Source organism: Anabrus simplex, chromosome 11, assembly GCF_040414725.1.
Source record: "Anabrus simplex isolate iqAnaSimp1 chromosome 11, ASM4041472v1, whole genome shotgun sequence".
Lineage (NCBI taxonomy): Eukaryota > Metazoa > Arthropoda > Insecta > Orthoptera > Tettigoniidae > Anabrus > Anabrus simplex.
In genome coordinates, this window is record NC_090275.1 from 95,085,504 (window position 1) to 95,157,592 (window position 72,089).

Below are 72,089 nucleotides of genomic sequence, written 5' to 3' on the forward strand. Positions count from 1 at the left end.
TAGTACTAACGCGCAGTGGCGGTGATGAGGGCGGGGTCACTTGCTGGAGAAAAAAATGTACTTTTATTCCGTTTTAGACAGCTAAAACTAAGTATATTTAAAACAAGATATATAGGACTATACTAAATCTGCTGTCTTATCACCTAATCTTTTCCTTTAAGGGACACTGGGAATGAAATTTCTAATTCCTGTAAATATAATAAACCATCTTAATATTTTGTTAGCTCAAAGTATGCAGTAGTATGAATATCTGTACCAGATTTCAATAATGTAGTTTTACTAGTTTCATAGATATTAATTACAGTATTTTCCAAATATTTACATGCAAATTATTCAAATATTCTACATTTCAAGCCTGCCAAACGATCCAGGTAGACAATTTTTCTATAATGTTTTTTTTCTTTTTTTTCTTTGCTATTGGTTTTACGTCGCACCGACATAGATAGGTCTTATGGCCACGATGGGACAGGAAAGACCTAGGAATTGGAAGGAAGCATCCGTGGCCTTAATTAAGGTACAGCCCCAGCATTTTCCAGGTGAGAAAATGGGAAACCACGGAAAACCATCTTCAAGGCTGCCGACAGTGGGATTCGAATCAAACCCACTACCTTCTGGATGCAAGCTCACAGCCGCGTGCCGCTAACCGCACAGCCAACTCGCCCGGTTTTTCTATAATTAGCTAGTACCTTATTCTTATATAAATAAAACAGCGCATAGTTTTAAAGATTGTATTATTTGCTATGAAGATAGATTTCTTCCCATTGAAGTTTATTTTTTGTAAAATTCTTCAAGTTTTAAGGTTGGAAAATTGTTTACAGGCAAACCAGAACTGCAATCAGTAGCGTATCCTGGAATCTCCACTGAGGCATGAAACTAGTAACCATGCAGTTAACACAATGTATTACGAAATCTCAATTCTACTCACTCTAATTACATGTAGGTGAACTCGAGCCAAACAGTTTTACTGTAAGTTTCTGGATTGAACGTGCGTACACAATTCTTGTTTTCTGTTTTTAAATTTACGAGGGTCCGCCTCTGTGGCGTAGTGGTTAGTGTGATTAGCTGCCACCCCCGGAGGCCCGGGTTCGATTCCAGGCTCTGCCACAAAATTTGAAAAGTGGTACGAGGGCTGGAACGGGGTCCACTCAGCCTCGGGAAGTCAACTGAGTAGAGGAGGGTTCGATTCCCACCTCAGCCATCCTCGAAGTGGTTTTCCGTGGTTTCCCACTTCTCCTCCAGGCAAATGCCGGGATGGTACCTAACTTCAGGCCACGGCCGCTTCTTTCCCTCTTCCTTGTCTATCCCTTCCAATCTTCCCATCCCCCGCAAGTCCCCTGTTCAGCATAGCAGGTGAGGCGAGGTACTGGTCATCCTCCCCAGTTGTATCCCCGACCCAGAGTCTGAAGCTCCAGTACACTGCCCTTGAGGAGGTAGAGGAGGGATCCCTCGCTGAGTCCGAGGGAGAAGCCAACCCTGGAGGGTAAGCAGATTAAGAAGAAGAAGAAGAAGAAGAAGAAGAAATTTACGAGGGAAGGTAGAGGTCTCCCGGCTTTAACTATTTGAACCTTTTCATCAAACGAACGGCCAGTAAATGGCTTTTCAAACTGATTTACAATTATATCCGTTTTAGACTCATCCATCGTTAATACCACGTGTGCGCAAAATATAATAAAACACCGAAAACACAATGAATTAACTCATTAGCTAGCCACAACTCAAGCACTGGAGGTAAGTCACCCCAATGGCATTGGTCAGTTTCGTCACGTTGGGTTCTCGCTGGGGGTTTATCTGTGGGTCCCGTTCACTGTAAAGATGCCGACTTTCTCCAAGTTGCTAACAGATGGCAGAGAGTAGCACGGGTATGGGTTGACAAATTCTGACCAAGTTTCAATTGCAGCGACATCGTTCGGACGGTTTCAGAACTACGTCTGCCACCGAATGCAATTTTAAGATTGAATGCCTTACATCCTTAACTCCTCCATTCGCTGTCTCTTTCTTCCTAGAGTGGTGTAGACGGCGAGACTACACCAGCACCACACGTAGTCAAGCAACGGAACTAGTACAGTTGCGCAGAACTTTTGAACTTCTGAGAGATGAAATCGTTAATATTCGACTTGAAACAACCTAAAATCGTACATCAGACAGTTCTTTGTGTTATCATAACGCATGCAATGAATGCCTTGCATTCAAGGAGAATACGCCCCTGACTGCAATCCTAAAATGTCTTCATAGATAAAGTACTAAGGAACATGCAGTTAAGTTGGTAACTGTCAACCTTTACTTCTCTGTTGAAATTCACTCAGAGAGCACCTAAACCTTACCATTGTGTAGCTATTTTTTTTCAATGTTGTTGTCTATCACCTACTATATCTCCCTCAGACCTCCGTTACTTATTGTTGTCTGTAACGTGTGCTCCCGCCCCACTTCTAATTTCCAATCACCGCTACTGCTGGCGCGCCGGGAAGTCAATCTCACGCCACCGTTGCATCATCGCATTCAACGCCTCCCGAGTGCCACAATAGAATATTGACAATCGGGTCAGGATGAGAACTGGCGGTAGAATAAGTTCTCGATTCAAAATAGTTACAGCGATTGCACATGGCATCAATCTTTCACCCTTATTATTCATAGTTGCATGGATCATTTCTACTGGTTTTTTTTCGGAGGTGGAGTCTGACAGTTGAGGGGCAAAGCGCTGAACTACAGAAAATAAACAACAAGCAATGTTGCCGAGAATAGGCAGTGCCACGCCCCTCTCACGGACTTGCGTTATTTTGAAAGTCATGTTTTATTCTCTAAAGTAGGGTCTCTCAAACGCCCAAAATCTCACGCGTGCAAGCTGCGGCGCAGAGTTCCTGTACACAGTGCATCGGTCCCACTCGGCTAGGCTCGGACCAACGCTTCGCCTCTGGGCTACTCGGCTAAGCTCGGCTCAACTCGGCTCAGATTTGGAGCGCTACGGAGCAACTGAGGAAGAGGGAGACAGGGGGGAGCGAGCGAGACAGACGTGGGGAAAGAGAGAGACAGCGCTATTGCTCCAAATCGAGGAGTGGGGGTCTGCACTCTGGTCAACCAAGCGAAGTCGTCTTTTGCGCCGTGCACAGTGCATGCACCTGCACCATGAGATGCCCTGCTCTAAGCTTTATTATATTTTCATAATACTAGAGCGCTGACAATAACATTGAAAAACTCTTAAGCTTAAAGCGAGAATAAAAACGTAGTTATAAGTTCAATTATTTCGCATTCTCTTTCCTCAAAAGCTACCTACGATCAGTAATAGGTTGCGTATACTCCTTTTTTCCAGAGTTGGGGTCTGACATTAGGGAGGCTAAGCGCTGAACTATAGAAAATAAACAAACACCACCAAACAACGTTGCCAAGAATACACACGGCCCTCTCACGGACTTGTTATTTTGAGAGTCATGATGCTTTCTCTAAAGACTGATATATTTCCAATAATCACTATTCACACAAAATCCACAAGTGAAAACGCACATGGCCCTGTCCTATCTAAACCGAACCTAACCTAAAAGTAACCTTTAACTAATGATTGTGAACAAACTAATAGTAAGCTAATTATGAATAGTAAAAAGAATAACTGCAATACAAATACTGTACGTCCACACAATGATAAAGTATAAAACACAAAATGGGTACAATTTGCGGGGAAAGGACATCATGTGACAACGACAAACACTTGGTTTAGCGCCATAAACATGTCAACGTTACCCATGTTACAATGACAACAACACGCCATTTTTCGCAATACCAGCGCCAACGTCACAAACTCCAACATTTGAAAGTTCAGTAGCGGCAATTGGAAATTAAAAGTGGCAGGGGCACAAAAATTTATAGGCAACAAGAAATCCCCGGGTCCAAAGGATATCGCGGGGGAGGGGTGAGTGTGGTAGACATGAAAATTAAAATAAATTGCAATAAAATCATGAGTTTTTGATGCTCTCTGAGCGAATGTTGATAAGAGGGTTGACAGTCTACCAACTTAAGTGCGGTAATAATAATACTTTCACCAAAGGAACACTGTTACACTTAAACAGAAGAGCGGCGTATTTATACAATTTAAAAAAATTACTGTTTGACTACACAGTAACAAAGTAACAGACACTGGATAGAACTGAACACATACATTGAGTGAGTGAGACGGCCAGATTGAGGAATGCGCGTGACAAGCGGGTGACCGTGGCAAAAATATACCCCCGCAACCCTTCGTCGCAGAACATGCTACACTTTGCTCCGCGAGTCTCCACTACTCACTGTGGCGCTGTAAAATTCGGTTTCTTTGTGCGCATTTCCGCTAAGTATTTTTCTTAATAATTAAAAAAAATAAAGAAAACTGAAAATAGAAAAGAGAACAGGGTTTTTACAAATTGCTTTTTAAAAATTTCCCAGTATCAGGCGGCTGAAATGGAATAAACTAAATTGTTTCTCCAGAAAGTGGGGAGGGGGTGGGGGTGGGGGGAGGCAGTCGCGGCTACTGCGAAAGTAGACCTATATAGATGTAAATCACAATATCACGACGGGAATATTCGACACGGAACAGGATAATTAAAAGCTGGGAACCACAATGCATAATTTAAAAAAATAACCAGTTCGTAACTCAATTGACAATCATTACCAACTGCAACTAAACTAACCGAAATGTAACCTGTAATTGATAACTATGAACAAATTAATAGTAAGCTAAATATGAATAGTAAAATGGAATAACTCCATACGTAGAATGAAATAAAATCATTCTGACAATGCAATTAATGTACGCACACACAATTATTTAAAAAAAATATAAAACAAAACGAGTACAAAACGGAATGACAATGACAAATAAATACGACCAATTCTGTATTGTAATTAGATTACCTACAACATTTATATAGTTTAATATACACTGATTGAGCAAATGTCATGGGATAGCGGAGCACTTATGCGCAGGTGTGTTGTCTGCGCACCACACGCCCCCTATGCCACCGGCAGTTGTATAGGAGACCTTGTGAGCAGTGGCTGTGCATGTGACAGGTGTAACATGGAACGTCGTCCTGAGCAGACACCGTTCGAACGGGGTATGGTGGTCGGTGCCCGACGGATGGGAAGTGCGATTTCGGAAGTGGTGCGGGAATTCGGCTTCACACGATCAACCGTGTCCAGGGTGTATCGTGAATGGTTGAATGCGGGTGTCACCGACCACAGACGAACGACCGGCCGTCCAGCCACCCTCGATGACCGCGACCGGCGACATCTGAGACGGATTGTCAATAGTGACAGACGGGCAACCGTGCAACAAATCACGGCTCAATTCAACACAGAACGTGCTAGACACGTCTCCCAGTGGACAATCCGTAGGAACATGGGTTCAATGGGGTATGGGAGCCGGCGCCGCACACGGGTGCCACTGTTAACCCAACGTCATCGGGCACAACCACGCGCATTTGTCGCCAGTCACCAGGGATGGACACTGGAACAATGGCGTAACGTGATATGGTCGGACGAATCACGATTTCAACTGCAACATGCCGATGGGAGGCACCGTGTATGGCGCAGACCACATGAAGCGATGGATCCCGCCTGCCTCGAAGGTGTGGTCCAGGGCGCTGGTGTCTCTGTTATGGCCTGGGGTACATTTTCCTGGTATGGAATGGGCCCCCTAGTTGTTCTGGAAGAGACTTTGAATGGTACGCTGCTCGGAGACCATCTCCACCCATTTTGGCCTTCCAGCGCCCAGACGGTTCTGCGGTGTTTCAAGATGATAACGCGCCGCCACATCGCTCCCACGTCACCCGGGAATGGTTCCAGGAACATGCAGCGGAGGTGCAACGACTGCCATGGCCACCCAGGAGCCCCGATATGAACCCTATCGAGCATATCTGGGATGTTCTGGAATGCAGGCTCCGTGCCATGGATCCTGCACCCACGAACAGACCAGCACTGGCGGCCGCTCTGCAAACGATTTAGTGTCAGCTGGGTCCAGAGGACTGCCAGGGACTTGTCGACTCACTTCCACGGCGTCTCACTGCAGTTCTCAGGGTCAGAGGAGGCCCCATACGCTATTAGGTGACTATCCCATGACATTTGCTAAGTCAGTGTACTTTGTCGGTTTGGCAACCTCAATAATTTGAGGAAGAATAAATATATTAGTCCCATTTAATATGTAAACGGTGACAACACGCCATTTTTCACAACACCGGAGCTATCGTCGTATTCCAACTCTCGAAATCGGAGCGATTAAAAAAGATGCAATCAGACCTATTTTCTCGGCGACGCGACTGCCGCTGTCTCGGAATGAGCCACATAGAAAGGAATGAATCTGCGCGCACAAGCGACCATTAAGTCGCAGTTCAACCAATATTATTGTCTTCACTGTCTGACTGCATGAATTTTAGAATAGCACCAAAAATATCTGACAACGTACCAAGCGGTGATGACAAACTTATAAATTTTGCAAGGAAATATCGTGTAGACTCCGGAGAGGCCTGGTGAAGGTCGTTTGATTTGACGCCCGTAGGCTACATGCGCGTCGTGATAAGTATGAAATGATGATGAAGACGGCCCATACACCCAGTCCTCGTGCCACGGGAAGTAACCAATTATGGCTACTGGCAGAGCTAACTCTGGAACATGCGATATGGAACTCTACATGTGAGAAACAGTCCTCTTTCAAGTCGGAAACAAAGGAGTTTCTTTATTTTTAAAGGAGATTCCGAATACCTATTTTCACCTCTGTAACATCTTCAGTTTTTGAGATATAAGTATCCTCATAAAAAGAGTTCAACTCCTTCTTCACTTATTTTAACCCCCGTTAAGTGGCTTTTCCGAAAACAAAAAATGCATGTTCCTTTATTTTTAAAGGAGATTCCAAATACCAATTTTTGTCTGTAACATATTAAGTTTCGAGATATGCTCATTTTAAAAATTCACCCCATTTTCATTTCTTTTAAACCCCTTTAAGTGGATTTTCCGAAAACAAAAATGTGCTTGTTTCTTTATTTTGAAAGGAGATTCCAAGTGCCAATTTTTATGTCTGCAATATGTTAATTTTATGGGATGTACTCATTTTGAAAATTCACCCCCTTTTCCACATCTTTTCACCCCCTTAAGTGGATTTTCCGAAAACAAAAAAATGTGTGTTTATTTTAAAAGGAGATTCCATGTACCAATTTTCACGTCTGTAACATCTTCAGTTGTTGAGACATAAGCATCCTCATGAAAAGGATCAACCCCCTTTTCACTTATTTATACCCCCTTAAGTGAATTTTCCTTAAAAAGAAATATGTATTTATTTTTCAATGAGATTCCAAATACCAAGTTTCACGTCTTTAAGCTGTTCAGTTTTTGAGATATACATATATTCTCATTCTAAAATTCACCCCCTTCTCACCCCCTTAGCGACGGAATATCCAAAAATCCTCCCAATTTTTATGTCCAGTAGTTTTGGCTCGGCGATGATGAGTCAGTCAGTCAGTCAGTCAGTCAGTCAGTCAGTCAGTCAGTCAGTCAGTCAGTCAGGACATGTTATTACATATAAGTACCGTTCGCACATAAGCCTATACTTTTTGATACAAGGAACTAAAACCAATAATTAGGGCAATCGCGTTCATTATTAGCGTATTAAACATTAAAAGCAATAAAAGGATCCAACAATAATAATATTGTGATCGGCGGAGGTATTTCTAATAACTTGGGGGGCTCCAAGTAATTAGCACGACTGCAACACTGACATATTAATGAAATTAATTATGTGCATCATAAGATACTCAAATAATACTGAAGTAAGCGACGAACAGACATGCTTTGAAAAAAGAAATCTCCATAAGAACGTTTCTAAATGTTCTGAAGAAGGCCATAGCTTCCATTTGAGCAAAATTTAAACATCTTTTTTAAATTCTGATTTAGTCCGGTTCCATGGCTAAATGGTTACCGTGCTGGCCTTTGGGCACAGGGGTCCCGGGTTCGATTCCCGGCAGGGTTGGGAGTTTTAACCATCATTGGTTAATTCCGCTCGCATGGGGGCTGGGTGTATGTGTCATCTTAATCATTATTTCATCCTTATAACGATGCGTAGGTTGCCCACGGGAGTCAAATCAAAAGACCTGCACCAGGCGAGCCGAACATGTCTTCGGATACTCCCAACACTAAAAGCCATAATATGCTATTCCATTCAGGCCTGCTTCTGATTTAGCAAAATTTTAGGTAAGCAAAGTTCGACAAATTAGTACATTATCTATCGTGCAATCGCAAAGAATCAACGATTTATCAGTTGTAGTGCGTGCATAAGAATAAAATACTGCGACAGCGATTTTTCTGTCGCAGCGACCAGAAAGCGCAAGTGCCTTAATGGCAGACAGTGCTGCAAGCCTGCAGTCTAATATCTTGAAGCTTGGAAATAAATAAATAAATAAATAAATAAATAAATAAATAAATAAATAAATAAATAAATAAATAAATAAATAAATAAGTGCAGCGATATATGAAAATGTGCTTTCAGTTTTTATTTTTGAACCAACTTCTAATCCACCTGGCCGCCCCGAGCAGCGACCGCGCCGTGCCGAATAACCGTCTTACGTAGCCTGCATGCGAGTAGTTAGGAACTGGTAGTCTATTATTATTGTTGGTGGAAGTGAAAGTAATGGATTATGCATGTGCTGCAGTTACAGAACGAGGGCGTGTGTTGATTGGATCCTGGTGCCTCAGTGAATGAGGTGAACAAGACTGCTCCAAAAGGTTCAAGTTGACAGCAGAGGATGGAGTTGCAGTGGCGGCTTGTGGCTGTGAATTAGGCGAACACTAGTAGGAAAATAAATATATTTACACACACTTAGCTTAATAATTAGCTGGCCCCGCGATGTAGAGGTTAGCGTGCTTGCCTCTTACCCGGATGCCCGGGGTTCGATTCCCGGTTAGGTCAGGGAGTTTTTGCTAGTGGCTTTACGCCGCACCGACACAGATAGGTCTTATGGCGATGATGGGATAGGAAGGGCCTGGGAGTTGGAAGGAAGCGGCCGTGGCCTTAATTAAGGTACAGCCCCAGCATTTGCCTGGTGTGAAAATGGGAAACCATGGAAAACCATCTTCAGGGCCGCCGACAGTGGGATTCGAACCCACTATCTCCCAGATGCAAGCTCACAGCCGCGCGCCCCTAACCGCATGGCCAACTCGCCCGGTGGTCAGGGATATTTACCAGGATCTGAGGGCTGGTTCGAGGTCCACTCAGCTTACGTCATTACAATGAGGAACTATCTGACGGTGAGATAGCGGCCCCGGTCTAGAAAGCCAAGAATAACGGCCGAGAGGATTCGTCGTGCTGTCCACATAACACCTCGTAATCTGCAGGCCGTCTGGCTGAGCAGCGGTCACTTGGAAGGCCAAGGCCCTGCAAGGGCTGTAGTGCCATGGGGTTTGTTTGTTATAAATGTGAGAGAGTTAGCGTCATGTAATTCTACTAAAGTATAACTTAATATATCTGCAGAAAAGTATCATAAGTGTGGTTAAGTGTCAGAGAGGGCCATGCGCCCTAACTTCGCCACTTGAAAAATATATTTATTATTAGTATTAAATGGCTGTCCGGATTAAGCAAAGTCTGGACTAATGCGGTCTACTGTATTTTGATATTAAGATTGCAGTACCAGTACAGTACACAATTTTGCATTAAAATACAGAAATGGAACAATACGATCAAGGTCAACAGTTTTACGCCGAATGGTATGTTCAATTTATGATCTAAAATCCAAATTTCGAGGCTTCTTAGAAAATAGATTAAAGAAATCTGGTGGTTTTACAATTATGTCTCTGTGAATGTTCCAAAGAGCCAATTGAGTTGACTGTCACTTGTTTATTGGCATTTTCTGTTTATTTTATTTTGGAGGGGGTTCTAACCCCCCCCCCAAGTAATCGGGAACCTGCGTGGTCTTAATTAAGGTTTAGCCCCAGCATTTGTCTGGTGTGAAAATGGGAAACTACGGAAATATATCTTCAAGGCTGCCAACAGTGGGGTTCGAACCTACTATCTCCCGAAAATGCAAGCTGACAGCTACGTGCACCAAACGACGCAGCCATTCGCTCGGTGCTTCACTTTAAACATGATCTGTGTACAGAGTCGTAATTCAGGGTCGGCAGTCCCCCTCCTCCTCCCCCCCCCCCTCTCACCCGAAGAAAACAAAATGTTCGTAATATTAAAGATGTAGAAATGCATAATTTATAAGTACGTTCTTCGTTACTCTGTTTATTTTTTTCTCGCTGAAACAAAACGGAAGATACAAAAAACAAATATATCACCCAAAAAAGTATCTGCCGTTTCTTGCATAGAAATATTTGAGAAGTGTGTTCACTTGTATGGAACCTCCACATTTTGCTTTTAAAGTTCCAATGAATTCAGCTTCCTGTGAGAAGGATTTTTTTCATGCCTGCAGCGGTTAGAAACATACTGCAGGAACACGATCGCCCAGGACAGGTCACGCTTAGAGCCCTGCACGGATGCGGATATCCGCGAAGTCAGTCTCTTTGCGGATGCAAACTGTATGACAGTGCGGATAATTTGCTGATAATTTCTAAATAATGAATAATAATTTTCGCTCAGGTATACTCTAGGTATACTATAGGTGATCCTTCACAGTGGTATGGGAGAATGGTGATATATAAAGAGCCTCGAGACCATACAGCCGTAAATCTGACCGTGACCTAACTGGCTCCTGCCAGCAATTAATGGAAGGAAGGAACAAAGGTAAATACGTCGGTAGTTGTCGCAAGAGAAAATCCCTCATAAACCTGTGACTGTAGGAGTTCTGGTGTCAGGTGTCAGGCCTATTGTATTATGTTAACAGATCTATCCGTTTCAGTACTTTGGGTGTAATATACTATAGTTAAATATTTACAATATCCGCGGATAACCATTTCCGGACGCAGAGTGGATGCGAATAATATTTTGTATATCCGCGCAGGCTCTAGTTATGCTCTTTGACTGTGTGGCTATCAAAAGGAGTATTCATGTCACCTTTTCAAAAGTAATTAATGACTTAAATTCAAATCGAAGACTTCGTTTTGAGTAAAAATACGATGTGATGAGGTTATGTAAAACAAAGAAAATTTTTGTGTTTTGTCCATGTTGTCTGCTTGGTTCTTACGTTTACGGATATAAACAAGCCAAGTAATAAATATATTTGAATTAGGTCTACTTTTAATTCTTGCAACTATTATTTACCTTACAGAAGTTTCGTTATTAAATTAAAGTTATGAGTATAGAATAGTAAAGGAAAGATAGAGATATTAGGAAGAGTTTTGTGGTTGCGAATTGCTCTCAAAAGCGAAGCCCATGGGCCCGCAGCTAATACTTAACTCCCCCCCCATCGAAATGCTCAAACTACGCGCATGTCTGTGTACAGCCGCTTATAAATTATTTCGTTTCTTGAGGGAGGGGCAGCAAATTTTAGCACTATCTAGGGTCAGTACTGTACCTAAATCCGACCCTGAACAGGCTCTAAAACGAACGCACTGCTGCGATCATTGACCCAGCCACCTTTTAACTAGAGGTCTTGTTTATACGGTAGTCTTTCTCGTTGAGGAGCGGAACAAGGCCAAGGAGAGCGAGCTGTGGAAATAAAACAACATCGCTCTCGTCGTGAAAGTAAGTGAACATGCTCAGTAGTTTCACGTCTCCCGCGCAAGCATGTTGGGTCTGGCACTGGTCGCGTTAACCCTTGTCATCCTTAAGATCTGGTGGTCAGGGCGTCACCGCCGGGAACTGTCACGCCACCTACCAGGCCCGCCAACAATACCGTTGCTAGGGAACGCGAATTTGTCTCTGTACGACGCTGACAAGTCGTTATCAGTAGCTCGAGTGTTAGTGACGATGCACATGTTTAGCCCATTTCGTATCTGGGTAGGACCATCCTTGTACGTGGTGGTCACTAAACCGGAAGACGTGGAAATTCTCGCTAAACACGGACTGCTCAATACTGATTGTTACCTGGAGAAAGTTATGACTAGATTTTTAGGAAGTGAACTTGATGCGAACGGAGGAGAACAGTGGAGAAAGCAACGCAAAACTATTGATCGTCTTTTCAATTCTGATGTATTGGAAAAGTACTTGGAAGAGTTCAACAATCACTCGCAAACTTTAATCACCAAACTGACCTTGCTAGCTGATGGTTCTCCGTTTGATCCTTACCCTATCGTAGGGTTATGCATTTTGGATGCAGTCTGGGAAACTATTATTGGCATTAATGTCAATGCACAGAAAAACAAAGGGGATCCTTTCATTCAAAATACTGAGAGAATGTTAGCATTATTCAACGAGCGGTCTGTTAGACCTTGGCTGTCTTTTGACTATCTGTACTACCTTACATCTAGAGGAAGAGAACAGAAGATTGTCGAGAAAGTTTTCCGAAATTTCGTTGAAGAAACGATTGCCTCAAGGATAAAGAAAGGTACTGAAGGTAAAAGGCAATCGTTTCTGGATGTCTTAATTCGTGTTTCTGCAGAGGAGGGTAATCTGGTGTCCAAGAAGATGACAGACGAGGTGTGTACTGCGATAGCTACTGCTCATGGCACGTTGGCCACTTCTCTAAACTTCGTTCTCGTTATGCTGGGCCTGCATCCTGACCTTCAAGTGAAAGTGGTTCAGGAACTCAGGGAGATCTTCAGTGAGGACTGGAGGCGGCCGGTAACCGCCGAGGACCTCGGCAGAATGGATTACATGGATAGATTTATCAAGGTAAGAGAACGGTTTTAAGACTTAATTTTGGGTTAACTATGTGCTATTCTCGTCGTTGATGGGTTAGTTTTTCTGCAGCCAAGGAGTTCTCTGCAACAATCCCTTAAGGTCATCATCATCGTCTTCATCATTTTCCAACTCCAGTTCCCCGAGTGTGGTGCCTTAAGATTTTCAGATACGAAAAATTCGAACGGGACTATATCGGAGTCATGACCGCAAGTTCTGATGGAGAATATGTATACCACATGATAAAACTAAACCTCATGGCGCAACAGCCCTGAAGGGCCATGGCCTACCAAGCGACCGCTGCTCAGATTTTGAGATGTCGTGTGGTCAGCACGACGAATCATCTCGGGAGTTATTCTTTGCTCTCTAGACTGAGGCCGCTATTAATTTCACCGTCAGAGAGCTCCTCAATTGTAATCTCGTAGGCTGAGTAGACTTCGAACAAGCCCTCAGATCCAGGTAAAATTCTTCAATGTGGCCGTGAATCGAACCGGGGCTTTCAGGTAAGACGCATGTGCGCTACTCGGCGGGGACGACTGTACCGCATGACAGGTGTTAACGAAATATGATGATAATATTATTGCTTTTACGGTCTTCGGCAGTGCCGGATGAAACTCCGTATGGCCCATAGGCAATTGACCACGTCACAGACGTAAAGCAAATTGTAAAAAAAAAAAAAAAAAAAAAAAAAAAAAAAAGTATTTAATTACCTTCAAATTTTAATATTTCTTTCTCAATCTGTTTATCCTCCAGGGTCGGTTTTTCCCTCGGACTTAGCGAGGGATCCCGGTTAGCACAGGCGGTGGAATCGAACTGGTCCGACGCTAAAATATCAAAACCAAGGAACAGGGGAAGATTGGAAGGGAGAGGCAAGGAAAAGGGAAAGAAGAGGCCGTGGCCTTAAGTTAGGTACCATCCCGGCATTTTGCCTGGCGAAGAAGTAAGAAACCACGGAAAACTACTTTGAGGATGGCCGAGGTGGGAATTGAGCCCACCTCTACTCAGTTGACCTCCCGAGAATGAGTGGACCCCGTTACAGCCCTCGTACCACTTTTCAAATTTCGTGGCAGAGCCGGGAATCGAACCCGAGCCTCCGGGAGTGCCAGCTAATCACTCTAACCACTACACCACAGAGGCGGGCCCAAATTTTAATAAAACATGTAATAAAGTCAAATATTATCAAATCTTTAAAGTTTTTATTAACATCCATTTACTTCAGGGGAAAACAGTATTACATAATTCATGGTTAAAAGAGAAAGGCCGACTAGATATTTAATTTCGTTTGCTGATATGAGCAGCTCAGGCGGTAGAGCACTGGGATTCTGAGCACAAGTCGGCAGGTTCGATCCCGGCTCAGTCCGGTGTTATTTGAAGGAGCTATGAGGCAATTTCATGAGCGTAGATTTACTGGCGTCCGCCTCTGTGGTGTAGTGGTTAGTGTGATTAGCTGCCACCCCCCTGAGGCCCGGATTCGATTCCCAGCTCTGCCAAGAAATTTGAAAAGTGGTACGACGGCTGGATCGGGGTCCACTCAGCCTCGGGAGGTCAAATGAGTAGAGGTGGGTTCGATTCCCACCTCAGCCATCCTGGAAGTGATTTTCTGTGATTTCCCACTTCTCCTCCAGGCAAATGCCGGGATGGAACCTGATTTAAGGCCGCGGCCTCTTTCTTCCCCCTTCCTTGCCTAACCCCTCCAATCTTCCCATCCCCCCACAAGAACCCTGTTCAGCATAGCAAGTGAGGCCGCCTGGGCGAGGTATTGGTCATTCTCCCCAGTTGTATCTTCTGACCCAATGTCTCATGCTCCAGGACACTGTCCTTGAGGCGGTAGAGGTGGGATCCCTCGCTGAGTCCGAGGGAAAAGCAACCCCGGAGAGTAAACAGATTAAGAAGATTTACTGGCACGTAAAAGAACTCCTGCAGGAAAACATTTCGGTACCTCGGACGTCTCCGAAAACCAGTGCCGGATTACCCAATAGGCAGAGTACAACAGGCTGCCGCCTATAAACCCTCACGCTATCACGAGTCCCAAGACAGCTGATCAAATTTAAACCCCATATAGTAAATTATGTGGCTGTGACTGCGGATAAGTTTACTATCAAATTTTCAAGTACAGTCGAACCTCGATATCTCAAACCTCGATATCTCGAACCTCGATTACTCGAATTTTCAATATCTCGAAGTAACTTAAATTTAGCGGCCGTCTGTCCTATTCTTCACGGTTACACGAATTTCTCGATTTTTCGAAGCAAACCTTTCCTCTCTTGAAAAAAAAAAAAATGCGCTGTAACTCGAATTTTGTGCAACATAACTGTGCAGTACGGCATTTGTGGTTTGTGAGGAACAGATAACAAGTAAAGAAAGCTTTATATTGATGCTGGGCGCTAATGTGAGGGAAGCCGAAAAACTAAAACTTCTGGTGATAAGGAAAATCGGCGAAGCCTCGCTGTTTCTCCGGTGCGAATTAATTACCGGTCACGTACGAAAGCAACCCCTGAAGTCGCGGATGACAAGCTCCATTTACCAATCTCGGCTGCGAGGTGTTAACGAGAAGTTACAACGTGAAGGGAGAAAAGGTTAACAGTGACAAACAGAAGAGACTAACGTATTTTTCCCCCAACGTGTTAACGGAGGTATGTTTCTTGTTTTACTACTGGATGTACTGTATCTTGTCTTCCAAAAAGTTACTATAATAAGCGTTATATTTAAAGTCATCACCATCTGTTTACCCTCCAGGTTCGGTTTTTCCCTCGGACTTAGCGAGGGATCCCACCTCTACCGCCTCAAGGGCAGTGTCCTGGAGCTTCAGACTCTTGGTCGGGGGATACAACTGGGGAGTATGACCAGTACCTCGCCCAGCCGCCTCACCTGCTATGCTGAACAGGGACCTTGTGGAGGGATGGGAAGATTGGAAGGGATAGGCAAGGAAGAGGGAAGGAAGCGGCCGTGGTTAAGTTAGGTACCATCCCGGCATTCGCCTGGAGGAGAAGTGGGAAACCACGGAAAACCACTTCCAGGATGGCTGAGGTGGGAATCGAACCCACCTCTACTCAGTTGACCTCCCGAGGCTGAGTGGACCCCGTTCCAGCCCTCGTACCACTTTTCAAATTTCGTGGCAGAGCCGGGAATCGAACCCGGACTTCCGGGGGTGGCAGCTAATCACGCTAACCACTACACCACAGAGGCGGCTACATTTAAAGTGTTGCCGTAAAATAGAATTTATTTGTATATTTTAAAATACAGTATTGTTAAAAATAATGTATTCAGTATCAGCCCGTAGATACATATGATTCAATAATGTGCTATACGTGCTCAAAAACGATATTCTCCATATTTCGAAATTTTGATAACTGGAAATAAAATGTAGCTCCCGAGGTCATTCACTGTAGTTTCTGAATTACGATGGCGAACTGAGTTTCTTTAAAATAATTATTGTCGTGCTGCGAGTACCACTTGTTTTTCATACATTGAATGAAACACGCAGCTCGACACCTGTTACCACAGATGACACATGAGGATGTCCCTAGCGACCAGTTTTCATTTCAAAGGGTTGGTTTGTCCCCCGGACTCGGAGAGGGATCCGACCTCTTTCGCCTCAAGGGCAGTGTCGTGGTGCGTGAGACTTTGGGTCGGGGATACAATTGGGAAGGAGGACCAGTGCCTCACCCAGGCTGTCTAACCTGCAATGCTGAACAAGGGCCTTGTGGAGCGGATGGGAAGATTAGAAGGGATACACAAGGAAAAGGGAAGGAGAAGAAGTGGGAAAACACAGAAAATCACTTCGAGGGTGGATGAGATGGGAATCGAACTCCCCTCAACTCAGCTGACCTCTTGAGGCTGAGTAGACCCCGTTCCAGTCCTCGTACCACATTTTTTCAAATTTCGTGGCAGAGCCGGAAATCGAACCCGGGTCTCCGGGGGTGGCAGGTAATCACACCAACCAGTAGGCCTACACCACAGAGGTGGGCCTTCTTTATTCTTTTCTACTGAAATATTCAGCGTAGCTTCCTGAAAAAAATAAATATTTGGACAACAGAAATATGTCAATACAATCCTATTTAAGTTTAATGTATACTTTCTGTTTACATTTCGTTCATATGTTGTTGTTTTTTTTTTTTTTTTTGCTAGTGGCTTTACGTCGTACCGACACAGATAGGTCTTATGGCGACGATGGGAAAGGAAAGGTCTAGGAGTTGGAAGGAAGCGGCCGTGGCCTTAATTAAGTTACAGCCCCAGCATTTGCCTGGTGTGAAAATGGGAAACCACGGAAAACCATCTTCAGTGCTGCCGACAGTGGGATTCGAACCCACTATCTCCCGGATGCAAGCTCACAGCCGCGCGCCTCTAACCGCACGGCCAACTCGCCCGGTTTCATATGTTTTACTGGCGTTTTACATAAAGGAAGTCACCGAGAGAAGATTATTTTAAGTAAAAACTTCGTAAGCTGTTTTTTCTTCAAAACCTCTAATTTACTGTAGAAAGTATCGTTGTTGATGTCACTAAGTTGTATTTATAGCTTTGCCAGTTATTCCTGTTTCTCTTGTAAAGTACAGTTCAGTTACTTTCACACGCAACCGGTTTATAGTTGTTTTTTTTTTTCATTTTTTCAATGTCTGAGGCATCAGTCTGGGTACCCGGTGCCATGGCTAAATGCTAAGCGTACTGGCCTTTGATCCTAGAAGTCTTGGGTTCGATTTCCGAACGGGTCAGGGATTTTAACCTTCATTGCTTAATTTGGATGGCTCGGGGCTGACTGTGTGTGCCGCCTTCATTATTAGAATTCATCATATATGAATAGATACTCATGGACGAGCAGGTCGCCTATAAGACGTCAACTCGAAAGATTGAACGAGGCCTCTCCGGAGACCACGCGCCATTATTATTATTATTATTATTATTATTATTATTATTATTATTATTATTATTATTATTATCGTGATCATCACCCTTATCAATTTTAGATTCAAAATTGCCTGTGCTTTCATCATTGGATCTTGAACAGATTGCATCGGAATTTTGAAAACCATAAGCAGCTTCAACTCTTGAGTTCCTTTAAAAAAAAATTTTTTTTCTTTGTGGATGCTTCGTAATAGCCATAGATAGATAGATAGATAGATAGATAGATAGATAGATAGATAGATAGATAGATAGATAGATTTATCTATCATCAACAGGTGATTTGTCCAATTAAAGATGAACAAATAAAACATAATATGCAACAAATAAACCTTAAATGAATAACACTAAGTTCCTAAAATAATAACAATGTTCAAACTAAATCTAGAGACCTTTATATATGCATATTTACAACACCTTAAAATAAATAAATAAATAAATAAATAAATAAATAAATAAATAAATAAATAAATAAATAAATAAATAAATAAATAAATAAATAAATAAATAAATAAAACTGAATCTCCTTAAATAATTAACATTATTAAATTACATCTAGAAACATTTATATACACATATTTTACAGAGAGGGCCTTACATTCATGAGGTCGCTAGGGTACGTCTGATTTTAGACGGGGGTGAGTGGAAAAGATCCACTGATTCTCCCACCTCATTCAGTGATGTTAGTGCCCTCAGAACCCACGAGTTAGCCCCAGCCACAGTTCTCACTTTAGGCAGATGAAAAATATACCTTTGCCTAGTATTGCGACGAGGAATCAACTCCCATAATGTCATATTATAAGTAGGATAGTTAGGGAACACTGATGGTAAAAACCCACGGTATGCCCTGCCTGTCGTAGGAGGCAACTAAAAGGGAGTCGCAGAGGATCTGAACTTGGGAGCGTGGGTTGGCGACCACGGAGCCCTCAGCTGAGTCCTGGTATTTCTGCCACTTGTGCTAGGCTCCGCACTTTCGTCTAGGCTATCCGACCTCCCTTAGCCAACTCTTGTTCCTTCCCGACCCCGACGTAATTAGGTTGCGAGGCCTAAGGAGTCTTTCTTTCATTTTCACGCCTTTCATGGCCCTCGAATTCCTTTGACCGATACCTTCATGTTTCAAAGTGTAGGGTCCCTTCCAGTTTTCTCTCTGATTAGTGTTATATAGAGGATGGTTGCCTAGTTGTACTTCCTCTTAATACACTACAATACACTACCACCACCACCAGTGATGGTACAGAACCTTTCTTTTGTCTCCTAATTTTGCGTACAGATGAATAAACATTTCTTTAAATGAAGGCTACAGACAACATTACAAGGAGAATTACTGCTTGGGACGAAGTTATTGCGACACATAGTTCTCAGTCACTCATTATATTTGCCCTTGTCTGCAGGAAATATTAAAAAAAATTACTATACAATAAAAACCAAACGAATTAGCGCGTCATTTCTCAATAGCAAACACCTTATTACGAACCCATTAGCAACACTAAAACAACAAAACAATATATCTGAGACTGGAAATACGATAATTACGGTACACAGCTCTTTGTCAGTATCATGTGCTACCAGCGCCCCACCGGCATTAAGGAGACACTTTCCAATTACATCCCCCTGTGGGTGGGGGCGGTAGAATAATATCCACGGTATCCCCTGGCTGGCATAAAGGTGACTAAAAGGGGCCCCAAGGCTCTGAACTTTGGAGCGTGGGTTGGCGACCACGCAGTTCTTAGCGGAGTCCTGGAATTGCTTCCAATTACCCATGCCAGGTCCCTCACTTTCATCTATCCTATCCGATCTCCCTTGGTCAACTCTTGTTCTTTTCCGACCCCGACGCTATTAGGTTTCAGGGGGCTAGGGAGTCTTTCATTTTCACGCCCTTCGTGGCCCTTGTCTTCCTTTGGCCGATACCTTCATTTTTCGAAGTATCGGATCCCTTCCATTTCTTCTCTCTGATTAGTGTTATATAGAGTATGGTTGCCTAGTTGTACTTCCTCTAACTAGCTTATGCTAGCGATTGTCAAGGCTGATTAGAGTGACGCATCGAGCCAGCCGTGCCGTCAGTGACGAGAAAAGAAAAGAAAAGAAAAGAAAAGAAAAGAAAAGAAAAGAAAAGAAAAGAAAAGAAAAGAAAAACTTTTCCCTTTGTGAAATATGAATATGTCATATTCTCTCAGTCATGGCCATTCATCAACGGTTACTAGATAACATTTTGTATCAATAATTTCAGGTGACTGCCAGTCATAAGACAGCCTGTACGGTTGCTAGGTAACCTTGTCTGGTTATCCATCCATACTTTACATCACAGGTGGTGGTGATTATTGTTTTAAGAGGAAATACAACTAGCCAACCATCTTCTACATAACACTAACAAGAGAGAAAACAATGGAAGGGATCTGACGCTTCGAAAAACGAAGACATCGGCCAAAGAAAGACAAGGGTCACGAAAGGAAGGACTCCCTAGGCCTCGGGAACCTAATACCGTCGGGGTCAGAAAAGAACAAGAGTTGACCAAGGGAGGTCGGATAGGATAGATGAAAGTGACGAGCCTGGTACAAGGAAGTGGAAGCAATGTCAGGGCTCAGCTAAGAGCCCCGTGGTCGCCAACCGACGCTCCTGTGTTACTCCATGTCAAGGTGTTCAATCTAACTAAGGACTTCCATCTAACTAGACTGATCAGCACTCTCCTTCAGAACCACAGGATTTTTTGTTGACTTCCAAGTCAGCGCAGTCATTGGAGAGCACAGAAAATTTGGCTTACCTCAGGGGAGCGTCTTGCCTTCAGTTCTCTTCAACATCCATACCAAGACCAGTCGTTGACCCCAAGTACAAGAAGCTTCTGATATGCAGATGTTCTAGCCCTTAGTGCATAAGTCCGTAGAGAGAAATCTGACAACTGCCCTTAGTAAGCTTTTAAGGTACTACAATCAGAACTAACTCAGACCCAATCCTTCTTAGGCACAAGTATGTGCTTTCCATTTAAGGAATGGGGAAGTTCATCGTGAGTTACGTCTAGAATAGTCAGATATCCAATTGCAGCACTGTCACACTCTAAAATACCTCGCAGCTTTCATTATCTGGGAGAACTTTTACGTTCCAAACCCGTTGTAAGAGGAATAAGATGAAAATCTCCACACGAAACCATCTTCTTCACAAATTGGCAGGGTCACAATGGGGCTCTCACTCTCAAACAATTCGAACTTCAGCAATGGCACTATGATTTTCTGCTGCTGAATATGCTTCCCCAGTCCGGTACAGTTCGTCTCATGCCAGACAGGCAGATACGGCTCACAATGAAACCTGTAGGTTGATTACAGATTCTTTCAAGCCTAATCTGAGAGATACGCTCTATTACCTGGCTCGAATAGCGCCACCCTGTGAAGTAGCTGCCAGGAGGGAGAGGCTTAGGGTACGAACATACCGAAGATGCATCGCAGCTCGCAGTCGCGGTCGAGGTTTACGTCGCGGTCGATGGAGGGTGAACATACCGGGGAGGTTTACCTTTCAGTGTTCTGAGATGTGTTTAACGTGAGTGGACGTAATCTCCGCGTTCAAATTAAAGATAATTTATCCTCCATTGCTGAGCTTTTACAAGTACACAGTGGAGATAGTGATTCATTGTGCATAAGCACACGATGGTGGCTACTTTCAAATCAGTCAGCCCGCCAGTGGAATGCTCATCCTATAAATAAAAGAAGGCAGGCGCTGGGGGAATATCACAACTTATTTGAAGAACTGAAACACCACGCGGACAGATTCCATTCATACATGAGAGTGTTCCTTGAGACGTTCCAATACATATACAACAATGTGGAATCAAAAACTGATACTGTGAAGTACAATAACTACCACACGAATGCACACGCTGGCTCTGAACACCCGGATCAAGGGCACAGTAGAACGGGGGGATATATCGTGTGATTTCAATCCGGGAAAGCCAATCAGGAGCAAGCTACATCGATGCCTCCCGTTCTACAGCGATGAGAACACAGACTTTCTTGTCATCGAGCTAGACCTCCTGGTAAATCGCGATGGTGAATGGAAGCGAGCATCTTTGATATGAACTGTTCCATTTAAAACTGTGTGTTTGAGTTACCAGGAGGTGACATCGAGGCATCGACCGCGATCTAAACCGCGACCGCGAGCTGCGATGCATCTTCGGTATGTTCGTACCCTTAGAGTGGAACAAAACAGCGCCCACCCGCTGCATGGACATAGCCCTCCTCGGCAACGTCTGAATTCCGGAGGAGGTTCCTGAGGACATCTAAGGTGCTTACCGTCTCACCAGAGAAGGCAAGGCTGGAGCTGTGGAAGACGAGGACCCATCACCTTCGCGGATGGACGCTAGCAGCTGAGCAGTTGTCACCTGGACCTAATTAAAGTTGGCGGTGTGGAAGTCCCTGAACGGGCTGCGATCAGGAGTGGGAAGATTCAGGAATAACTTGAAGAAATGCGGTTCAGTACAAGAGACACAAGGTGTGAATGTGGACAAGAACAATCCGTATGCTTCAGTGCCCTCTGTGCCCAACATCTTGCACAGAGCCTTATCTACAAGCTACTCAGAGTGCATTGGACATTGCAAAATACTGGGCATGTGTAATATGATCTCACTTGTCACACGGCTGCTAGGTAACGTTGTCTGGCCATTCATTCATACTTTATATCACAGCCTGCATGGACGCTAATTTCCGTAAAGGTAATTTTCAGATAACCCTCAGCCTTAAGACATATTCATGTATAAACAACAACAACAACAACAACAACAACAACAACAACAACAACAGCTAACAGCCCTAAACTAAGTTACCGGGTACTGAGAGCGAACTCATCAATTGCAACAGTAATCGGAGATGAGTGGCAGTAGAAGAGACAACGTACACCTCAACATAATTATTACTTATCCAGACTCACAAAACTCGCTGATGCTATGCGGAATATTTAACACCTTCGTGCATCGCCATGTTGTGGGCGCTTCAGCTTCAGATTCATGCTTTTTTTTTTTTTTTTTTGCAAGTTGCTTTACGTCGCACCGACAGACATAGGTCTTACGGCGACGATGGGACAGGAAAGGGCTAGGAGTGGGAAGGAAGCGTCTGTGGCCTTAATTAAGGTACATCCCCAGCATTTGCCTGGTGTGAAAAAAGGGAAACCACTGAAAACCATCTTCAGGGTTGCCGACAGTGGGGTTCGCACCCACTATCTCCCGAATACTGCCCGCACTTAATCGACTGCAGCTATCGATCTCTGTCAGATGCATGTTAAGCACGCGGTATTGTTTACAGTTCATTGCATATTTTCGTACTGAATCGTGTCAGTGGATTTGTTGTAGTATTGTATGTGATGGAGTGATAATAATTTGCAAAATATTTTGATTTTCAAGTGAGAGTTTACACGGTAGTTAAATTTCATTTTCATTTAATTATCCGTTTAACTGTCCGACTCCATAGCTAAACGGTTAGCGTGCTGGCCTTTGGTCGCAGGGGTCCCGGGTTCGATTCCCGGCAGGGTCCGTAATTTTAACTATAATTGGTTAATTTCGCTGGCTCGGGGGCTGGGTGTATGTGTCGTCTCCATCATCATTTCATCCTCATCACGACGCGCAGGTCGCCTACAGATGTCAAATCAAAAGACCTGCATCTGGCGAGGCGAACTTGTCCTCGGACACTCCCGGCACTAAAACCCACACGCCATTTCATTTCATTTCATCCGTTTAACATCCAGCGTCGGTTTTTCCCGCGGACTCAGCGAGAGGTCCCACTTCCACCGCCTCAAGGGCAGTGTTCTGGAGAGTGAGACTTTGGATTGGGGATACAACTGGGGAGGAGGACCAGTACCGCTCCCGGGCTGCCTCACTGCTGTGCTGAACAGGGCTTTGTGGAGGATGGGTCGATTGGAAGGGATAGGCAAGGAAGAGGGAAGGAAGCAGCCGTGGCCTTAAGTTAGGTATCGTACCGGAATTTGCTTGGAGGAGAAGTGGGAAACCATGGAAAATCTCTTCGAGGATGGCTGAGGAGGGAATCGACCCCCCCTCCCCTCCTACTCAGTTGACCTCCCGAGGCTGAGTGGACCCTGTACCTCGTACCACTTTTCAAATTTCGTGGCAGAGCCTGGAATCGAACTCCGGACCTCTGGGGCTGGCAGCTAATCACACTAACCACTACACTACAGAGACGGACAGTGGTTAAATTAATCATCAATATTCTTCAGCTTCTTTTCTTCTTCTTCTTCTTCTTATTATTATTCCTCCTTACCTTTTCCCATTTACCTGAGATTGGCATTTTGTATGCTACTGACCCTGTTTTATGGCCGGGTGCCCTTCCTGACGACAGCCTTATGTGGAGGAATGTATTCACTATTGCGTGTTTGTGTGGTGGTTTGTATGTAAATGAGCACGTGTGATGAGACGAACACAAATACTCAGCCGCGAGCTAGAGCAAGAAAGCAGGCAAAGTTAAAATCCTCGATTCGGCCGGGAATCGAACTCCGGGCGCTCTGAACTGAATTAAACGGGCTGTAGTGTGGTGGACTCTGAGAACGCATGGGCATAGCATTTTTAATGTTTAGACTTGTTCTTCTTGGCCTTTTCTCAATTCACTGGGAATAATTATAACAACAAAGCATACTTTTTTCCTTACAGACTGTATAACAGTACTAAAAGTTCCGTACGGATCTTCTGCTTCCTATGGCGGCACCTTTAAAACAAATATTTTCGATGTATCTAATTAATACCTGTTCTTTATCCCGGTTGTAGGGATGAGAATAACCTGTCAACAGGTGTTTTCATACGTGTATTATCAGTAGCGGCGATTAGGGGGGTTGCGAGAGGGGATTAGTACTCCCCCCTCCCACTTTTCAGAGAAAACACTTCCACTTCAGCCACCTGAAGCTAGGAATTATAGGAATAATTAAAAAACACAATTTGTCAAACCCTCTTGTCTTATCAGCTTATTCTTTCCTTTAATTTCTTTAATCTATATATTTAAAACACTAGGCTGATCTTTATTACGTCAGTTTTAAGAGAACGGCCGAACGGACTGACATCCTAAAACATTCTGACGAAAGCTCTTGACCTGTAGATTTGCAGAGAGTCTTGAAAAGCATAAACATTTCTTGCTGTATATTTTTAAATGATTAAAAAATGTAGCATTCGAATTGGTTAATACGCTCGCCAGTACTTCAAGGCCGCCTGATCCGTGAGAGTGCTGACCAGCAGGCACGATAGGAGAGGTGGAAGGGGAGTAGGGGAGTATAAATCATACTGAGGGGAGTAGAAGTCATACTGGTCAACTCTACTATTGGTGCTGGGCAAAACAGTTGCTATCAGACAACGCTTGTCGCTAAACAGTTTGCGCGCAGACAACCGTTTTTTTTAACTGTTGCAGAATAACCTACTCCTGCGGATATGGATATTAATTTAGTGCGTCAACCTTGGTCAGCCGCGGCAACGACCTTCAGCTTCTTTTTCTTATTCTTCTTCTTCTTATTATTATTATTCCTCCTTACCTTTTCCCATTTACCTGGGATTGGCACTTTGTATGCTATTGACCCTGTTTTATGGCCGGATGCCCTTCCTGACGACAGCCCTATGTGGAGGAATGTATTCACTATTGCGTGTTTGTGTGGTGGTTTGTATGTAAATGAACGAATGAGACGACCTCAAATACTCAGCCGCGAGCTAGAGCAGGTAAGCAGGCAAAGTTAAAATCCTCGATCCGGCCGGGAATCGAACCCTGGGCGCTCTGAACTGAATTAAACGGGCTGTAGTGTGGTGGAGTCAGAGAACGCATGGGCATAGCATTTTGAATGTTTAGACTTGTTCTTCTTGGCCTTTTTCCAATTCACTGGGAATAATTCTAACAAATATACTGAAAAAGCCAGCTAACCCGTGATCCAAATCATTCTTGCTATTGGCTTTACGTCGCACCGACACAGATAGGTCTTATGGCGGCGATGGGACAGGAAAGGGCTAGGAGTGGGAAGGAAGCGGCCTTAATTAAGCTGCAGTCGCTTAAGTGCGGCCAGTATGCAGTATTCGGGAGATGGTGCGTTCGAACCCCACTGTTGGCAGCCCTGAAGATGGCTTTCCGTGGTTTCCCATTTTCACACCAGGAAAATGCTGGGAATGTACCTTAATTAAGGCCACGGGCCACGGCCGTTTCCTTCCCACTCCTAGGCCTTTCCTATTCCATCGTCGCCATAAGACCTATCTGTGCCGTTGCAACGTAGAGCAAGTTGTATAATAAAAAAAAGTAAAAAAAAAAAGTAATACTGAAGATGAAAGTTAGCTACTTCAATTTTCTACATAATCCATGAATTCCTTGAATTAATGATTTTCCTCCACATATTTTTATTTAAAAAATTGGAGCCATAGTTATACTCCTTAGAAATCGGAACGTTTCCAAACGGCTCCTAAACCGAACCAGATTAGTGCCTAATTCTAAGAAGTATACGAAATTGTTTAGATTTGGATATAATTAGTGAAGATAAAGCTGGACAGAGAGCTCTAATTCCCCGAACGTTAGATAAAACACTTCCATTTTCTGTCATGAGCCATAAATTTCCAATTCGCTTGGCATTTGGTATCACGATCGATAAACCTCAAGGGACGTGACAGCCAGTTTTCAGCCGTGACCAGTTAAATGTTGCAATGTCAAAGTTGCAATAGTGCCAAAAGGTAATTGTACAAGGAACGCACCGAGTAAGTGGCTGCGTGGTTTGGGTCACGTAGGTATCAGCTTGCACTCAGGAGATAATGGGTTCAAACCCCACTGTCGGCAGCCCGGAGATGGTTTTCCATGGTTTCCCATTTTCACACCAGGCATTTACGCTGGGGCTGTACCTTAATTCAGACCACGGTCCTTTCCTTCCCACTTCTAGCCATGTCCCATCCCATCGTTGCCCTAAGACTTGTATGTGTCGGTGTGACTTAAGAAAATTGTAAAAATATAAAGTACAAGGAATGTTGTATTAAGGAAATCTTTCAATAAATATTTACCCCATTGACCGTCATGTTTTGAAGGTTTCTCGTTTCGCTCTTCTATGGACCACGCTATTTCAACCGCTTTCTCCTACTATCTTTTACATTTGCCCAGTGTTCCCGCATTCTTATTCGGTGAGCATCCCTCCGTTCTTTGGTCCACTTCTTGCCGGTTTTCATTTTGGGTTTTGGCTGAAAACTCTGTATTTCCCCAAGTTTCTTTTTCAAAGAGTCACGTTCCAAGATGTCCTCATGTGAGATCCCCAGTTCTTGTAGGTCATGTTCCTCCTCTATAAACCAGATCCCTTTGGATTTCTTTCCCGGAAAGTAGGCGGAGATGATGACGATTATTATTATTATTATTATTATTATTATTATTATTATTATTATTATTATTAGTCTTTCTTTCTTAATCCGTTTACCCTCCAGGGTTGGTTTTTCTCTCGGACTCAGGCGAGCGATCCTGCCTCTAGCATCTCAAGAGTAGTGTATTGGAACGTGAGACTTTGGGTCGGGATACAACTGGGGGGAGGACCGGTGCCTCATCCAGGCAGCTTTACCTGCTATACTGAAAAAGGACCTTGTGGGGGAATAGGAAGATCGGAAGGGGCAGGCAAGGAAGAGGGTAGGAAGCGGCCTTGAGTTAGGTACCATCTCGGCATTTGGGTGGAGGAAAACTGGGAAACCACAGAAAACCACTTCGAGGATGGATGAGGTGCGAATCGAAACCCTCTCTACTCTATTTATCTCCCGAGGCTGAGTGGACGCCCTTCCAGCCCTCGCATCACTTTCATTTTTCATGGCAGAGCCGGGAATCGAATATCGGGCCTCCGGAGGGGGGGGGGGCAGCTAAACACACTAACCACTACACCAGAGAGGCGGACTGCACCTAATAACTGTCACTTTTTCACATTTATTACGTAGTCCTTTAAAATTCTTAAATTCTTAAATTGGAAATTCTTTTGGCTCTTTTGTGATAGTCCGACCTGAAACTAACTGTTCTGGTGTACGTGTTGAAATCACAGAGAGAGGAATTGCTGGAATGCCAAGGATTGTAGCTTCAGGATGTTGTCCTGCTTTTGTAAGGTACCCGCTGCCTGATCAAAATCAACGTTATGTGATCGTTGACGTATCATGTATCAGAATATCCGTCTAGAGGTTGAACTTCATACGTAGTTTTGGCAGGTATTATCTTAATTGTTAGCTTTCCGAGATAGTAATGTTCTTCCTTGATCATTTTTTATACATTTTCTCTTTCACTGTGGGCTCCATAATAAGAGTTCGGAAGAAGTAAGTTTCGTGCACTTGAATAACGAAGGAATGCTTCTTTCAAAAATGACATGAACAACGTTTTCGTATCTTTCCTGACGAATTACAATTAAAATTTAAAAATTTAAAATATTTTTCCCCAATGCCGATCCCGCGGTGCAGCGGCAGCGTACCTGCCTTTTACTCGGAGGCCTCGAGCTCGATTCCCGACCAGTTCAGGAATTTTACCTGGATCTGAGGGCTGGTTCGAGATCCACTTAGCCTACGTGATTACAATTGAGGAGCTATCTGACGGTGAGATAGCGGCTCCGGTCTAGAAAGAATAATGGCAGAGAAGATTCGTTGTGCTGACCACAGGACACTTCGTAATCTGCAGGCCTTCGGACTGAGCAGCGGTCGCTTGGTAGACCATGGCCCTTTGGGGCTACTGCACCATGGGTTTTTTTTTCCAATTCTTCTATTTATACCAGAGGGCTCATATAAAACGAAAAATAACTTGGGCATTAATTTTCCCGATTTTGACACTTTAGGCTTCATGGTGTTTGAGTGGGTAGCTGCGCCCTTTGTCTGTACAACACCTCTTACACCAGATGTGCCTTTAACCTCCAGAGTTCTCCCCATTGCCATTTTTTTTATTAAAGCCACATTCGTCCTCGTTGTATATCTGAATCTCATTAAAGTTCTTCATGAATAAATTGTAGTCATTTTTAAATGCCTGAATCACTTGATCTTGTTGTATATTTTCTTTAACTTGTCTTTCCGTTATGTAGGTTGTGATTTTGCGACTAATTAATGAACTTTTTTTTTAAACATCCGGGCGAGTTGGTCGTGTCGTGCAGCCGTGAGATAGTGGGTTCGAACCCCACTGTCGGTAGCCCTGTAGATGGTTTTCCGTGGCTTCCCATTTTCACACCAAGCAAATGCCGGGGCTGTACCTTAATTAAGGCCGCGGCTGCTTCCTTCCCACTTCTAGGCCTTTCCGATTTCCTAGACTTTCGCTATAAGGCCTATCTGTGTCGGTGCGACGTAAAACGATAGAATCAAAATGAATTCGCTTCGAAAGAATTCTCATCTACTTGTAACACGCGCGCCTTTAGAAATGCGATCACTGCGGTTTTTGATTATTTGATATTCGCTGCATGAATTCCTGGAAATAGAACTTGTTTAGTTCATTCATTTTATCCTTGATTGTCCTTTCACGTTCGACAAAGACTTTAATTACGTAGAGTTAACGTTTACTGATGAGCCATCTAGACGTGTGTTTCATTGATGACCAGGTTGTGATATTTAAGTATCCTCGAAATACGCAATAATTCACAAGTTTTCTTTTTCTTCAAAATACAGTATATTTGTCTAGGTTTTTTCTTTGGAAAAGGACCATACACTGAACCTAACTGTTGCAAACCACTGGCCTCCCCTTCAGAAGACAACTTTGTAAAACATCGTTTTCCTGGATAATGACATAACTCATCACGTGGCTGGGAATCGATATGATCAACGTCTAATGTTGTCACGACCTTGGGTCGGTTTGCAGGCTTAGGGCCGAATTCATAGACAGCACTTATATATAAGTGCCCCTTATAAGTCAGGTTTCATTTCATATTACTTTTTTTAGTACCTACTTAAGTGTCCCACTTATTGCTATAAGTGGACCTCCCACACACACTTAAGTGTCTCACGTATGTTGCAGCAAGATGGAGGATAATGATTCTGCTGAATATGTTGCATTTCATTCACAGAATGCTTTCCGTGCACACAGTAGAGATGGATAATCCTGTCGAAATGTAATGTGATCAACAATTTAATGAAGGTTTCGTTTTAGTAAAGTGAGAGTTACGAAATTCTTGTTCCTTTGATTGAGAGAGTGAACATAACCTCTAGAGGAATCACTATCTCACCATCAATGAAGATATTGTTTTGAGATTGTATGCCACCTCTTAATTTCAGGTCGTTGTTATTATTATTATCATCACCATCATCATTACCGGTATTTCACTTAATTGGAAACGTGTTACAAGTTGATAAGTTATGAAGACTGTAGGCCTACGGAATAGTAAAGAACTGTACTGAGTTATAAGAAAAAAGAACGTGTTGCACTACCACCATTTATTTTAAGGTTGATCTGTGCTAATTATATGAGGTTAGTCAACGAATCGTTTGCCGGATTATATCAGAAGTTTCTGAAATTATGGCATCACACATCAAAACATACTATTTGCATTTTATTGGGGAAGTAATTAGGCCTATTACAACATAACGGCTACGGATATACTTGTCAAATCATTAAAAGCGTTGTAAGGCTAGATATTCTACATTTCGATGAATATTCGTATAGGTTCGAGTACCTGTATAACTATAAACATATTAAGAAGAAAATTAGACTCTGGGCATTTTCGTAGTTTGCATTGTCCACAACAAGTTTTTCCCACGTCATTCATATTCTGATGAGAAACTGCGTCGGTCTACTTGTTCTATATTATGCGCAAGTTCTTGCAGGTGTCGTCTCAGCTCGCTGTTTTATCCATTCTGATAACCAAATATAATATAGACGATCTTTTAACCTCAAATATTACGCACGTGATCGTGCGATGTCCTTCGAAAACAAATCACAATAGATCATCCCACTATTCGGTAGCCAGAACTACACGATCCAGGAAGCATGGGCATAATATACAGCATCGTCAGATCTCCAGTGATACTTACTGTATCAGTGAGTGTGCTCTTTTAAGGCCGGTCTCCACGCATTAACATTTAACACCAACATGTTAAATTTAACATGTTACAATTGACATGTATATTGTGATTGTGTCTTCCAATTGAGTTTGCATGTTAACTCAGAATGTTGAGGTGAACACTTTTAACATGTTGGCGTGTTTTCCGCTCCAAGTGGAAAACATGTTAAGTCAATTCGTTATTCGTGAGATGTTGGCACAGCTTCGGCAACTTCCTTTCCGGTTCCATGTCAACAGATAGCCAAACGATGCAAACGACGTGCTTCTCGTGAAGTAGGATTATAGTTACAACACTCCGCAACACTCATTCTCTTTGTTATAAGCTACAAATACAGTACGCGCACGTGTGTCGTTCTCTGTGCACTATACTAAAATTTATAGCCAGGAATGCTAGGGGCTTTACGTCGCACCGACACAGATAGGTCTTATGGCGACGATGGGATAGGAAAGGCCTAGGAGTTGGAAGGAAGCGGCCGTGGCCTTAATTAAGGTACAGACCCAGCATTTGAATGGTGTGAACATGGGAAGCCACGGAAAACCATTTTCAGGGCTGCCGATAGTGGGATTCGAACCTACTATCTCCCGGATCCAAGCTCACAGCCGCGCGACTCTACACGCACGGCCAACACGCCCGCTAGTCAGAAATGGAGTGGAGCAAGATTACTTTGGACTTAATTAATGATATAATAGAAAGGCCTTGTTTGTGAGATGTCTCATAAAAGGAATGCATGAAGAAAACCGACATTTTACAGGAATTCTAAATTATCCTTAATTGTTCCCGCGAGTGCATTGATAAAAAACCTAGCGTCCCTCCGCTCCCAGTACAGTCGAGTATTGAAAAAAAAATCATAAGTTAGGTGCGGGAGCGGACGAAGTTTATACTTCAAACTGGTTTGCTTTTGAAGCAATGAGAAGGATGAGGGGAGGAAATGTGTCTAATAAAACTGCATTTCTAAGTCATAACAAGAAGCAACAGTGGCAATAAGGGCGAAATCCTCTTTATCATAGTCCATTGTCCTTATTTGAAAATACTAGACACCACCTAAATGTATAACCACAAATTGTTATGATGAACTATTTAGAGCCTATATATAAACAAAGAAAGTCAAGTTTAAAATGTTTATTAAGTGTGGACACAATGTTAAATGAAACAGTATTCAACATTTAACATTGAACATGTTGATGGTGGCACCAGTTAACATTTAACACTCTTAACATTAAACATGTTGTTGTTAAATGTTAATCAGTGGAGACCGGCCTTAAGTGCTGTCTATGAAATGGAAACTCATATAAGTGAATACTTATTCTAAGTGATCCCTTATTACTTAAGGGTTGCACTTATGTATAAGTGCTGACTATGAATTCGGCCCTTATTAGTCTTTGTGTATTTTTATTGACTTACGGCATATGTTCATGAAACATATTTGTTTGTTTGTATTATTACAGCGTGGTAAGTAATAGCAAATTTCAAGAAGGGAGCTGCATTATTTACACCAGAGAAACACCGAAGAAGTCGGCTTTAGTAATGCGTATACCAGAATAAAGGCAGAAAGATATAACAATAACTTAAGTGAGGGTGAGGAACAGCGTGTATTTCCTTAATTCTCCATCTCCATTCAAGACCGACTACAATATATCAGACCGCAATATCAAAACCAAGATGGTGGACATCGTGGGCGCAGTAGCTGCCGTCTGATGAAGGTTAGAGTAGCACGCAATAACTTCATTTCGACGATAAACCAACTCAGGATTTTCGAAGATGTCGGAATTTAGTGCCGCAGGAGTTGTTTTACCTGCCAGTAAATTTACTGACACGAGGCTGACGCATTTGAGCACCTTCAACTACTACAGGACTGAGCCGGGATCAAACCCGCCAACTTAGGGTCAGAAGGCCAGAGCTTCAACCGTCTGAGCCACTCAGCCCGGCGTGACATTAAATTACTTGTGTTGATACCACTGAAAGAGCTACACAATATCTGGTTCAATCCGCCAGAAATTACGAAAAGATCACGTACATATTTTGCAAACGGTGGTAATTTAACATGATAAATGTAACATCATAGGGAAAATCACTGCTACACCTATGAAAACGCTTCGCGAACAACTACTCATCACATGTAATCAACTAGAATCACACATATTCTGCAAGACTAGATGGACAGCCCCACAGCAAAAGAGAACAACAAGCTGATTATTTCCAAATTTTACTTAGTCAAATAACGTTTTCTCTTAAGTTACACTTTGCTGGATAGATGGAAATATATTATAAAACTTTAAAAATGATATTTATAACATAATTTTGAATGTTTAAAAATAATTTAAGGTGCGAAATTCCTCAATTTATTCACTCTCATAAGAACTACATGAAACATAACGTGTTGCCTTAGTTTCGAAGTGGTGGACAATTTCTAATGTTCAGCACTCGATGGAAATGAAGTACACCCGCAATTATTATGCCAGCCCAATGAACAGACCCGGTGATGTTTAGCCTTCCTTACTGGAAACTCTTAAATCATCCGTCTTACTAATAAAAAGTCCTTATACAGTTGTTTAACTCTTGTTTAGTTAAACAGTGAATAAACCCTGTATAAGCGTTTTACAATTTTCTTACTAATAAACGAGGTATACGCATTGTATTACTATACAGCACGTATAAACTCGTTCCAAGGCGTAGGAACCTCTTCCTGCAGTTCACTGACGTATTTCGCACGTACGCCGCCTTTACGGTCGCTTCTGGTGGTTATCTACGAGCAAAACTTTCCGGAAAGTCGCACAGTAGCACGGCATATCGAAAAGGCAGTTGTAATACTAAGTGAGACAGCTGGAAATTGGCTTATACCAATATCAACATTTCTTCAGCTTGCTTGTGTAATGAAAGCCAGAAAAAGAAATGGGGAGGCTTAAGAAAAGAGCAATAGCTCCTAACTGGGATAGTACGGAAAACGCAAGCAAATGTAATTGAATCGGCGAGTTGAAAAGGGTACACATTCCAAAATCCTTACTTTTCAGGAGAAAGGAAAACCTGTTTTGTAGCTAAACGAAAGGTATGATCAAAAAAGTTTCTATTAGGCGTTTGTACATCATATTTCTGCGAATTCAACTACAAAGTATGGAAATCATGTTACGTATGGCTTTCAAGTTATGCCATTTTTTATCTCGAGGTATATGTCCCATTTTATAGGTACTCAATTTTGAGAAAGATCTTTGTAGGGTCAGATAATGTATAATAAACTCGCAATATCAAAAGTCTATTAATCAGTAACACATTATTACACAAAAATACGCCCAACCATATTTTATTTTATAGTTATTCATTGCCATTCCGTCTCTTTAAAATGTTTTACTTTACGAAGATGTCTAGCGTCCATAACCTCTGAACGGTGTATGTCTTCTATGTTTAAAATATCGTGAAGATCATCAACGTTATCGTCCATTCTTTCAATGTTAAATGGAAAAGGCGAATATTTCACCTCGATTATATTAATGTAGACAATAAATACCACGAAAATAAACTGCTCACTCGTTTCTTTTTCCAGTACTCGCTGCTATACAACGCTTATACAAGGGTCCTGGTCTGTATAAGCAATCCAATGAATAACTATAACAGATGTATACACAGGAGGCTTATACACGGTTTATTAGTAACGAATTTCACATAAACGGTGTATAAACCTTGTATAAAAGTTATACACCGTTTATTAGTAAGACGGTATATGTTTACATATGATATACCGTAGTAGCACTTCCAACCATGATGGAAAACTTTGCAATGAAGTGTTCAGACACTAAAGATATAATAGGATTTTCCCCATTTAAGAACATGAGTAAAACAACTCTATTGACTCTAAACAATGATGTCTTTAACATACATGGACGAGCTTCAATTTGGTGTAGATTGCTTGATAACAGATATCCATAGCATGAATCGGAAGGTATTGGTACAATAAAACCCCTGAGTTACAAACGAAGCTAATCCCTGCAAGTCCCCCCTGTGGGTGGGGGTTGTAAGAGGCGACTAAAAGGGGTCCCAGGGGCTCTGAACTTTGGAGCGTGGGTTAGCGACCACGGGGCCCTCAGCTGAGTCCTGGCATTGCTTCCACTTACTTGTGCCAGGCTCCTCACTTTCATCTATCCTATCCGACCTCCCTTGGTCAACACTTGTTCTTTTCAGACCCCGACGATATTACGTATGGAGGCCTAGGGAGTCTTTCATTTTCATGCCCTTCGTGGCCCTTGTCTTCCTTCAGCCGATACCTTCATTTTTCGAAGTGTCGGACGCCTTCCATTCTTTCTCTCTGATTAATGTTGTATAGAGGATGGTTGCCTAGTTGTACTTCCTCTTAAAACAATAATCACCACCACAATCATCCCTGCAAGTCACTATTTCTTCTGTGTAACAATGTACAGATTGCTCCATCTGTCACACTATAAGTTTTGTTATTCACCAAGATCTAGCCAAATGTTCCCGCAGGAAAGCACAGATTCTTTCAAAATACAATTCCATCAAAATCACACGACACTTTGAAGCGCATAGATACTGAAGGAACATCACCATATCAATTATCATCTATCGAAATTAATTTTTTCGAGGAATACGAATAGGTCCACCATTTAGAATTAGAAAAAAAGTAGTATTCCCTAATCTCAGACTTACTCTCAGATAATAATAATAATTTCGTGTGGCTATTTCTAGCCGAGTGCAGCCCTTGTAAGGCAGACCCTCCGATGAGGGTGGGCGGCATCTGCCGTGTGTAGGTAACTGCGTGTTATTGTGGTGGAGGATAGTGTTATGTGTGGTGTGTGAGTTGCAGGGATGTTGGGGACAGCACAAACACCCAGTCCCCGGGCCATTGGAATTAACCAATGTAGGTTAAAATCCCCGACCCGGCCGGGAATCGAACCCGGGACCCTCTGAACCGAAGGCCAGTACGCTGACTATTCAGCCAACGAGTCGGACTACTCTCAGATGACATATGCACACTACTGTTTTGTAGAAATATTCACGATGTATGTTCCAAATTCACTTCTCTCTTAATTTAAATCCGGTTCTCAACACGATCAAAACAAACATATTCTCACATGACTGCGTATAATTACAGATCCTAGTGACCACTGACCCATATAAATACACTCACACACGTATATTCTACATAGAAACTAATACTTATCGTCAACTTACATGAAATTACTCCGACTGAATGAGAAAACAAAAACGAATAGGCTCACCATTATCGGTTGAAAAGAGATCTTCCCTAACCAAAAATTTTGGTTACACACATAGCCTACGATAGTTTGGTATCTGATTTCCAAATTTTCCCGGTGAATATTCCTTATCCATTTCTCCTGTAGAGATTTATCTTCAGGGAATTTAAAAGCTTCAGCAACGGTATAAGTAGATCTACAACCACGAACGCAGCAGGAACGACCCATTTTTGTTATGTTACAGCACGGCAATCATAAACATTATTATACATTTAAAATACCATCATATAAACTAACAAAACACCAAACTAATAAACCGTTATAGATTACTATTTTACCAAACATATACTTTATACTTCAATAACTCGATCAATATAGCACTCTATAGCAGAATGTAAACACAGATATGAACCAACCACATGTCTCAAACGCTCGCCCACGAAGTCGCCATTTTCCTCCCAATCGATAGTAACATTAAGGTCTGATATATTGTAGTCGGTCTTGCTCCATTCATTATGAATATCTTGATCGATCATTTATTTGGGTAAGGGAACCTCCATTATCGATACTTACATTGAGGTTAGTTTCTTGATGGTTATGTTTCGTGATTTCAGTAGTTGGCAGCAATGATGAGGCATTATAAAAAAAAAAGGAGAATAGGGCGGCGATATTTGCTTTTCAGTGTACTGTATAGTCTTACGTGACTAGTAGTACCAAGGTTAATACAGAACAACTAGTACTATAGCTATGTCCTCAATTGTCTCTAAGCTGTTTGGTTCCAGTAGAGCTGAGTGATGATTTGTTTTATAGTTGAGTACTGTTATCATTATTTATTTATTTATTTATTTATTTATTTATTTATTTATTTATTTATTTATTTATTTATTTGTGTAGTTAATTGCCAAATACGTAGTCAAAAAGATAGCATATCATTCAAACTCCACATTGTAATACAAGAAGTGCTCAAAATGCCCACCATGCGCCTAAATTCATGCCGCCTCATTGAGTGCCAGACACACTCGAAGACTCCAAGCTCCAGGCATCGATAGTAATCTTGTTCCACACGCTGGCGAACTCCAGCAATGTCCCAGTATCTCCTGACTCCAAAACTTCTTCTTAAATACACGAACACCCCAGCTTTATTTTAGCTAATGACTAAAACAGGCTTAGTTCGCTTCGGATAAACGGTATTTCGGTTAAAAGGACACTCTCCGGCAAAAACGAGAAGCGAAACACTACGTATTCCAGACAAAATTTAATGTTAGTCCATTTGAAACCTTGTATAAAAAAAATGTTATGATATTACAAAAATGTGGCAGATCATAAGTTAATTAGCCCATCTGACAAGTGTCAACGCAATAATTGATAAACATTACTGATCGTGACAATCACAACACCTATATTGCCGTTTCCCGCCTTTGGATAAGAATAACCACAAACAGCTGTCTTAAGGGTTATTGCTGTGAATTCTCGTGCCGCGTGCTTTGGTGGACATTACGGGTTTCTACAACTGTTAAGGGCCCCATACACGCGCAGACTTCTGGAATACTTACCTGCACAGACTTGCCTTCGGGAGGTAAGTCTGAAATATGCAGTTGCACACACACGCTCAGACTAAATGATTATTTACCGAGGAAGTTGAATACGACGCGCTCAGCTGTTTTCTGTTTAAGATTTCGCGCTTTGGATGGTTGAAATATATATATGCGGATTGAAATTAATTAGATAGTAGGTATAGAATATGAGTTGTTATTTGGACATAATGTAGCGCTCTGCACGAAAAATACGCGCAATAAATATTTCAGTTTTCATATTTGTAGGTTACCACGTTTACATTTATTGCCGCAACTCTGAGATAGCGCTTTCGTCGCAAAGTCTCCGGCTGAATTCAAGCAGCGCCAGAATGTCAGAGACTTGCCTGCAGACTTTTTGTCGGCAAACTTATCGGCCATACACACAGAGACATGTCTGAAGAGACTGGTTTGCGCAGACTTACCTCCGACTAAGTCTGCGCGTGTATGGGGCCCTTTAGTCTCGCTTCTAAGTCAGGTCATAATGGCTCTTTCACCTGGAAACGCAGCAAGGGTCGTGGCATTAGTGGAGGATGGGCTTAATACAGTATACGTTATGTAGCAGACGTTTTAGGCACGTCTTGTTCTAACGCGTAAAGAACTGTTAACAGGTACAGAGAGGACAATACCTACACCAGGAGGCCCTTTTCTGGTCGTAGGCGAAACACTATTGAGTGCTATGATCGCTTTCTCGTAATGAAAAACTTTTGTGATCGACACACAGCAACTGTGGAGGCTAGAAATCGTTTGCAGCAAGTACGGGGCACGAACATTAGCGAACGAACGGACAGTAAGAAGGAGGTTGTATGAAGTGGATTTAAAGTCCAAGAGGTTTACTACAGGAGCACGTGAGCACTGCGCCTCTCGGATGTAATTCGCCAAGGCCCATCGAAACTGGATTGTGGAACAGTGGAGCTCAATGCTGTTCACGGATGAATCCAGAATCTGTTTGAGGGCACCGGATGGAAGGGAAAGAGTATGGTAAAGGCCCGGGGAACGTTATTCACCCTGTACTTTCTCTGTAAGGATCTGTGATAGTCTGAGCTGGGATTACCAGTGATGCGCGTACGGAGCTTGTGTTCGTTGAGATGGAAGTCTGACAGCCCACCGATTCATCGAGGAGATTTCAGCGGACCACATGGTACCTTTTACGCCTGTCATCGGCATGACAATCCTCGCCCACACGTTACCGTTTGTGTACGTGAGTACCTGGATGATGTCGGAATTGAGCGCATGATGTGGCCTGCTCGTAGTCCAGACCTAAACCCGATAAAGAATATCTGGGATATGCTTGGGAGACGTGCTAGGAGTCGTTCCCCTGACACACTGGCTCAACTTCGGGCTGCGCCCCAGGCAAAATAGCATTTCATACTACAAGAGAACTCCAGGCTGCATCCTGAGCATGCCTGATCAAATCGCAGCTGTAATTGCGGCTAGAGGGAGGAATACTCGTTACTGATGCAATGGAAACGTGTTGAAAACATGTGGACAAATGGACTGTATACGAAACTCTCAGAGCTCCAGGTTTCGACATTTCCAAATCCGTGTTGGTGGACTGTTGTGATTGTCACGATCAATATGTTTCTCAGTTATTGAGCTGGAACTTTTCAACTGGGCTATTTAATTTAAAATACAATGTCATATTGTTATAAAGTATTTGATTTTTACTAGGTCTCAAATGGACTAACATAAAATTTTGTCTGAAATACGTAGTGTTTCTTTTTTTTTTTTGGTGGTGACTGTATTTAAGGTAACAGAGGTTCTACTGTATTTTGTTCTCATGTGCAATGCTTGTTTATTGCAGGTGATTTTTCTTATTAAATTGTTATTTCTGTTTTCGCAGGAGACGATGAGATTCTTCCCGGTCGTGAGCTACATCGCCCCTGAAGTGAAAGAAGACCTCAAACTCAGCACTTGTACCTTACCAGCTGGTTGTCAGGCGGACATCCTCAACTACTTCACACATCGTGACCCCAGACACTGGCCGGACGCAGGACGCTTCGACCCAGACCGCTTCCTCCCCGAACGTTCTCAAGGACGCCACCCCTATTGCTACCTCCCGTACGGCGCAGGACCACAGATGAGCATAGGGAGCAAATACCCCGCCCTGCTTTTAAAAACAGTGCTGGCTACCCTCCTGAGGAACTACAAGATACTGGCCGCCGTCACGCAAGATGCGCTCAACGAGATGCGTATTGGACTGGTGCTGAAACCTGTCGGTGGATTTAAAATTAGAATGATACCGCGTTAGATCTACGTTAACATCGAACTCACCAGCGACTTCGGCAAAAGACTGAATCGACTGCGTTATGCAACTCCTTTCTTATTACGACTGATATTTTTAAACATGTAACTTACTATTCCTCCAATAGTAATCATGTTATGTTTTTGTATATTGTTTCGGAATTTGGCCATCTATGGATCGCATAAAAATGAAGGCTTCTTTTTTTTGCTATTTGCTTTACGTCGCACTGCCACAGATGGGTCTTATGGCAACGATGGGATAGGAAAGGCCTAGGAGTTGGAAGGAAGCGGCCGTGGCCTTAATTATGGTACAGCCCCGGCATTTGCCTGGTGTGAAAACGGAAACTACGGAAAACCATCTTCAAGGCTGCCGACAGTGGGATTCGAACCCACTATCTCCCGATTACTGGATACTGGCCGCACTTAAGCGACTGCAGCTATCGAGCTCGGTGAAGGCTTCTTAGCCTTTCTTCTCTCCCCAGAACCTCTTCATTCTTTCGCTTCTCGTCTCTCTCTCCTCTTTGGAAATGATCTGTTTGGGCCTCCTTCTTAGGCCCGTATGCACCAACGCGAGTGTCCGGCTCCATGGCTTAATGGTTAGCGTGCTGGCCTTTGGTCACAGGGGTCCTGGGTTCGATTCCCGGCAGGGAATTGGTTAATTCCGCTGACACTGGAGGTGGGTGTATGTGTCGTGTTCATTATCATTTCATCCTCATTACGACGTGCAGGTCGCCTACGGGAGTCAAATCAAAAGAGCTGCATCTGGCGAGCTGAACTTTTCCTCTGACACTCCCGGCACTAAAAGCCACACGCCATTTAATTTTTTACCAACGCGAGAAAAACCTTTTACGCTACGTAAACCGAGATAACAGTTAAGTTCGTATTCACCAACGACATTATCTCGGATAACGGGTATTATCTCGGTTTAAATTTTTACTGGAGATTGATTGGCCGGTGAAATGGGAAATCTAAGATAATAGCCTTCCAATATGGCTGCTCGTAGACAGCTGGAATATTTAATTGCTACAGAAAATCACAACGACGAGTAATATGATCAAGATTATGCAATTAATAAACGTCCTGGCTGGATAAAAGTACGTGCGACATATTTCGAGGACTACGACGACACTGATTTTCAGGCACGTTTTAGGTTATCTAAAGCTTCGACGCTGTCATGTGTTATCCGTGATCGAACATAACCTGGAATTCCCTACACATAGGTAGGCCTAAGATGAATTCTCAATTAGCCTATAGCTTATATCTTGTACGGTACACGATTGGGTGACTTTTAAATGAAGAATGAAGAAATAGTGCCTTATGTTTCGAGTGAAATATACAATGTGTAGGCTATAATTTGTTTTCTTATTCTCTATGTTGTTAATGTTTTCTGCTACCAAATTCAATAACAATTCGCTCTCTTGGAAAGTCATATAAGGCTTCTTTCTTCGTTTCTGCTCAATAACTGACATAATTTACGCAAATTATTTGCAAACCCCGAATGGAATCAAAAACTTGTTTACATTTCCATAGTGGTGGCAGTACGCAGTCATTTGTTTTCCGTGCGTCAGTATGAAAAATTTGCGGGTCAAACTCAGTTTTTTTCTATTTGCTTTACGTCGCACCGACACAGATAGGTCTTATGGCGACGATGGGACAGGAAAGGCCTAGGAATGGGAAGGAAGCGGCCGTGGCCTTAATTAAGATACAGCCCCAGCATTTGCCTGGTGTGAAAATGGGAAACCACGGAAAACCATCTTCAGGGCAGCCGACAGTGGGGTTCGAACCCACTATCTCCCGGATGCAAGCTCACAGCTGCGCGGCCCTAACCGCACAGCCAACTCGCCCGGTCAAATTCAGATTGAAACGAAAACTTAGTTTTGGTAAATTGAGATAATAAATTCAGTGGTGAATACAGAAGTGAGCGTTATCCGAGTTTTCAAAATCTAAGATAACTGAAAAAGTAGCTGCCGTTGGTGAATACGGCCTTACTGGTTTCGCTTCAAATGATTTTCGACTGTCGACTCTTCTTTTCAACTCTCTTCTATTGTGGATCATCTGTAGTGTAATTCCAACTTCTTCCGCATCCCTCTTAACATCTTCTACCCACTTAGAAGAAGCCTTTAACCCCATGATGCATCTGAAGATCGTTTTGGTCAGTCGTTTGTCATCCATTCTTAGTAGGTGTTCGTAGAATTTAAACGTTCGTTTCCGCATTGTATCCGTGTACTTGTAGAGCTCCTCATTTCTTAAAATAATGTTATTGGCATTACGTCCCACTAACTACATTTTTACGGTTTTCAGAGACGCCGAGGTGCCGAAATTTAGTCACGCAGGAGTTCTTTTACGTGCCAGTAAATCTACCGACACGAGGCTGACGTATTTGAGCACCTTCAAATACCACCGGACTGAGCCAGGATCGAACTTGTGAAGTTGGCCAGCGCCTCGACTGTCTAAGCCACCCAGCCCGGCCCTCATTTCTCTTTTCCTTGCAAGTCTCATCAGTAATATTCTGCGGTCCAAGAATTTTCCTCAGAATCTTTCCTTCTTTCTTCTCGAGTTCTTGCAGCTCCCCTTTATTTTTAATTTAAAATACTACACGCCGCCTCTGTGGTGTAGTGGTTAGCGTGATTTGCTGCCACCCCCGGAGGTCCGGGTTCGATTCCCGGCTCTGCCGCGAAATTTGAAAAGTGGTACGAGGGCTGGAACGGGGTCCACTCAGCCTCGGGAGGTCAACTGAGTAGAGATGGGTTCGATTCTCACCTCAGCCATCCTGGAAGTGGTTTTCCGTGGTTTCCCACTTCTCCTCCAGGCAAATGCCGGGATGGTACCTAACTTAAGGCCACGGCCGCTTCCTTCCCTCTTCCTTGCCTGTCCCATCCAATCGCCCCATCCCTCCACAAGGCCCCTGTTCAGCATAGCAGGTGAGGCCGCCTGGGCGAGGTACTGGTCATTCTCCCCAGTTGTATCCCCCGACCCAAAGTCTGAAACTCCAGGACACTGCCCTTGAGGCGGTAGAGGTGGGATCCCTCGCTTAGTCTGAGGGAAAAACCGACCCTGGAGGATAAATAGATTAAGAAGAAGAAGAAGAAATACTACACTCTGAAGCCTACAATCCTTCCGGTTTTATTACTGACTTATGTCTGATTTTGGCCTTGTAGGATATTGCAATAATAATAATAATAATAATAATAATAATAATAATAATAATAATAATATAATAATAATTTTCTACGAGAAAAAGAATTATTGGAAAGAAAGATTTTTAGGAAGAAAGTCTTACAAATGGAAGGATTCCAAGGGAGGAAGGAAAAGAAAACAGGCACAAAGTGGACTGAAGACAGGAAAAAGAAACACAGTGAAACAATGAAAGAATACTGGAAGAAAAGGAAAGAACAACTAAGGAGGAACAATTGAAATTGTAACGTGGTCCTTAGAAGGCCGGAACGCAAGAAGAAGGAGAAGAAGAAGAAGAAGAATTTTCTTTCTCTGCTACTTTTCCACTCCCTAGTGGAATGCGATCTCTGTCCCATGTGTGGGCTAGGCAGAGTTTTACGGCCGGATGATCTTCCTGACGCTAACCCTGTGTGGAGGAGTATATTCAACTGTTATGTGTTTCTGTGGTGATCAGTAGTGTGATGTGTTATCTGTATATGGGACGTGTGTGCTGACAAGCGGAGAGTTAAGTGTGGCTTTGGCGAGGTTAATCTATCTACAACGTGCAAAGTAGAGTCTCAGTTATCCGAACTATTGTGGATCAAGACTGCCTCGGATAAGCAAAAAACTCGGATAAAACGGATGGTTACTGAAGAACTCTGTTTTGACAAGAAATTAGACCTATTATCTACGCATTGCGCTAAGTACTGGCAAATAAAGCCGCGAATGAACAATTAATTGGTTAGCAGTTAGTGACAACTGACTCTAGTCGCGAAACGATGGAATCGTTGCGTTTTTCGTTCATAGTGATACTGCTCAGAAGAGAGCGCTTGTACGAGTATATTGGTGTTCTGTGGCTTGCACTCAAGGACTCGAGTAAGTTCCATTGTTTCGCTAGTGGAACACTGGAACTGTTTTGCACTGATAGAAAAGCGATCGGTATTTAACTTTGTTTCATCAGGCTCGGATAGCACGGAACCTCGATTAATCGAGACTCGGATAATCGAGGCTATTGTACCTGTTTGGAAATTCCCTCGAATGCGCTTTGATTTTCGAGATGTTAGTGTTTCAGTGTTTTAGTGCGACATCATTTTCTTCGAGTTTTTTCTATAGGTGTAGCCGGTACTTTTCATTAGGGTGTGGTCAAACTATTTCAATGTTACGTACTTTATCTGGTCGATGTATTTACAACGGGAGGCATCGCCCAAAATCAACCATGCTCCTGAATTCATCGATCACATAGTTTAAATTAACTGAATTTGTAATGTCTCTCTCTATATATTATATACAATCAATAAAATGAACGTCTCCAATCCCTCTCGTGTTTGCGTAGCCCGCAGCTTAAAAAAAAAATGATATTTGTTCGTGGCGTCGACTCCTAAAGATCTTTTCCCACTACTTGCACCATATGTTATGAACCTGCGTGTAATTGTAATTGAGGAAGTGTAAAGTGTTGAATGTGAGGAAAGAAACGTTAAGGACGACACAAACACCCAGTTCCCAAGCCAGGGATATTAATCATTTACAATTAAAAACCCCTGACCCGGCCGGGAATCGAATCGAACCCGGGGCATCCGGGTGGACGCGTTTTCCCTTACACCACAGGGCCGGACAGCCCACAGCTTACTCCTGACAATACTCAGTTTTGAGAACACACTTTCGCTGGGATTGAAGAAAATTTTACTATAAAACAGACAAGTCATCACTTGTACGGTCCGGCTCCATGGCTAAACGGTAAAATGGTTAGCGTGCTGGGTTCGATTCCCGGCCGGGTCGGAGCTTTAACCTTCATTGGTTAATTCCGACAGCTCGGGGGCTAGGTGTGTGTGTGTGTGCCCTTTCCAGAATTCATCGTAGGTAGGTCCCCATCCTCACAGACGCGTAAGTCGCTTATATGACGTCATCTCTAAATACCCGCACCAGGCCTCTTCGGAGGCCACACACAATAATAATAATAATAATAATAATAATAATAATAATAATAATAATAATAATAATAATAATAATAATAATAATTATAATTATAATTATTATTATTATTATTATTATTATTATTATTATATTTTATTATATATAATTTACAATTTTATAATTGGGTTTATGACCTTCTTCGGTATAATGTACATGGAAGAAGTACTATTTAGTACATACGCACATATGCTTCATACATATCGGTATATACTTACATTGTTGACAAATACATTTGACAGATATTTATGAGATATTTACTATACATAAATGGTCAAAATTATTAGTGGACGATTTTCATTAGTCCTCTGTGTATGGTGGATGGTTCATGCTAATAAACTTCCTCACTATATGGCAAGTAGCCAGGATTGCTGCTTTTTGTAATTATCTGTAAGTGAGAGGGTGGAGATTAAGGGCTTCAATGCTCCTGTGTAGTGTCTTTGGTATAATACCATTACATCCGATCACTACTGGAATTATGATAAAATTGTTGAGTTTCCACATGTTTTTTTATCACTGTGGCCAGATCTGTATATTTGGAAATCTTCTCTGTATGTGTTGATTGGAGATTGTGCGTAATAATAATAATAATAATAATAATAATAATAATAATAATAATAATAATAATAATAATAATGTTATTTGCTTTACGTCCCACTAACTACTTTTACGGTCTTCGGAGACGCCGAGGTGCCGGAATTTAGTCCCGCAGGAGTTCTTTTACTTGCCAGTAAATCTACCGACACGAGGCTGTCGTATTTGAGCACCTTCAAATACCACCGGACGGAGCCAGGATCGAACCTGCCAAGTTGGGGTTAGAAGGCCAGCGCCTTAACCGTCTGAGCCACTCAGCCCGGCGAGATTGTGAGTATTAGGGCATGCTATGTCAATTATGAAGCAGATTTTCTTGTTTTTATCTACAAAAATTATATCTGGTCTATTGCAGGTAATAGTTTTATCAATAATGGTACTTCTATCCCAGTAAATTTTGTAATTTTCACTTTCCAAGACTGATTGGGGTTTGTACTTCCAATATGCTGTGGTACAATGGATTAGGTTATTTTGTCGGGCTAATTTCTGGTGAATGATTTTTGCAATTTGGTCATGTCTGTACTTGTAGTCTGTGTTTGCCATTAATTGACAACCTGAGGTTATGTGCTGGATGGTTTCTGGAGATGTATTACATCGTCGGCACAGATCTGAATAGACAGACGGATCATGCAGTATATGTTTTCTGTAGTTCCTTGTGGCAATGACTTGATCTTGTATGGCGAACATGAAGCCCTCTGTTTCTGGGTATATATCTGAGTGTGTCAGCCACTCATGCGACGCTTGTTTGTCGATATATGGCTGATTTAACTCATTTAGATACCGTCCATGAAGAGGTTTCTTTTTCCACAGAATGATCTTTTTCTCATTTGTGGAGAATGACATTGTAAGTGAAGCCGGGGTGTTCAGCTTGAGGGGGTGAAAAACCGTTATCTGCTACAACCATTGCACTATGTAGGGAAGAGGTTTCTGATTTATGTTTGAAGTAGCTCTTTAATGATGTAATTTGTTCATTGTGTAATTTCTCAAGGTCTATTAGTCCACGAGTGAGTGAGAGGCAGAGTGAGTCTTTCTGAGGCTGATTTTGGATGATGCATGTTGTGTTTTGTCAGTAACACACTCACTTTCGTTTGAAGATCCTTCAACTCAGTTGTAGTCCACTTTATGACTCCAAATGAGTATGTGAGAACAGGTATAGCAAACGTGTTGATGGCCTTAACGATGCTTTTTCCTGTGAGCTTAGAACGCATGATTCGTCTTACTCGTTTAATATATGTCAGTCTCAATCCCTGTTTTGTGTCCTTGTGTTGAATCCTTGCTGATTGGTTATATCCAAGATATCGATATGTTTCATTTGTTGTCAGTGGTGAGATATCTGTTGCTTCAGAGTGATGCCCTGTGCCGAGAAAGAGCCCCTCCTAATTGTCTGAGTAGCACATTTATCGAGTCCAAGTTTCATGCGATATCTGTGGAGAAATTGTGGGTAATTGAAACAAGGTGTTCAAGTTGTCTTTGTGATGTAGCATACAGTTTCAGATCATCCATATACAGTAGATGTGAAATTTTGTAGATTGTTCTTTGCTTATTCTTGATAGTGAATCTATATGTTGTTGAACTCAGTAAGTCTGATAGTGGGTTCAGAGCAAGACAAAACCATAGCGGACTGAGGGAATCCCCTTGTAAAATGCCTCTGTTAATTGGTATGACGTCAGTTATCACACATTCGTCTCCATTGTGGAGGTTAATAGTAGTTTTCCAAGTGCGCATGGTAGTTGCTAGGAATGTCACTATTTTAGGATCAACTTTATATACTCTAAGGACCTCAACAAGCCAGGAATGTGGTACTGAGTCGAATGCCTTTCTGTAATCTATGAAACAAGTGTGCGAATTTCGGTTGTTATGGTATGCTTGTTCCATGATTATACTATCAATTATTAATTTTTCTTTACAGCCTTTTGTGAACCGTTTGCAGCCCTTTTGTTCCTCAGCGATGATGTCATTGGTCTTGCAATGATTCTGGATTCTATTTGCTACAAGTGATGTTATAGTTTTGTATAAAGTTGGTAGGCATGTGATTGGTCGGTAGTTAGCAGGATTTGTCGTGTTGTTATTTTTAGATTTTAGGTACGTGATTCCTGTAGTGAGAAAGTGTGGCAGGGCATCTGATTTACTGATGAAAATTTGTATGCGGCAGGTGAGTAATCTGTGAGCACTGGTAAATTTCTTATAGTAGTAATTGTGTATGCGGTCTATTCCTGGTGTCTTCCAATTGTGTAAATTGTTAATCGCTGTTACAACCTCCTCTAATGTGAAATCTGCTTCGGTCATGCTTTCGAACTTCTCAGCTTTCTTCTTGATAGTTTTAAGCCAATCTGCCTCTTCATTATGTTGTATGGATGCATCCCATATAGTTGACCAGTATTCTCTTATGCTCTCCGCAGTTGGTATTCCATTGCTATTCTGCATGTTAGCTGTCTCAGGTGTCCTAAGTTTGTTGTAAAATAGTTTCCCATTCCCATTAAAAAGAGAGTTTTGTGACTCTTTCTGTTGCCTTGGTATAGCGCTTGAGACGTTTAGCAAGGGCAGTTAGTTTTTGCTTCATTGTATCTAGATATTCGGTAATGAGGGAGTTTTCTGCATCTTTAGTAGAGTGGTTTTTGGTATTCCTCAGTATTTTCCTTACGTGATTGCAAAGCCGAGGACTTCGATGACCATTAGTGTATTGTGTAAGTCGATTGATGTTCTTTCGTAGGTCTTCAATTCGTTATTTGAGTCGGCGCTGCCGTGGTGGTTCTCTATGTATTCGGTTCATTGACCTATTTGCAGATCTTACTTTTCCCCCATTTGCCCTGATTGCTGCCACTGCAGCACAGTAGATTGCAGTATGTACCTGGAGGAATGTCTGGTGTATTTCTAAATATATTGGTAGAATGTTGGCATTTAGCTTTTCAATTATTTGTGTGAATTTCTTAGTTTGCTTCTGTCTGGGTAGTATAGAGCGTGGAATCTGTACCTTCAAACTCAATAAGTGCTCTTTGGAATTCATCTTCTATTTCAGTTTGCCATTCATTTTCTGCACTCTGTTGGTATGTGTAAACTTCAGTTTCTTGGAGATTTTGTGGGGCCATGGTATTGGTGTAGGGTGTGGCTCTGTTCTTTCATGTGCAATTCTTTCATGATCACCTGAAGGTTCCAAGGGACCCATTAGCTCAGTTTCAATTTCCTGTCTAATCTTACTGAGAACTGTTTCTGGTATAAAGTTCTTCATGACAATTGCACGTCTTTGATCTGCTATTCGTTATTTTGAGACCTGTGTGTTTGGATACTGTGCTTTGAAAACCGTGTATAGCTTCTGTCGATAATCCGTCATGTCCTTTTCCAGCCTGGTAACTCTATAGTAAGCCCTCATTGTAAACTCATTGACAGAATTTTCCCATTTCATTCGAGTACGGACTTTTCGCACTTTGATGGTTGCATCTTCTGCAAAAGCACCTTCAGTGGTTGTTGTCAAGAGGTGATGCGCAACACTGTGTTCCTTGGCTTCGGCGACTGTAATTTCTTTGGGATTCCTCCCGGTAGAAGGCCGTCTGCTCACCATCCTACCACCACTGGCTTGCATGCTGTTACTCCTTGCAGTGGTTCCAAGAGTGCCCTGAAGGTCCCCAGGCAGCGGCTGTTGTCCGAGGTTATCTTCCTTTATCATAATCTCCATAAAACTGGGTCACATTTTATACCTACCACCAGTTGCGAGTAAAATGTAGATCATTTATTATTATTATTATTATTATTATTATTATTATTATTATTATTATTATTATTATTATTATTATTATTACCGCGATTTCCGCGAAGTAGAGAGGTAACGGAGCATGAGTGGTGAATGTCTGGACAAAGCATAAACCAAAGTTTAAATATTGTTAAGATATCTACCAAAATTTTATTTTCTTTCCTTTCTTATAACTTGAGTATTGAGTATTTGACGAATACAACAAAAGTTTAACCAGAAGAATACATAACAAAGGGAGCTTAGAAGCTCGGAAAAGATTACAATACGGGAAGAAGATATCCCGTCTCGAACAAGTCAGTCAGGAAATTCGGACCAATAGGTCTACCAAATACACAAGTTGCAAAATGGGCTAGTGTTTACATAATTCAGAGAAAACAGAGTCCATATAGATCAGAGAAAGAAGGCCTGGCTTCAGAAGCAGTATTATACAGGGCGGGGTTCGAGCTAGGAAGCATAATTTACAATCAACATGGGCCCAGGAGGTTATATTAGTACTTAGTGTTAAACCACTAACAATTAGAGAAGAGAACACTTTGAGCTCTTAAGAACTCAAGCAACTATTACACTCACCACCATAATACAATGAGGGAGGCACATTCATAGAAAGGATCGAAAGATCCAGAAAGTTTGCAAAGGCCGAAGGCCCACACTACACGGCTATTAACAGAAAAAGAAATTAACGGTTAATGAGAAAGACCAAGAACAAAATTTGAAAAATCGAGAGTGGAAACACACAAGCACTTCAACTTTAAAGTCCAAAGAAACCTTCTTAACAGGGTATAAGTCCTGATGTAGCAGCAGCTAAGCCATACTACTAAGTGACTAAAGGCAATAAATTTTGAAGTACGAAATGAATTTAGATGAGTTTAGAAAAGTAGGAAAACTTAGAAACTCAAAACAAAAATTTGAAGAAGGGAAACGAGGGTATACACTCGTGCGTCTTTACATTTTATAAAATTCCCATTAGGAGAAATACACTTAATCCAAAGACTGCTTTGGAAACGTACATTTTAACTAAAATGAAAAGAGACAGCCCTATTAAAATGAAACGCAGGTCACCTAACTGTTACATGCTAAGGGGGAACGCTGGAATCTTTCCTTTCTTCACGCGCAGATAATGTTCACATAGTTATGTAAAACTTCTGCCTTTACCTGGTTATGCCGCCTTCTCACGCCAGCCCCCGCCCCAGCATCTCCCGAGAGAGATCTCCTCAATCACGTAGAACACTCAGACATGCACTGCAGCAAGACATCCAAGCTCAAAAGCTCACTGGTTTTATAGGGGGCTGGCGAGTTTTTCTAGATTAATGATGTAATCTATAACTGGTTGAATATAATTTAGAAAGGATTAATTTCGTGAATAAACTTTATAACAATGATGATAACTTGAAAATAACAAATAATTGAAGGGAGATTAGGTTACCAAGCCTCCAAAGACAAACATTCTTGATAATCATAGTCTCCCAGCGCAAGGTAGCACTAGAAAATTGATGCTAGGGACATATGGTCCACGAAGGAAAAACTTCTAGGATATATCAAGTTTGATCTGTCTGTGGTAGAATACGGAATAGCGGAAATTCAAACGCAAAAATGTGCGGAACAATTGACACAATGTGACGTAAAGAGTTTCACCTTGTTTTCTTGACTCGGCATAAGCCCAAAAGCCTATATCATGTCTACAAATACGGGCCGTGAAAACATCAATGTTAAAACTGGCATTATTATTATTATTATTATTATTATTATTATTATTATTATTATTATTATTATTATTATTATTATCACTTGTATTTAACTCCAAAAGATGGTCCATCGAGGTATCAATCAATCAATCAATCAATCAATCAATCAATCAATCAATCAATCAATCAATCAATCAATCAATCATGTCATCCAGGTGGCAGAATTCGTCTCAATTGTTTATTTAGTCATTTTTAAAATGATTTCAAAGTAGTTGAAAATTTATCATCAAACATCTCCCTTCGTAATATATTCCTATCCCTATTTCCTCTTCCTATAAACGAGTATTTTCCCCAATTTGTCCTCTTGAATTCCAACTTTATCTTCACTTTACGATCACTTTAGTCTTGGAAATGTTAATTTCCATAGAAGAAAATCATTTCAGCAAAGTAATCATGTAATTAGGTCTATTCAATGATTTCTAGTACCGTATTTATAATGCATTTTAGCAGCAGCAAATAAATAATATCCAGTAATCGCGAGATAGTGGGTTCGAGCCCCACTGTCGGCAGCCCTGAAGATGGTTTTCCGTGGTTTCCCATTTTCACTCCAGGCAAATGCCTGGGCTGTACCTTAATTAAGGCCACAGCCGCTTCTTTCCAATTCCTAGGCCATTCCTGTCCCATCGTCTCCATAACACTTATCTGTGTCGGTGCAACGTAAAGCAAGTAGCAAATAAATAATATGCAATTTTCACAAAATGTTTACAGGTAATTAATTACAAAGCTGTAGTATTTTTTATTTTTTTATTTTTTTTGCTAGTTGCTTTACGTCGCACCGACACAGATAGGTCTTATGGCGACGATGGGACGGGAAAGGCCTAGGAGTTGGAAGGAAGTGGCCGTGGCCTTAATTAAGGTACAGCCTCAGCATTTGCCTGGTGTGAAAATGGGAAACCACGGAAAACCATCTTCAGGGCTGCCGACCGTGGGGCTCGAACCCACGATCTCCCGGATGCAAGCTCACAGCCGCGCGCCTCTACGCGCACGGCCAACTCACCCGGTAAGCTGTAGTTTTACACGAAATCCGAATACTAGGAAAGTGACTCGCCAGTTTCAGAAATCCTATATGCATTGACCAGAATTCGAACCGTTGTTGCCTTGGTGAGAAGCCAGATTCAATAAGAGGAAGAGAAGGAACTTGGAAATAAAAGATTCTCCATAAAAGGAATGGAATAAGAGCCCTTTGGAGGGACCAGCGATCATTTCTGCAATCAAAAGTGTTCAGCTAGATATTTTTAAAATATCAAGAATCCAATCCAAGTTACAGAATTTTGTATAGTTTATCACAGAACCCACAACATGAAATGTTTACAAACTTTTACAAACTCAAATGTTTTGACATAAATGTGATTTGTGACTGAGTGGTCATCCGAAAATTTGTGTGACGTGACACGACAAAATGTGTGACGGAAGTGTAACCATAGCAATCGTGCAGGCAGTGATGTAAGGTATGGATGGATGGTCAGACATCTTTTATAAGGTAAGATTTTATATAAGATTGTATACACACTTACAGCAGGGCGGCTGCGCGCGACGTAAGTTGGACAGAGGTAGCTGCTGTAGCGAAGAGTACAAACACCACTTACAACAGGATTATCCCCGCCCTATCACATTACGTGTCTAATCCCACAATATTCCAAACTTTTTGAGGTGTATGAAAAGTAAGGCTTTTATGGTAAAGTGTTATCCTGTAGCGCAAAGAAGTATATCTGATCTGCCTTTGAAAATTAAAGTTCAATTTTTAAGTTACGGAGTTTGTTGTTAGCGCATCATTTATTTCCATTTATGAAGACAGTTTTAAATATTTATACATAGCCATACATTCAATATAGACTGTTATGCCTTTCAGCGTTCAGTCTGCAAGCCTCTGTGAATTTACTAAACGTCGCCACAAAAATCGATTTGTAACCGGTCCTATGGCCTCATTTAATTCTATACCTCTTATCTTTAAATCGTTAGAAACTGAGTCTAACTATCGTCGTCTTGGTCTACCTCTACTTCTCTTACCCTCCGTAACAGAGTCCATTATTCTCTTAGTTAACCTATCCTCCTCCATTCATCTCACATTACCCCATCGCCGAAGCCGGTTTATGCGTACAGCTAAGTCCATAGAGTTCATTCCTAACTTAGCTTTTATTTCCTCATTCCGAGTACCCTCCTGCCATAGTTCTCACCAGTCGGGTACCAGCAATAATTCTCGCTACTTTCATCCCTGTTACTTCTAACTTATGAATAAGATATCCTTAGTCCACCCAGCTTTCACTTCTGTAAAGCAAAGTTGGTCTGAAAACAGACCAATGTAAAGTTAGTTTCGTCCGGCAGCTGACTTCTTTCTTACAGAAGGCTGTTGATCGCAACTGCGAGCTCACCGCATTAGCTTTACTGCAACTTGATTCAATCTCACCAAATACAGTAGAGACAATACGCGACACCTTCGGATTTAGCCTTGTTAAAATGGGAGACAAGTCGCAAGTGGCGCTCCTAGTGGCGTGACCTGAAAATTCGCGCTGAATTCAAATATCAATGGAATTGTATATACGAAAATGGATAAATAAATTACGTCTAGAAAGAAAGTGTTACTAAGATATTAACTTCAAAGTTGCTTAAGCAATTCTGGATAAATGAATGAAGAATTATTTAACAGGTTATTATTTAAAGACTGAAATTAGACATATAATCAAGATGTGAAATGGTCTGCTGTGGAAGGGCTTGATCTTTCTTTTATGCGTTACGTTTTTAGCTTTAACATTCCTGCCTGTACGTTCACGGCTAGATTTGTCTTTTTCCTCATTTAAAAGCATTGTATCATCACATTAAAACACTTGTCAACAAAAATATCGGCACATTCCTCACACATAAGATTCAATGAATTTACATTTAAGAGCTGGACAATTTTCCTTTTAACTTGAAGCCTACTAACAGAAAGAAAATCTAGGTATAAATTTAGCCTCAAAAAACATTCAACTTTCCCTATAAGCAATACTTGCCATAATGCCATTACATTAGGGTAAAGCAAATTTGTATCATCATATTGTTTCAACAAAATATGTACATTTCTTAAATCACCCATATTTTCTTCAGTGCTTGACAACGCATTACGGCATTCCAAATGGGGTAACTTGGAACACAACCAGCCACACACATATGCATATGTATTTTCCTGAATTAAATCAAACCCACAGATCACACCTACAACAACACATCGGTATTGATGTTTAACTGCTGCACTATGCAATAAAATAAGCTTATTACATTTTAAGCCAGTTAAAATGTGGGTCGCGCAGGTCAGGTCAGTTTAGTAAGTACTACAAAAATCTCTTTGTAACTGGAAGAATATATATGCACCAACACAATATTTACTTACATTTTCTTGTCACGAGGGAAACGGAAGAAAGACCGCGAAAACTTCTGCACTTCATAGTTATTGCAGCCAAACAAAGAACACATCTTTCCACTCATACTGAGAGAAGATATAAAGGAATTACACTCGCTACTATTTACTTATGTCAAGGCAAACTCATAAATAACGCCAAAAGCTTCACAAACAAATACACGTGCTCTTATTACAGAATCAGTAACTCTCAGGTCACTTCGCTAGATAGAGCTCTAATCGCTGTCCCTCGATTTCTCGCAGAGTGTCGTGTATTGTCTCTACTGTATTTGATCTCACTCACTGTACTACCATCCTGGGAAAACATACAACCTAAATACTTGAAATCATCAATCTCTTCCAGGTTTTTATCCCCAATCTGACATTGAATTCTCTTGGATTTCTTCCCTAATGACATCACTTTAGTCTTGGAAACGCTAAGTTTCATATCACACTCACTGCTACTGTTTTCAAGTTCCAGGCTTTCGGCACAATATTTAATATAAAAATAAATGTTTCACCTGTGTCTCTGAGATAATAATGTCAACCGCCCCCTCCCCTCTGGAAAGACACTTCTTTAGGAACGATATAATTGTATTGATATGTTTGCTATCGATACAACGATGTTTGAATTTGTTTGGTCGCGGTCGAAGGAAGTTGAAGATCTATAAATTTCACCAAAATGATCTGCAAAAAGGCCTAAAATTATCCAAAAAATAGGACGTAAAAATGCTATCCAAATTCATTTATATAGTTTTAATTACATATTTAATGAAGGAATATAATAGACATGATACTGTATAGGCTTTTGGCCTTACGCCGTGTCAAGAAAATAATGTGAAATTCTTTACGTTTCGCAGAGAACTGCACCTCCCCTCCCCCTTCACTATTGTTATTTCGTCTCGGAGTTTTCCAATTCGTACGTTCCTCATCGCCAGATGTTTCATTCCAGGCTTGTGTCATTGTCATACACCTGTCAATGTCATATGTTATGTGACCCTCTTAGACTGATTCTGATGGTTCGGTCAGCTTCCGCTTCGAACGCTAGCGCTGTGCCACGTCCGGGGAGCCATCTGGTGACGAATGAACGTACCATTTCCACTTCTATTATGACGTCTAAATTTCAAAAAGTCATTGTTTAAGAAGCCTTTCTCGTTGACAGTCGATATTTTCTTCTGATGACGCAGAGCACAGTTCTCTGCGAAACGTAAAGAATTTCACCTTATTTTCTTGACACGGCATAAGCGCAAAAGCCTATACAGTATCATGTCTATAAGTACGGGCCATGAAAGCATCAATGGCAAGGAATATAATGTTCTGAAATTCAAAATTCTGGTGGCATGCAACAAACCATGCAAAAATATATGAGTGAAATACTTCTTATTATATATATTTCTTCTTCTGCTGTTCGATTTTGGCCACTATGGACCACGGAGTAACAACTACGGTATCCTGGATCATCTCCCCCCCCCCCGGCTTTGATCTTCTGCCAATATAGCTTCATTCGTTGCCTTATCTGCTTCCTTCTTTCTTCGGAAAAAAATCACTTTTGAAGATTTATTTTCTCCTTCTTCTCGGAAGCCTCTGAAGTCTGAAACTATTTGTCGAAAGTGGTTCTTGTTTTGGATGTCTCCATGCCCATTCTCTCCATCTCAGCATGCATCTCCATAAACTACCTGGGAACAATTTTTTTCCCTTCGAAATGTATAACGAGTTTTCGAGCCAGCCTTTCTTGATTCGCACGTAGGAGATGTCCATAACATTTTATTCGTCTCTTCTTCATCGACTCTATAACTCCCTCACTCTCTTTGTTAGGTCTTAACCTTCGTTGTCCACCAACATATATAGGTCCCAGAATGTTCCTTACGATTTTCCTTTCGTTCTTATCCAGTTGTTCCAGCAATCCTCTCCTCGTTAAATCCAAGGTCTTAGCAGCGTATAGTCCTTCTGGTTTTATCACGCTATTATAGTGCCTTAGTTTTATTCTCAGATTTAATGATTTCTTTTTAGATTAACATAATTAAAAATGGAATTCCGTGTTTGTTTAAAATAAGTACTTGCAGAATTTAGAATTAAATGTTTTTTTCCCTCCTAGAATGAATTCAGCGAACCCACAATGGACATCCTGGAGAAAGAAATTGAAATTAGTATAACTGGAATCATATTTGGCTTAACCACACTGCGGTTACAGAAATTGGAATTCGGAAGTCTTACCCCAGTTGGCTTTGCACTATATCACAATAATTAAATGATTAAATGATCGTCGGTTTTCAGACAGCACGTTGGGAAACATCAAGAAACATCTCTCAACATCAACGGATGTTAAGGGTTCATACTGGAAACAAGTGAGATCTTCCTCTACAAAAACACTCGCATACAAATGTTCTCCTTTGAATATTCCACTTATCTTCCAAATAATTTGATACCCCAGGTTTCTTCAATCATTAGTTTCATTTTTTAATTTCATGTTAATTTTATTTTCCCTCTTACTACAGAAAAGATGTTTAAGAGGTAACGGATGATGATTCGAATTGAGAATGGGCAGAACAAATGTAATCAAAAAAGGTGAAGTTGAAAAAAAGCCGTTAGGACGTAAAAAAAAGGCTAAAAACGACGTATAAGTCAAAGAGCGACGAATAGGGTGAACAGGAAAATAAAACCCACCATCTGTTGGCCTACAATGACACAGATGAACGTATATTATGTTGGGCCTCGTCTTCGAACACTCGAAGGAAAAAAAAAAAAGGACTTTCCCTCAACTTATGACCATTGTAAAAGAAAGGATTCAAAGTTGACAACTACCACTATTTATATTCTTTTCGGGGGTAAAGAGGTTGGTCGTTCTATATTTCATTAACCACTGGGGCAGTTAACTATCAGCCCACTTGGACAGGAAAGTGTAAGATTGAGTGAAAGAGGTATCGAAGCACTAATTGATAGGTGCTGTTGACCGGGAAGTTATTGTGCAGAGCCTCTTACATAAAAGTGGCCAGCCTTCAGTGGAGAACGAAGAGTGACCAGTTGAGAAATCTGGTGAGGACGGGAAGGCAGAGGAGAGACCACTTTCACTCGTGTTGAAAGTAGGCTCTCCAGTTAACTTTCATTACATTGTCAAAGACCAACAACCTTGTAGACAGCAAAGTCGTTCCACGTGATAATTTGTGGCAACCCTTCTGTTCTCATGATAGCATTATTATTATTATTATTATTATTATTATTATTATTATTATTATTATTATTATTATTATTATTATTATTATTGAAAATCCTCAGCATGTTTCCAGTCATTCGACCGGGTCAAGAATGGAATGATTGAAGCCCTCATCAAACGGCGAGAATAGTGATTGATCCGGCTGCCGAAGCCTGTCACACTCCTCTGGGGTTGATGGCAAATGAAATGTAATGATGTAGGAGTGTGTTGCTGGAATGAAATATGATAGGGAAAACCGAAGTACACGAAAAAAAAAATCTGTCCCGCTTCTGCTTTGTCCAGCACAAATCTCACATCGAGTGACTGGGATTTGAACCACGGAACCCAGCAGTGAGAGGCCGGCGCGCTGCCGCCTGAGCCACGAAGCCTATTATTATTATTATTATTATTATTATTATTATTATTATTATTATTATTCGCTGGGGCCATTGAGGACCACGTCAAGTCTTGGTTACATTTGGCATTGAATTTTACTTTCTTTTGAGCCCGAAATTCCGTAATTCTTTCTGAATGGACCTGCTTGCGTTCCTCCGTCTTGTTTTTGGTTTATCCTTTCGGTTTAGCCCGTTCGTCACTTTTTTTTTTCGGAAGAGATCTTTTTCAAAGGCGCCTTCGGATTTGATTTGTTGTATTTGATGGTCATCTTTGGAGTTTCTACACCGAAGCATCGTGGTTTTAGGTTTTGATTTGGTTAAAAAAAAGGGTATTATTATTGAGGAAAGCAACGGGAAACTACCTCACTCCTCATTTCCCTAGTACGCCTCTTCAGTGGCACCTAGGCCATTTATGACAGCTAATGGTGGACCTGATGAGGATCCAACCAGCCTTCGGGCTGAATATCCAACAAACATACATACATACATACATACATACATACATACATACATAGGCATACATACATACATACATACATACATACATACATACATACATACATACATACATACATACATACATACATACATACATACATACATACATACATATATTATTATTACTATTAGTAATCTGTTTACCCTCCAGGGTTGGTTTTTCCCTCGGACCCAGCGAGGGATCCCACCTCTACCACCTCAAGGGCAGTGTCCAAGAGCGTGAGACTTTGGGTCGGGGGGCACAGAACTTGGGAGGAGGACCAGTACCTTGCCCAGGCGGCCTCACCTGATGTACTGAACAACGGCCTTCTGGAGGGAAGTGGGTGGGGGGGGGGGTAGATGGGAAGATTTGAAAGGACAGACAAGGAAGAGGGAACGATGCGGCCGTGGCCTTAAGTTAGGTACCATCCCGCCATTTGTCTGGAGGAGAAGTGGGAAACCACCGAAAACCACATCGAGGATGGCTGAGGTGGGAATCGAACTCACCTCTACTCAGTTGACCTCCCGAGGCTGAGTGGACTCCGTTCCAGTCCTCGTACCACTTTTCAAATATCGTGGCAGAGCCGGGAAATGAACCCGAGCCTCCGGGAGTGGTAGCTAATCACACTAACCACTACACCACAGACGGGGATATTATTATTATCATCATCTTTTTCTTTTTTTGCTACTTGCTTTACGTCGCACCGACACAGATAGGTCTTATGTCGACGATGGGACGGGAAAGGTCTAGGAGTGGGAAGGAAGCGGCCGTGGCCTTAATTAAGGTACAGCCCCAGCATTTGACTGGTGTGAAAATGGGAAACCACGGAAAACCATCTTCAGGGTTGCCGACAGCGGGTTTCGAACCTACTGTCTCCCGAATACTGGATACTGGCCGCACTTAAGCGACTGCAGCTATAGAGCTCGGTATTATTATTATTATTATTATTATTATTATTATTATTCTTATTATTGAAGTATTGTCAGGAACCTAAAAGAATTGAATGTCAGGTTGGGTATACAAAGCTGGAACAAGTAGATAATTTCATGTATTTAGGTTGTGTGTTCTCCCAGGATGATAATATAGTATGCGAGACTGAATCAAGGTTCAGCAAAACTAATGCAGTGAGCTCGCAGTTGCGATCAACAGTATTCTTTAAGAAGGAAGTGAGCTCCCATCTTTCCCATCTTTACATCGGTCCGTTTTCAGACCAACTTTGCTGTACGGGAGTGAAAGTTGGATGGACCCAGGCTATCTTATTCATAAGTTAGCGAGAATGATCGCTGGTACAACAGAGTGGGAAGAATGGCAGGAGGTTACTCGGAATGAGGAGATAAAGGATACGTTAGGAATGAACTCGATGGATGAAGCGGTACGCATAAACCGGCTTCGGTGTTGGGGTCATGTGAGGCGAATGAAGGATAGGTTACCTAGGAGAATAATGGACTATGTCGTGGAGGGTAAGAGAATTAGAGGGAGACCAAGACGACGATGGTTAGACTCATTGTCTAATGATTTAAAGTTGAGAGGTATGGACTTATACGAGACCGCACAGCTTGTTACAAAGACAGGATTATGGAGACGTTTAGTTAATATTCACAGAGGTTTGGAGTCTGAACGTTGAAAGGCATAACAGTCTATAATGAAGATGTATGTTATTATTCTTTCTTTCTTCCATCTTGTCCATCCGTGGACCACGTGAAGAAAATGTTCTTCCTCTTGTTGCCTTTCTGTTTCTTTTTCTTTCAGTATTTCTTCATTCTTGCACTATGTTTCTTCCGTCGACACAGAATCCCTTTGCTTCTTCTCTTTTCCCTGGAACCCCGCAAACTCCTTAATCCTTTTTTTTTCTGAAAATGGTTCCATCTAATACCTCGTTTCTTGTGATATCCACCTCAGCCATATGCTGTTTTACTTCGATGAACTATCGGATTTCTGTTTCGGTATTTTTATCGGAATTATCAAATAAAATTCTCTCTGGATTCGTCCGGACTATATGGCCATAAAAAGTAAGCCTCCTTTTTCGCACTCTATCTGAAAGCTTTTCAAATAAATCTTTATCACTATCATCATCATCATTATTAGTTTAACTTGAAATCTGGACCACTTTTCATTTCAATAATCCAGTGCCGGTTCGTAAGGTATGATTCGAGGGGGTCACACAGACGAGAGCAGAACGAAAATAAATAAATAAATAAATAAATAAATAAATAAATAAATAAATAAATTTGTACTTCACGAGGTGCCATTGAACATTTATGGCTTTTAAAAACACAAAAGTGCCGAAATTTTGTTCTGCAGAATTTCTTTTAAGCGCGAGTAAATTTGCGGGCACGAGCCTGACGTATATGAGCACATTCAAATATTACCAGACTGAGCCGGGTTCGACCTGCCAACTTGAGCTTAGAAGTCCAGCGCTCTACAGTGTGGAGTACTCAGCCTGAGATTATTATTATTATTATTATTATTATTATTATTCAATCTAATTTCTATACGTTTATCTTCCTTTGAGGCCTTTTTGAGAGAACGTCTGATCGTCGAGGAGCGATTTGTAGGGAGGCACCAAATAAAACAATGTTAACGGTCGCTGACAAATTCCGTCATACGGGATCAGTCTCATCAGTCTTATGTCAACGAAAGGGGACGACAGGGCACCCAAGGAGCGTCGCCACAAACTTGTACTATAGGTGTTTCAGTCCCCAAAACGTAGTCTACGACGAATATCGCTGAAACTCGGTTGGGGCGATAGGTCTGTTCAGATGTTTAAAGGAGCTGCGTGTATTTACACTGAGTGGCCAAAAGTCATGGGGAGACACTGAATGTGATGTTAATAACGAGTTGCACCTCCGCGAGGCCTCAAAGCCGGCAGCAGTACGGCGAGGCATCGACTCTACAAGGTGTTGGAATCGTTTTGGAGGGATGTGGACCCACGCATCTTGCACTGCTACCCACGATTGGTCTTGTGTAGTTGGTGTGGGGTTCATGGAACGTACACTAGCATCGACACCATCCTATATGCTCGACTAGATTAAGACTGGGGGATCTGGAGGGCCAATCCGTTGTCGTAACATCACTGGAGTGCTCCTTCAACCACCTGCGTGCCACCACAGAGCGGTGACATGGCGCACTGTCCTTTTGAAACATGTCATCTCCATCAGCATACTCAAGGGCCACAAAGGGATGCAGATGGTCTGAAAGAATGTCCACATGACGTGCACCTGTCAGCGCTCCCTGTAGCCGGACAATTGGGCTTAATTGCGACCGTGAGGCCATGAGAACGCCTCCCAGACTAGAACTGAGCCACCTGCCGCCTGGACACAACTTTGTTAACACATTGGATCCATAGCTTCATGGATCATACGCCACACTTTCACGTGCCCATCAGCTCGATAACAACTGGAACTGGGATTCATCGGACCATACCACACGCCCCCACTGTTCCATGGTCCATTGCCAATGTTCGCGGGCCCCTGCACATCGTTGAGCTCTGTGTCGAGGTGTCAGCAAAGGAACACGAGTTGGTCGTCGGCTGGTGAAGCCTATGCGGTACAGTTGCCTCCTTACAGTCCTGGTAGAAATGGGTTCCTGACTCCTAACATTCAACTGGTCGGTGATCTGATTCACAGTAGCCCAGTATGGTTCTGCTGAGGCGACGTGATGTCCGTTCGTTAAATACCTGTGGTCTTTCCATAGGCGGTTTACGCGGATGGTAACATTCTCTTAGCGATATTGAAGATCCACCCTCGACACTTTAGACCTCGGAAACCGAATTCGCGTGTAATCCTCGTAATGCTATGACCCATGCGCCGTGCGCCGATGATCATCACACGTTCGAAGTCGGTTAACTCGCGACGTGTTGCCATCTTCACGACACTGGTGTCTAAGAGAGACTGCCGCTCAGGGGTCATACACGGCACGTTTTATACTGGGACACCCCTTCCCGTAACTTTTGGCCACTCAGTGTATATACCACATTCAAGTTGCTCAGCGCCTAACAGAAAGGGATGGGCGAGCCCGATTACCGTATTACACTCGAGAGTTGTCAATGAGGTATGAGGATCCAGATCTCTTCTGCGACATATGGTTGTCAGATCAAAACCATATTCACCTTGATGTCTACAACAAACAACTCATTGTTAGGGTTTGAACGGCACCACTATACAGCATGTGGCTTACAATTCAGTGTGCCGTGTCCAGTCACGGAATATTGGGCCCGTATTTCGTTGAGGACGCTGCATAGAATTCAAAAGGCAGTCTATAGAGACCTCATTATTCATGCAGGATTTTCGTCGTTTCAGAAACTTACCACTCCAACGACAATGGATGCAACAAAATGGAGCTACAGCCAACAGCGCGGGGAAGTCACTTTAATTTCCCTTTAGTCCGCTAATATTTCAATTCCTTTCGGGAAATTACGGCGATCCATCCCTAAGGCAACGGCCTCACGTTCGGGCTAAGAATAAGAATTCCTGTTCTAAATGTTCGAAAAGAAAACTTTACTCATGCCATATTTACAAGTGGATTCTCAATTTTAGAGAGACTACTTGTAGTAGAAGGTGTAGAGGTCAGAATAAAAACCCAGAACAATTTTCAGACTTCATTTATTTAACTACAAAATTATATAAAATTGAATTAAAATATTTTAATTCACACAAGCAAATCCGCATTTAACAACACCTGAAAAACAATACTTAAGAAATACTGACTAACGTAATATCACTACAAAGATTAGAAATTAACAGCTGGAAGTGCAACGATTTCTTTTCATCCACTACTAAATCACACAAATAAACGTAATATATAGTACAGGTCCGATATCACGTGGTTGCTAGGGACATACTTCGCACCGTGTTATATCACAAGGTGGTCGCGATTACTATCTGATGGCACAAAACTAGAGATGGGGAAAAATAACAGTGTTGCGTATCGCCTGCACTCCTGCGCGACTGGTCTAGCAACATCCTGTTCCGAAAGAACAGTGTTCCGTATCGCCAGCACTCCAGCGGGATTGGTCTAGCAACATCCTGCTCCTAAATAACAGTGTTCCGTATCACTTCCACTCCAGCGGGATTGCTCTAGACTCTAGCACCATCCTGTTTCACAGTGTTCCGCTTCGCCCGCACTTCAGCGGTATTGGTGTCCGGCTCCATGGCTAAATGGTCAGCGTACTGGCCTTTGGTCACAGGGGTTCCGGGTTAGATTCCCGGCAGGGCCGGGACATTTAACCATCATTGGTTAATTCCTGTGGCACGGGGGCTGGGTGTATGTGTTGTCTTCATCATCATTTCATCCTGATCACGACGGGCAGGTCGCCTACGGTCGTCAAATCAAAAGACCTGCACCTGGCGAGCCGAAATCCTCGGACACCTCCCGGCACTAAAAGCCATACGCCATTTATTAGCGACATTGGTCTAGCAACATCCTGTTCCGGAATAACACTGTTCCATATCGCCCGCACTCCAGCAGGATTGGTCTAGACTCCAGCACCATCCTGTTCCACAGTGTTCCGTATCGTTCGCACTTCAGCGGGATTGGTCTAGCATCGTCCTGTTCCCAAATGACAGTATTACGTATCGCCTGCACTCCAGCAGGATTGGTCTAACATCATCCTGTTCCGAAATAACACTGTTCCATATCGCGTGCACTCCAGCAGGATTGGTCTAGACTCCAGCACCATCCTGTTCCACAGTGTTCCGTATCGTTCGCACTTCAGCGGGATTGGTCTAGCATCATCCTGTTCCAAAATGACAGTGTTACGTATCGCCTGCACTGCAGCAGGATTGGTCTAACATCATCCTGTTCCGAAATAACAAGTGTTCCATATCGCCTGCACTCCAGCAGGATTGGTCTAGCAACATCCTGTTCCGAAATAACTGTGTGACGCATCACCTGCACTCCAGCAGGATTGATCTAGCACCATTCTGTTCCGAAATAACAGTGTTCCGTATCGCTCGCACTTCAGCAGGATTGGTCTAACAAACATCTTGTTCCGAAATAAAAGTGTTACGTATCGCCTGCACTCCAGCAGGATTGGTCTAGCATCATCCTGTCCCGAAATAACGGTGTTCTGTATCACCTCCACTCTAGCGGGACTGGTCTAGACTCTAGCACCATCGTGTTCTACAGTGTTCCGGATCGCCTAAACTCCAGCAGGATTGGTCTAGCATCATTCTGTTCCGAAATAGCAGTGTTCTGTATCACTTCCACTATAGCGGAACTGATCTAGACTCAAGCACCATCATGTTTTACAGTGTTCCGTATTGCCCGCACTTCAGCGGGATTGGTCTAGCAACATCCTGTTCTCAAAAAGCAGTGTTACGTATCGCCTGCACTCCAGCGGGATTGGTCTAGCAACATCCTGTTCCGAAAAAGCAGTGTTACGTATCGCCCGCACTTCAGCGGGATTGGTCTAGCAACATCCTGTTCTGAAAAAGCAGGTTACGTATCGCCTGCACTCCAGCGAGATTGGTCTAGCAACATCCTGTTCCGAAAAAGCAGTGTTACGTATCGTCTACACTCCAGCTGGATTTGTCCAGCAACATCCTGTTCCAAAATAACATTGTTACGTATCGCTTGCACTCCAGCGGAATTGGTCTATCAACATCCTGTTCAGAAATAACAGTGTTACGTATCCCTTACACTCCAGCGGGATTGGCTTAACAACACCACTGTCTAGCTGTCTGAGAACCTCGCAAGCACCGCTGTTTGGCTGATCGTTCCGACTCCGAGAGAACATGAGTGCTAGTTCTCTACACTGGTTTCGATGTTCTTTGAAACAACGGTAGTCATTGTGAGTAATGAACTGCAGTGGACATTAAGGGGCCAGGGAAGAGAACCCGCGAAATGTGAATAAGTAAGTGGTGCGCGTCTTAGTAATTCAATAACCAACAAATTCGCGGTGAGTATCCATGCCATGACACTGATTATTATTAATCTTTGTTCCTTTTAATTCTCACTGCGTTTATCAACGTGCATCCTCAACTATCACTATATTTTACCGCGTTTTAAGGCTGGCTGTGCTATCTACAGCAATTTATAAATTAGATGTATTCGAATATATCATAGCATTTATTTTAAATGCATAAATACCGTCAGATAAGTAAAGGCAATTATGTGAAAGGCTTATGCCACTGAATACAGATTTCTTGGTCCACAGATTCAGCTTCGCCTAGCAAGTCCCTTTAAGTTATCACGTCCTCAGCTAACTATTCGATCTGAATTTCTGAGATCCTGCTCATATTGCTCTTAGTACCCTCTGGATAGAGGTAGGTACCCAGTTTACCTTGTTCGGCTCAAAGCGCATCCAATGAAATGAAATGTCGCATGGCTTTTAGTGCCGGGATATCCCACGGCGGGTTCGGCTCGCCAGGTGCAGGTCTTTCTATTTGACTCCCCTAGGCGACCTGCGCGTCGTAATGAGGATGAAATGATGATGAAGACAACACATACATCCAGCTCCCGTGCCATTGGAATTAACCAATTAAGGTTAAAATCACCGACCCGGCTGGGAATCGAACCCGGGACCCTCTGAATTGAATGCCAGTATGCTGACCACCGGGCGAGTTGGCCGTGCGCGTAGAGGCGCGCGGCTGTGAGCTTGCATCCGGGAGATAGTAGGTTCGAATCCCACTATCGGCAGCCCTGAAGATGGTTTTCCGTGGTTTCCCATTTTCACACCAGGCAAATGCTGGGGCTGTACCTTAATTAAGGCCACGGCCGCTTCCTTCCAACTCCTAGGCTTTTCCTATCCCATCGTCGCCATAAGACCTATCTGTGTCGGTGCGACGTAAAGCCCCTAGCAAAAAAAAAAAGTATCCTGACCGTTCAGCCAACGAGTCGGACAGCGCATCCAATTAAAACAAAGCATGAAACTCGCAGTGAGGAAACAATTTTGGAGTTAGCGTATACGAACACCAGGTTTGTTGATATTTTCTAATTCCCCCACCTCCTAAACCCAAGACTGTTATTTTGGAACTGTTATTTGGAACGTAGTATTCCTCCGGAACAAGAACAACCGGAACTGTTCCACAAAAAGGACGACTTTGCCCATCTCTACCCCAAAACATAGTTGCCCACTAAATGAGGTTTGTATGGAGCGAGTCCATATGCTGCAGCGTGAGTGAAAGAGGAGGAACGTTCGCTTCGCTAGTTGCTACGAAAGTGTTCACGTCGGAACCTAGTCGGCGCTTCTCCTGCTGTTGGAAGGCCAGGTGGCGACTAGGTTTCATTTCACTCCCAGTAGCACAGCAGTAGTTACCCCCTCCACTACCTTCCTTTCCCTACCTTCCCCTGCAAGCTCCCGGCTTCGCGCAGGTTTGCGCCATCAGATAGTAATCGGATTCTACAGTGACAAATAATGGGGAGGGAAGACTCACGTGATAAACTTGCCTCTGAACTCCCGTTTTTTAAACAATCAATTATATTGAGTTTATCACTCACATAAAAATTACGATTTCCTATTCTGTGACTTGAACTTGGTATTCAGCACACTGCGCAGCAGCACTTATTGACAGGAGGGGACGTGAAGTAAGGACTTTCTTGACTGGTTCCGAGGACACTGCTGCTTGCCTCGGCAACAATTCTTAGACGTGTAAACGCTGTAAATAGCTCAGAGACTGTTTGTTTCCGGTTGCTTCTGTGATATCCCAGGAATGCAGTCGTGCATTCCCAAAGGCTAAGATCGTGTACTCGGGGACAAAACATGACGACTTCGCCTCACACCACTACAGCCCGGTGTCTATTAGCGGCTTATAGGATTTATTACGTCTGCTGTAGCTGGAGTTGCCAAATTGTCTACAGCACTCGACACGAAACAAGAGTAAAGACTGGAGAGAGTGGTTTGGCAACCTCTCCACACAAACAAGGGCCACTTAGAACTATAAGGCCCGTATTCACCAACATCAGCTACTTTTGCAGTTATCTTAGATTTCCAAAACTCGGATAATGTCATTATCTCGCACAACGCTCACTTCTGTATTCACCACAGGATTTATTGCCTCGGTTTACCAAAACTAAGTTTTCGTTTCAATCTGAGTTTGATCCGCAAATTTTTCATACTGACGCACGGAAAACAAATGACTACGTACTGCCACCACTATGGAAATGTAAACAAGTTTTTGATTCCATTCGGGGTTTGCAAATAATTTGCGTAAATTATGTCGGTTATTGAGCAGAAACGAAGAAAGAAGCCTTATATGACTTTCCAAGAGAGCGAATTGTTATTGAATTTGGTAGCAGAAAGCATTAACAACATAGAGAATAAAAAATCAAATTATAGCCTACACATTGTACTGTATATTTCACTCGAAACATAAGGCAGTATTCCTAAATTCTTCATTTAAATGTCACTCAATCGTGTTGCGTGCCAGATATAAGCTATAATCGAGAATATTCATCTTAGGCCTACCTATGTGTTGGGAATTCCAGGTTATGTTCGATCATGAATAACACTTGACAATGTCAAAGCTTTAGATAACCTAAAATGTCTCTGAAAATTAGTGTCATCGTAGTCCTCGAAATATGTCGCACGTACTTTTATCCACCCAGGACGTTTATTAATTGCATAATCTTGATCATATTACTCGTCCTGTGATATTCTATAGCAATTAGATATTCCAGGCGTCTACGAGCAGCCATCTTGGAAGGCTATTATCTTAGATTTCCCATTTTACCGGCCAACCAATCTCCGGTAAAATTTTAAACCGAGATAATACCCGTTATCGGAGATAACGTTGTTGTTAAATACGGGCCTAACTTAGCAGAATGCAGGGTATGATTGACTGGTGGCTTCGAGCTCGCTTCCAGAAACTGAGGTCGTCATGTTTTGTCCCCATGTATACCTGTGAATGCATAAATTATTTTTGCCTCGTTAACAAAAGGTTCTAACCAACCGGTTCCATTAATCAATTTTTCTGCCAGACAGCCGAGATCTTTTTTTATTGTCAACTAGTAATGTTATGTCATCGGCATACGCAATGATGTTGAATTTTGCATCTAACGTGACAACACAATGAAGGTTTTGAACATTCTTTAACGCACTTTCAAGCACAATATAACACAGTATTGAGGAGAGACCATCTTCCTCTCTAACAGCAGTATTGACATTAAAAATTTCACTGAAATAATTTCCAATCGTGATCTTACATTTAACATTTCCGGTGCCCTCTCTGCATAAGCGCAAGAGTTTATCTTTTTTACATTCTTTTTTTAACAATCTGCTTTTTTTACAAGTTGTTTTACGTCATACAGACACAGATGGGTCAGGAAAGGCCTAGGAGTGCGAAGGAAGCGACCGTGGCCTTAATTATGATATAGCCCCAGCATTTGACTGGTGTAAAAATAGGAAGCTTCAGGGCTGCCGACAGTAGGGCTCGAATCCACTATCTCCCGAATGCAAGGTGATAAAGAGTTTATCTGAGATGTTAAACTGTTTCATAGCTTTCCATGTATCTTCCTTTGCAATGCTGTCATAAGCCTTTGTAAAATCCACAAAGGGAATGTAGATTTCGGCCTGCAATAAGAAAAATGTGTTTTGTTGGGCTTTCAGAAATATAATCAAATTATTTGTGGAGCCTCCGTGGCTCAGACGGCAGCGCGTCGGCCTCTCACCGCTGGAAACGGTGGTTCAAATCCCGGTCACTCCATGTGAGATTTGTGCTGGACAAAGCGGAGGCGGGACAGGTTTTTCTCCGGGTACTCCGGTTTTCCCTGTCATCTTTCATTCCAGCAACACTGTCCATTATCATTTCATAGCATTTATCAGTCATTAATAAATCACTTTGGGAGTGGTGACCCCATTGTAATAATAGACTGTATATGGTTCATTCATTACATACCTGACCTGGTCAAAGGCTGGAAAACAAGTTGTAGGTTTTCATTCAATCAAACTATTTGAAGTTTTGAAGTTATGACTGACATGTCAGTCGGTTAAACTCAGAGTTCCACTTCTGAGTGTTAGAAGTCAGCCACCGCTAACATGTGGAACTGTTGTCCCCTTAAAGATTAAAGCAAGAAAAATCATGAGAAAAAGAATTAAAAATGGAATACGTTACCCCAAACCGAACTCGGTAATATATTTCAAAATATCTATTACTTACTGATACGGTGAGATTGCGACGAATTCAATTTATAAGCCATTTGGAAAGAATGAGTAACAACAGACTTACTTATCAAATACACAAATATTTGCAGATCAAACGTACGAGATCAAAATGGTATAAGCAAGTAGAGAAAGACCTCACTGAATTAGGATCACCAAATCTGTAGGATAGGAATGTAATCAGAAAAATGGTTCCTACAATGGGATTTGAGGAAGACGAGAAGAAATCAACACGACGTACTTGGTCGGAGGAATAGAACTTACAAGAATCGATGAAAATGAAGAACTATTGGGCTAGGAGAAAAGCTCAAGAAATGCTGATTCCGCTTGGTCCTAACCGACCCATTCGCGTAGCAGAAGAAGAAGAAGAAGAAGAATCAAACCATTACATTTCCGGGCCAGTTGAAGATACCCCACCGAGCTCGATAGCTGCAGTCGCTTAAGTGCGGCCAGTATCCAGTATTCGGGAAATAGTAGGTTCGAACCCCACTGTCGGCAGCCCTGAAAGTGTTTTTCCGTGGTTTCCCATTTTCACACCTAATTAAGGCCACGGCCACTTCCTTCCCCACTCCTAGCCCTTCCCTCTCCCATCGTCGCCATAAGACATATCTGTGTCGGTGCGACGTAAAGCAACTAGCAAAAAAAAAAAAAAAAAAAAATACCCCGACACGTGTCCCCATTGGTTCCCCAAAACTCTTTGGGCGGCCTCAACGTTAGTGTAAGGTAAATTTTCGCCAGACGCAATGAAGGCATGTTTATGGCGTTTTCTGGTTTCTCTGACTGAGTCAAAATCAACTGCAGCTTGCATGATGTAAGTAACGGGAAGGAGGAAAGAGTGCCGGTTCGGTGATCGTGGGAAGGTAAGTACAATACTTGGGTAGTTGTACCGCAATGTGGATTGAAGTCACGCGACTGATCGTCAACCTCTGTTTCGATCAAGAGCTCTTCACTCATGATCCTTCATGACGACAACAGGGCCCTCAGATGTTACTTTTTTTTAATTATTTCTTTTGCTTTACGTCTCACCGACACAGATATGTCTTACGGCGACGATGGGATAGGAAAGGCCTAGGAATTGGAAGAAAGCCTTAATTAACATTTGCCTGGTGTGAAAATGGGAAACCACAAAAAACCATCATCGGGGCTGCTGACAGTGGGGCTCGAACCCACTATCTCCCGATTACTGGATATTGGCCGCACTTAAGCGACTGCAGCTTTTTTTTTTTTTTTTTCTAGTTGCTTTATAGTACGCGCACCTTTTCTTGAGCCCTGGTTCCCATTCGTTACTATGGAGATTCGGGCTCAAGAAAAGGTGCGCGTACTACGTCGCACCGACACAGATAGGTCTTATGGCGACGATGGGAGAGGGAAGGGCTAGGATTGGAAAGGAAGCGACCAACGCCTTAATTAAGGTACAGCCCCAACATTTGCCTGGTGTGAAAATGGGAAACTACGGAAAACAATTTTCAGGGTTGCCGAGCGACTGCAGCTATCGAGCTCGTTGATGTTACTTTTAACGTGGAAAACGGAAATTCTCGAATGGCATAGACGCAGTCTTGGAGAAGTACAAGATGAAAATACATATATCCAAAACAAAAGTAATGGAGAGCATTCGAACGAATCAAATGATGCAGGAAATATTAGATTACATATCAAGTCTTAAAGGAAGTAGATGCATATTATTACTTAAACAGTAGAATAAATACTGATGGCAGAAGTAAAGAGGACATGAATTGCAGACTAGCACAATCAAGGACGATTTTTCTTACGGGAAATACATTTGCTTACTTCAAACAGTGATATAGGAGTTAGAAAGATGTTCCTGAACATTTTCTTCTGGAGTATGGCATTGTAGACAATAACTAGCTCAGAAAGAAAGACTTTTGAAATGTGGTGTTACAGAAGAATGCTGAAGGTCAGATGGGTAGATCGAATCACGAATGAAGAGATACTGAATTGAATTGGTAAGAGGAGAAAGATTTGGCGAAATTTGACGAGAAGAGACAGAATGATAGGGCTCATCTTAAGCACCCAAAACTTGTTCAGTTAGTTTATGAGGGAAGTGTAGGAGGTAAGAACGGTGAAGGTAGACCAAGGCATGAATATGACAGTTTTTTTTTTTTGCTACTGGCTTTATGTCGCATAGACACAGATAGGTCTTATGGCGACGATGGGGTAGGAAAGGCCTAGGAGTTGGAAGGAAGCGGTCGTGGCCTTAATTAAGTTACAGCCGCAGCATTTGCCTGGTGTGAAAATGGGAAACTACGGAAAACCATCTTCAGGGTTGCCGACAATAGGATTCGAACACACTATCTCACGGATGCAAGAATATGACATATTAGAGTAGATGCAGTAGTGAGTAAAGTCGGATGATAAAATATTATAAATAAACATTCTCTTTCACTTACTTGTGTCGGTTTATTGTTACAAAGGACGGATTATATCGTACGTATGGCAACTTTATAAACCCCGTTTAATTTTTATAATATTTGTATTTATTACTCCGCCGTGTCGGGAAATCACGTGACGTCTCGCAAAATGTAGCAACGCAAGCTATTTCAGTCACATCGTCAAATGACAAATAAAACCGATCACAGAACCCAAGATAGAAGGATAAGAATAATAATAATGTTATTTGTTTTACGTCCCACTAACTAATTTTACGGTCTTCGGAGGCACCGAGGTGCCGGAATTTAGTCCCGCAGGAGTTCTTTTACGTGCCAGTAAATCTACCGACACGAGGCTGTCGT

General features: G+C 42.3%; 1 protein-coding gene across 1 annotated transcript; it reads left to right on the plus strand.

Annotated features, from left to right (window-relative positions):
* The first annotated feature begins 11,685 nt into the window (after nucleotides 1-11,685).
* Nucleotides 11,686-39,809, plus strand: LOC136883159 (cytochrome P450 4V2). Its single transcript, XM_067155339.2, has 2 exons — nucleotides 11,686-12,715; nucleotides 39,209-39,809. Exons 1-2 carry the CDS (start codon nucleotides 11,852-11,854, stop codon nucleotides 39,614-39,616), a joined length of 1,272 nt encoding a protein of 423 aa, XP_067011440.2. The 5' UTR covers nucleotides 11,686-11,851; the 3' UTR covers nucleotides 39,617-39,809.
* Nucleotides 39,810-72,089: the final 32,280 nt, after the last annotated feature.

Coding starts and splice junctions, on each gene's coding strand:
- LOC136883159 (XM_067155339.2), top strand. CDS start 11,852: ATGCACATGTTTAGCCCATTTCGTATCTGGGTAGGACCATCCTTGTAC. Junction 12,716..39,208: donor ACATGGATAGATTTATCAAG/GTAAGAGAACGG, acceptor CTGTTTTCGCAG/GAGACGATGAGATTCTTCCC.